Here is a 69,931-nt window from a genome sequence, read left to right as displayed (position 1 = left end):
TGGTTTGGAAAACATTTAATATTGATTCTGATTTCTGAGGTCAAGGAAGATTATAGTTGAGTGAAAAGGTAGAAAGAAATAGTTCACAAATGTTAGAGAAGAATGGAATGAATATAGTCCATGAAAGTATGTGTGTGTGCGCATACAATGTATACATACTCATGTGTCCATCTTGAATCACATGTACTACTAGTCTAGTTTGGATTAACTTCTAGCTCATATAATATTCAACTTTGAGATAAACTTTAGTTCCTCACTTGTGAAAAAACTTTATTTTGCATCTTGAATCACATTTTGGATCACTTTGAATTAGTATTTAGGCATTTAGCTTGTAGGAGCTTCACTAATACCAACTTGTAAAAAATAAGCCTTATAGGTATTTGTGAGTAAGTAAAATTATAAGAGATATTATAAAAAAAAAATGTTGAAGTGCAGGATTCAAGTCATTGTAATTATTTCAAAACTTTTCTTTTTCCAAGGGTTTGTAGTAGTCTTTATAGTTGATCATGTGAGGAGGGATTGGGGCCAGTTGGTGCCAAATAGGGGAAATAAGCTCAAGGTGTGGAATGTTGACAATAGGAAACAATTCAAGAAGAGTGGGGATGTTGATTATGCAAAGGATGGAGAGAATTGACATGTAGAGTTAGTTAGTCATATAGAAAATAATGTAAAAATCCAGTGAGAAACAAAAGAAGGATCACTTTGTTTTTCTAAGATATGCAAAAATAGACAAGACTAGCAGATCATTGCAGTCTTCTTGTATCTTTTCAATTCTCACATGACATGTGAGACAAATAAACCAGCGAAGGAAAGCACAAAACCAAAATCAACGTTTTGAAGGTGTTAACCTCCGGTTCCTAGTTATCCGGAGTTTGGAATCGACCTTTTGAAGCATGAACAATGAGGACATTCTTTAAATAATACATAGTTAAATGTGAAATTGTACCTCAGTGTAAACAACTACGTTCAATTATCAAATTCTGTACTTAATTTTTTTTTGCTAATTAAAATCTCAAAGTGAAAAAGTCAAGGCAAGAGAAATTCAGTGCACTCATCATTGCTTTGATTTAGTCATAGGTTTGTGTTTGCTGTGTGTCCACTCATTGATTTGGTTTACGATAATCATACCTCAAGTTCAAGAAAGTGGTAGAGATGTCTGTCTACCTTCAAGAAGTTTTTTGATAATGTTTTAGAAAATGAATGCGAGGTCTTAATTTTATACTCAATTTGATGTACTGTTGGATCATAATATGTTGGAAAATGTTGTTTGACAATTGACAGTATATACACTGTTTACAATTTAATTTATGTTTTTCTCCTATATTACCAGTGTACTAATCATTTATAGAAAATTCACTATTGGGCGATCAAATTATTATTTTGCTCCTATGGCTTCCGTACCATGTTTTACTCATTTTGGTCATCTTGTATTCCTTTTCTACATTTATATGAATATGATTGTCTCAGTCTCGGTTTTTATTGCTGTTGGTCCTCTAATTTTGACATTGAACATACTGCTTCCGGTAATAGCGTATTTCTCTCTTTCATCAAGTGTCATATAATGAATGTCAACGTAGAAAAATAGTTCCTTTTTTTCTTTTTAATGTGTTATTCTGGTTTTCACTAGTACTACTCTTTTTGTTTTTACTAGATCATAGAGCTGAACTGGGCTGAACTGGTAGAGAATCAAGGAAGCAAAATAATTAGAAGTAGTGTGATTGGCCCAAGGAAATGTGTTTCCAATTGCAGAGAAAGAGAGAGAAAAGCAGCTGAAGCAACTAAAGAAATGCAGAGGTTGAATTACATAGAAGAGCAAGTGTTTACTATTCTGTTTTTCTAATATTGTGTTCTCAGTTTTTATTTTTATTGCAATTTTCTTGGGTTATGTTCTAATTTAAGGTTGTACTATTCTTATTTTTAAATTTTATAATTTTATCTATGTTCCTATGAATTTTCAATTTAAATCTTAAATTTCATCCTAAATATTACCATTCTTTCAAAAAAAAAAAAAATAGTTGGTTCAACTTTATTCATGCTCCAACAATTTTCAATGTCCATATCCTAAACAATGTCCCATAATAAACCCATCAGAAGTGAAGGAAATTATTTTATCTACTAGTAGTGGACAAATTAGGGTATTAAAAAATCATGCACCTATTGCCACAACTTTAGATATAAGTATTTTGAGAATACGCCTTAACGGCCAATGGTTAACGATGGCTCTGGCCTCTGATGGACGGTTTTGCTAGAATAGGCAATAATGAGATCACTAAACCACTTCATCATAAATGCCATTGATGATGTAGCAAGTTAGTTAGCATTTATTCTGTTAGCTTGTTCCTCAAGTAACTGCTGCTTCTTCCTTCAATTTTAACAGCCCCCCACAAGCTGGTACTGCCTGGTATATATCTACCGTTCCCAACTTGGATAATAATGCAAGGAATGACTTAGGATGAAGTGGCTTAGTGGAAAAAAAAATTCTACTTGTTTAGTGCTTGAAACTAGTAGCAATCTCATGGTCCCATCTTGAACTTTATTACGGACAAAGTGACAGTCTATCTTGAAATGCTTTGTTCTCATGAAATACGGGGTTAGCAGCAATATGCAAGACACTTTGATTGTTAATCTAGACGCTTTCATTTTGAAATCATTTAACAAACAAATTAACCAATGCATTTCACAAGCTGCAACTAAAAGAGCTTCGTATTTCACTTCACTTGATTATCTTGATATAGGGGTTTGCTTTTAGAGCGCTGTGAAATTAATGAACAAACAAGAAAAAGCATATTGCATTTGATACCTAATCAACCAATTGAATTTTATATACGACCAGAGTAGTGTAACCATATTTTTCTTTCAATTTTGAAAATCGTTTTAACTATTTTATTTACAGTTTTGTGTTTTTTCATGCAATTCAAAATAAAAAAGAAAAACAATGAATGACTAAGAAGATCGATCACACGAATATTCGTTGATGTCTTTATGGATGTTAGTCTAAATAAAAGAAGAGAACAAATCTTTATATAGCCATTTTTTCTTATAGTTTTCTCTGGTACAAAATTTTTTTCTTGTAATTTTACTTTATATATAAACTAGTATGAGTATTTACTTACAATTTCTCTCTTCATATACCCAATTGAATAAATTTTTTTTTCAAATAACCCGGTCAACACTCAGTCAGTCACCATGTACATGACCACGAGAGAGGTGCTTCCCTTAATTTCGGAAACCCCATTCATTATTCAAGAAGAGTCGGAAACCCCATTCATTCATTATTCAAAAGAGAGTGGTTGACAAATTGGTGGTGACCCAGCAAGGACAACGTGAGAACTAGTCACGCCATTCCCGCTTACTTGCCTGCAGTTTCTTCATGGAGTACAAATCTTCTTTAAGGCAAAAGTTTTGGTGTGAATTGATCGGTTCTCAGAGAATGGGACTGATAATTTATAGTTTGGTCAGAAAGGTAAATAGAGTTCGATAAAAAATAATTTTATAGAAAATTGAAATTAGACCTTCTACCTCCTAAATAATTCGTCCTTAATGGTAGAAGTTAAGAAACTAAATATCAAAGTTATTTCTTAAAAATTATGTATTTAATATCTCAAAAATTTAAAATTTGTCTATTTAATTTCTTTTTAACTCGTTAACTTGTGCCCTTAAGATAAAAGTTAGTATGACTCAATTAAATAAATATCATTACCTAGACAATGATATTAATTATAAATGAGCAGCTCTAATTTTTTTTACGGTAAATGAGTATGTTCCATGTTAGCTTTTTTTGGGTAAACGACATGACTGTCTATACAATTAACATTTTTTTTATTAACCCTCCGATTCATATAATGGTTTGTCTACTAATTTGGATTTTGATCAAAAGATTATTAAAATCCAATTAAGAATTAAAACACGAGTTTTTCCAAACGATTTATTTTTTGTAGAGTTTATTAATCACTTGGTTTGTATAACATTAATATAAATGTATATAAATGCAAAACAAAGAATTAAAAATATATAAATAATACTTAGAAAAAATTGATTATATTCCATTGAAAATAAAAATGATACTACTCAATTTAAAATAATTTTACTCCCTCCGTCCTTTTTTATAAGACTAGTTTACAAAAACCACAGGTGTTAAAAAAAGTTGTTAAAATAATAAATATGTAACAAATGTTATGTACTACCTCCGTCCCTAATTATAGGACCCTTTTGAGAATTTTTTTTGTCTCTTTTTATAAGACCCCTTTGCTATTTCCAAATACATTAATTAATTCTTTACCAACATACCCCTATTTATTTTATATCTTTTTCTTCAATCAGCATTAAATATTACATTGAAAACATACATTAACCCTCTCTCTTAAAGACAAATTTGTAAAAACAATAGTAATTACAAACAATTCTTGATGTTATTTTTCTAGAGATATAGCATTGCTCTTTTACAAATAAGACACTATTAGGAGACATAGAAATATTTTAAAATTGACTCTAAATTTGAGAGGAGGAAAACATTCAAAGTCAAAAAGGAGAGAAGATTCTATAGACAAATTTGTGGGTGACATGAATGCATCACCAACCCATTGCATCATTACATTTGGCCTTTCAAATTAATTAATAAAAACATATTCATACATACTTTTTCATAACATATTCATACATACTTTTTCATAATAAGTTTGACTCAGAAAATCCCCAATTACTTTATTATAAAAAAAATAAAAATGTTCACCTTCTTATTTGTATAATACACTCCTTAATACAAATATTCAATCTCTGAACCATTCCTTTTGAAAAATTCAAAACAGATCCTACATTTGAGTAAACCACTTCAAATTCGGAAGAATTTCCTTAGTCACACACAAAAAAAAAAAAACCACAATCCTTCTTTCCTTTCTTCCTTTCAAACAACACTTAACCACATTCATACAAAAACTACACCATTTCAAACCCTTTGAAATGAACAAGAAGCAACACCAAGTGAAATTAGACGACGAACAAATCTCTGAATTACGCGAAATATTCCGATCATTTGATCGAAACAACGACGGAACCTTAACACAGTTAGAACTAAACTCCCTTCTCCGATCGCTTGGTTTAAAACCAAGCGCGGAGCAGTTAGAAGGATTCATACAAAGAGCAGACACAAACAATAATGGATTGATAGAATTCTCGGAGTTTGTTGCGTTGGTGGCGCCGGAGTTGTTGCCGGCAAAGTCTCCCTACACGGAGGAGCAGCTACGGCAGCTGTTTAGGATGTTTGATCGGGATGGGAACGGGTTTATCACGGCAGCGGAGTTGGCTCATTCAATGGCGAAATTGGGACATGCTTTAACGGCGGAGGAGTTGACCGGAATGATCAAGGAAGCTGATATGGATGGTGATGGGATGATCAGTTTTCAGGAGTTTGCTCAAGCTATTACTTCTGCTGCTTTTGATAATTCTTGGGTTTAATTTATCTATTCTCCCTTTATTAGAGGTAAATAATTCAATAATTTAGACTTATAAGTTATAACTTAAGCTTTTATATGAGAAATGATATTTTGACAACCATTTTTTTGATAATTTTTGAACAACTTTCTCTCTCATACTCACATGATGTTGTTATCCTCTCTCTTCCTTTTTCTCTCTCCATAGTTTTTGACCAATAAGAAGTGAGAAAAACAAGCTTGTCAACAAAGTTGTCATCAAATGGATGTCAAAATATCATTACTCCTTTTATATTGCCTTATTTGAACTTATCTACGGAAATAAGTGTTGTGTGACTATATGAAAGAATTTTTGAAAACAACTTATGATAATTTTCATTGGCTTATCTCAACTAATTTACATAAGTTCTTCAATATAGTTTATATAAACAACTTATACCATATAGAAAATAATTTAATCCCCTCATGAAAAGAAAAGAAAAGAATTTTTTTTAACATGATTTTATCTTTTGCTGTAAAAATAGGTTATGTAAGCTCATATACAAGTATACAAGTGTTTATGATGTTAAGTGTTTGTGTTATAAACCACAAATAAATTGTTTATCCAAATAAGCTTCTCACTAGGTTGTATAGTTTAAAAATGATAGGGACTAGTTTGATATTATTGTTTCTAGGGACTAAATAAGGCCGAAAGAAAATTGATAGAGACCAAATTGAGTTTCATTTTCCTTGATGTATTCAATAGAATATTTAACACACTTTGTAAATCTTTAATGGATATTTCTAAAAGAAATTTTGATTAAATGAATGAATTGAGTAATATGTTAAAATATAAGAGATTAAATTGTAATTTTGATTAACTAGTTGATTTAATTTATAAAGAGTTGACTCATATCTGCAAGTGTGTGTTCAACTCACGATGACAATGTTGGAACATTGTTGATAGACAACAAATACTTGTGTAAACTCTTAGTCTTAAGGTCTATCCTAACTTTGATGAGCTATATCCAACGTAATTTTTTTTCTAAGCAAAAAAAATTCATTTAAGTTGACTCTTTCCATATTTCTTCCTAAAAAATATGTTGTATAATTCCTCTATCGTGACTGCCTCACTTGTAATTGGAGACCACTTACATACATACGGGTCATCTAACTATAAATTTGATTACTTGACTATTTTGTAGTACTGAATTTTAGTTGTGTTAGTGCATTAATTGACTATTTTGTTTTATTTAATTGATTAATTTAGTACTGTTAATTAAATGCCATTTTAAATTCACCGTAACATTCATCATTCTCAATGTGTAAGAAAAATATTTCTTCAATGACTTTGGACCGAAACATATTTGTTGCCAGCTAACTTGTTGTTTCCTGCAGATTCGAAGGCCAAACATGGATTGGTTGAAGGCAATGTTGTGTGATGAAATAGGGTCGAAGCCTTTCCCTTCGTTGAGTCATTTTTGTGGAGACTGGTTGTAAACTACTGATGGAGCTAGTGCTTAGGTTTGAATTAGAATATTTTATATGCTTTTTCATACCCTTTTCCTATCTGAGGAAAGGAGCCAGGCCATCAATTTTTGGATCTTGTGATTGTGATGATGTTGAAGTTGAAGTTCACAGTTTATGAATTTTAAAAAATTATTGGTACTTGTTTATTTCTTATAGAGTAATGATAGATGTACACCCCATATATGGGGATACCACGATGGCTAAGTTAATTTTATTGGGCCTCACGGTGAGCGTCAGATGTTCATGTGTAGAACATTACCTACCTCGTCGACAATGTACCGAGGCTTAGGTTTCAATTTTAAGTAATAGGTCTATTCATAGAGGTAACGAGGGAACCTCTTTCCCCACCGTGTAGGGAGCGTATAGCCCATATATTTTCACCACTAAGTCGTTAGTGGCATCTCATGTGTCTAGAGTGGCTTGACTACGAAAAAGTATATTACATATATGGTCTTTCTAGACATTGTTCAGGTAATGGACTATTCTTCATCGCGCTTTAGTTACTCTAACATAGTGGACTGAGTTAATAAGGACATTTACGACGGTCCAATTACTTAACTGGTTATTTTTAAGGAAGCAAATTAATGCATTTCATTAGCTAAAAGATGTTAAATACATGACCGTACATCATCATAAATGTTGGGGCTAGGATCATATGAGGCTACCCTCGATAATTCGTGAGCGACCTCATTAGCTTGCCTCCTATTAAACTCGATATGAGAGTTTTGAAAACTATCCTAAAATAACTGTCTACAGGCAGTAATGATACCTCCAAGTTCACTATCATCATCTACCTCTGTATGAAAAGAATCCACGATCTGTTGTGAATCTAAAACAAAGTTTACATTATCAAATCGGAGGTCTGATACCCATTACAGCGTCGTGTGTAACCCAACTGTTTCTCCTATCGTAACATCACATAGAGGAGAAAACCAATCAGTTCTTGCAAGCACAAAGTCACCTGCATCATCTTGGATACACATTCCAATACTGACTCGGTTAAGAAAGGAGGAGAATGTGGCATTGATATTGCATTTGCACCTACCTCTTGCTGGTTTTTCCTATCGGATCAAATCTTGCCAACTTGGCTCCTGGTGAGATACGGCTGAAATTGTGCCACCTTCTTTTTTAATAAGTTGCGCGGACCTCCAAGAGAGTCGTCGCCCTAGTCAAAACTTGAACATTCGTCTCAACCTTCTGTTAACTTTAAGTTCCTTATCTTCCAAAGGCTCCACATATAATTGTAGCAAAAAGGGCACTTTGAGATGGGTTGAGTGTAGATAGCATAGAAAATACCACCGCGTCCATGTTGTAATTTTACCTAAGAGCACGGTCAATATTGTCCCAAAGGTTAACCTCACGCCATATATGCATAACATTATGACATTTTAAAAGAACATGGATACTATCTTCATAAATGCTATCACAAAGCACACAATCAATAGGACAATGCATACCTTTACTGCTTAAGCGACCTCTAGTAGGGAAAATACCCCGACAAACTTGCCAAACAAGATTCTTAATCTTTGGAGGGACTTTTAATTTCCAAATAAGTTGCAACTGGCCTGGTAAATGTAGAGGAAAATTATCTACAATTTCAGTAACACAAGTTTTATAGGCATTGCGCACCAAATACATATCATTCTTTTCTGCTTTCCATATTAACTTATCTTTAGTAACAAAAGGTTGTAGCGGTGTATTTAAGATGAGTTGTGACGTATGACGATCAAACATATTATAGATTAAAGGAGCATTCCATACCTTGTGCTACTGATCGATAATGTCTTTCATTGTAGCATGGGCTAATGGCGCAAAGATGAGATTATCATCAACAAAAGACAATCCATCTTTAAGCCATGGTGCACCAAACAGAGAGATATTATCTCTTGTACCCATGTGCCATCTTACACCTCTTTTCACAATCATTTTAGTGCAAAAATGCTTCTCCACACATAACGAGCTTTAAACAATCTAGTTACAAGGCTATCAACATCCGTTTGAAATTTCCACCCTTGTTTACCAAGCATCGCCTCATCAAAAGAAGCACGATCCTTAAATCCCATACCACCATGAGTTTTATGAACAGTCAATCTCTCCCAAGACAATCAATGCATACCTTTTCTCATAGAACCACCACGTCCCCACCAAAAAGCATTTATCATTTTTTCAATACCATTCAATTTGTCAGGGAGAAGATATATACTCATAATATAAGAAGGGATGGATTGAAGTACCGATTTTATCATTACATCTCTTCATGCTTTAGACAAACATTTGCTACTCCAACTGTTAATTTTGTGCCAAATTCGATCTTTTATAAAACTAAAAGTTGCTTCTTTGTAGCGCCCTGTCCTAGAAGGGAGGCCAAAATACTTTCCCGTTCCCATAACAGCACAGAGACCTAAAGTGTTAGTGATGGAATATTTAGCGTAGCTTCCATGTGGGTACTATAATAAACTTCGGACTTTGGCAAACTGATGGATTGCAAGTTGATCATTGATACAGTGGAAGCATCATTGCAATCATCTTGATAAAAGTCGGATTTTGCGTGGGACCATTGTACTTTGACCTTTCGAAGGAGAGAATAAATTCTTTACATGTATGCATGGCTTTTTAACTATTAAAGGTGGAGGAATCCATAGAATAAAGGCTAAATTATGTTTTTGGTCCTTAACTATTTAATTAGTATCGCTTTGGTCCCTTAATTAAAATTTGATTTATTTTGGTATCTTAACTTTCTCTCCGTTACACATTTTGTTCCTTTCCGTTGGTTTTAATTCAAGAACGTTAGAGTTTCCTCATTTTCTTCTGGAATTTTTCTGGGATTTTTGTTGTTGAAGGTTGATGGAGATGATATGAAGATGAAGAAACTCTAACGTTTTTGAATTAAAACTAACGTAAAGGACCAAAATGTGTAACGAAGAGAAAGTTAAGATACCAAAATAAATCAAATTTTAATGAAGGGACCAAAGCGATACTAATTAAATAGTTAAGAGACCAAAAATGTAATTTAGCCTAGAATAAAACTACGTCTTGTTGGAGTAGTCAATGATGTAAAATCTTGATAGAAAGTTGACGCGAATACTAGATTTAGAATGAAAGAGGATATATTTAGCATCTGATTCAACCGATTAAACAAGATGAACTGAGAACTAGAGGTCACAACATTTTGACCTCCGACCCGATTTTAAAAACATTGATGAGAATACCATTTTTGAATCAGACTCTCAAATGTTAGTTGATGATGTGCATTCAACAAGGTGAATCATTCGGATTATGGTTTAACAGTTAAAAATTGAAAAAATTTATACCAAAATTTTAACAACCATGAAGTTGTGCTCACTAGGCAACGACGTCAGGTAAACAGAAGTGCTCATGCTCATGCAAGGTCATATTTTTGTAAAATTGGTCCCCCAATTTTAAAATTCAACAGTTTTGGTCCCTTTATCTAATATTTTGTCTAAAATATGGTGATATAACATGTTTAAAATGAAGTTTTCAAAAGAATTTTCGTACAATTTTATTGATGATACTTTCTCATCTTCGGATCATATACCATGACTTCTAAAACATATCACATCACCTTTTTTTAGTTAAAAAATATGATGGAGGAACCAAAACTGTCGAATTTTAAAATAGGGGGACTGATTTCCCGAAAAGATGAAAATAGAGGGACTAAAACTGCAATTAAGCCAAATAAATTCAGTCAACTCTAATAAGACTCGCGTAGTAAAACTAGAAATATTTTAAAATGAAATCCATTCAAATTTTTTCTTTCCAACTAAAACAAATATTCAATTTCAGAATTTAACCAATTCCAAAATCTGGTGTTTATTCTTGACCATATTGATTATGTCATTAACATTTTTCCCTTCACATAAAATGAATGTTCATTAAAATAAATATTTTTTACCTTTAGAAAAAATATTTTTTATAATCTACAAAATTATGATAATAATTACTCCAATGTGAAAGAGATTTTCAGTCAACAAAATTAAATACTTCCTCAATTTATAGTATTTGACCAAAAGCTAATAGTAGTTATAAATCCTCAGCTTTTATTATTATTTTCATTCAGAGATATAGCACACTGAACACTTCAAATCCTCTCCTTATACCTCATTGTGAGCAAAAAAATCACAAGTGAGAAATATGGATAGTCAATCCAATTCTTTACACATATTATTTTTCCCTTTCATGGGCCATGGCCATATGATACCTACCATTGATATGGCTAAACTATTTGCTTCAAAAGGTGTTAGGGTTACCATAGTCACCACACCCCTCAACAAACCTCCCATCTCAAAAGCCTTAGAACAATCCAAAATCCATTTTAACAATATAGATATTCAAACCATCAAGTTCCCTTGTGTAGAGGCAGGTTTACCTGAAGGATGTGAGAATGTTGATTCAATCCCTTCGGTTTCCGTGGTTCCGAAATTCTTTGCTGCTACTAGATTGCTACAACAGCCCTTTGAAGAACTATTGCTTCAGCAAAAACCACATTGTATTGTTGCTGATATGTTCTTTCCATGGACAACTGATTCTGCTGCAAAATTTGGAATTCCTAGGATTGTGTTCCATGGCACTAGTTTATTTTCATTGTGTGCTTCTCAATGCATGAAGAAATATCAGCCTTACAAAAATGTTTCATCTGACACAGACCTATTTGAGATTACCAATCTTCCCGGTAATATCAAAATGACAAGGTTGCAGCTGCCAAATACACTCACAGAAAACGATCCCATAAGCCAAAGCTTTGCCAAATTATTTGAGGAAATTAAGGATTCAGAGGTAAGGAGCTACGGAGTTATTGTTAATAGCTTCTATGAGCTTGAGCATGTTTATGCAGATTATTATAGAGAGGTATTTGGTATAAAAGAATGGCATATAGGTCCACTCTCAATTCACAATAACAACAAGGAGGAAGAGATAACATCGTACCGCGGAAAAGAAGCATCTATTGACAAACACGAGTGTCTAAAGTGGCTTGACACAAAAAATATCAACTCAGTTGTTTACGTGTGTTTTGGAAGTACAACATACTTCCTTAACTCTCAGCTTAAGGAAATTGCTATGGGACTCGAAGCATCAGGGCATGATTTTATCTGGGTTGTGAGGACACAGAAAGAAGACGGAGAAGAATGGCTACCTGAAGGATTCGAGGAAAGAACGGAAGGAAAAGGACTAATTATAAGAGGTTGGTCTCCACAAGTGTTGATTCTTGAACATGAAGCACTCGGGGCATTTGTGACGCATTGCGGATGGAATTCGGTTTTAGAAGGAGTGGTAGCTGGAGTACCTATGATTACTTGGCCTGTCGCAGCCGAGCAATTTTACAATGAGAAGTTGGTCACTGAGGTGCTTAAAACTGGTGTACCCGTTGGGGTTAAAAAATGGGTTATAAAGGTTGGGGATAATGTTCAATGGGATGCAGTGGAGAAGGCTGTGAAGAGGGTTATGGAAGGGGAAGAAGCATATGAAATGAGGAACAAAGCAAAAATGCTTGCAGAAATGGCAAAGAAGGCTGTGGAAGAAGATGGATCATCTTACTCACAGTTGAATGCTTTAATTGAGGAATTGGGTTCACTATCTCACCAACAAAGCATCTCACAAGAATAATATGCATGTCTAGCCTAGAATAAAGCAACGCAGTATTATGACAAATTTAACATTTGCTAGCTTCTTTTAGACATAATATTAGTAGTAAAATTTCCTTAATTGTTTATTTATTTCTTAATTACACAATTTTTTTTGTTGCTTTTGAAATATTCTGGCAAAGAATCATGTGTAGTATCATCCTTTCAAACACACAAAATGTGTAGTACCGTCCTTCCAAAACACAAAATGATACAGTTTCTTGCTTTGTGTGTTTTTTTAAGTCTTTGTTTTACATCTCTGGCTATACAAACTATCATAAAGAGATTTTTGGTTTAGTTGAAAAGGCTTTCCTTGGTAACTCAAGATTAAGCAATCATTTTTTATGCTCCTCTTTATAATAATAATTGCTCATTAGAATTTATAGTTGAGATTATTACAAAAATAATTGAATGCAAGAGTTTGTTATGTTTGGTTCCTTCTTTGTTTCAAATAATTGACTAAAATTAACTGAAAAACAACATGCTACAGCGCTGCTAGACTAGTTTCAGCCATTGTTTCAACTACCACCATCAATTATGAAAATATATCCAGGTGCATTTTATTAATTCGATATCCTTAGTTAATCCATCATCTGTACTTTTATGTAGGATCAAAGCTTTGAAAGAGATAAAAAGAAGTTTGAGTAAAGAGATTAAAAAAATAATGCTTGGGAACGTTTTGGTCCCCCAACATGTAGGCTGGAGCCAAGTCTTATTAGCTTGCATACATTGACAGCTCTAACGAAGAATAAACATTCCTAATGCAAGGTGTAGCACTTGGTGCAAAGACATTCGAACCACGGCCCTCTACTTCTCAATCGCAGCAACTCAGTCTCGTCAAGAGAAGGGAGGCCTTTCCATTAAATACATATGGAATATATTTACATACATAATATTATGTTACAAGTAAAACGGGGCATGACAAAAAAACAATATTTTGATTTCACTTTAAAAAGTGGTAATAAGGAGAATTGAATAAACAAAAATGTTTGGTACCGTTATATGTGAGATTTAGATCCTCTCCTTTTCACCCTCATGTAAGGAGACGGACACAAAAATAATTTTGAATTTTTGATGAACCTTATAAACAAACAAAATTGAGTAAATAAATGTTTGTGTCTCTATCTCTTTTCTAACAGGAATGAGAAAATTAAAGGGGAAACGGAGAGGAACCAAATCCATGTTGTGTGCTGTAGATACTACATTAAGGACAAAAAATCACCCCGCCAGCTACAAAAACGAGGTAATGTGGTAGCCAATTCCTGACACTAGGGTCATACATAGTTATAATTCCACTTTCATGTATAAAATGGTAGAGAAAACACATTGTTGTTTCAAAACATCAAAATAAATTGTGCAACAAAAAAGACAACATACATTATGCCTTCTTCTTCTTGGATTTGAGCATCACGAACCCAATAAATATACATAAGAGGCAAATAAGAGCAACACCAGCAGAAACAGGTATTAATATGGCATATTCTTGGGGTAAGAAATACTTGTGCACGAAATGATCATCATCTACAAAGGGCTGAAAGAGCACAATATCGAAAAACTTATTAGGAAGTTAAAATAAGGTAGCCATAATACATTTAAAATACTTGGCATGTTACTAACCAGGATGATAACCCAGAAAGTATAATAAGTGAATATCGATAAGCTTATACAGGACAATAGAAATCCAACTGCTCTGTCTGCTAGTTCCATTTTGATTCCTATCGTTTTTGCTTCCTGTCGACAACAAAAATACACAGATGACTGTTAGCATTTACAATAATAGAAAGTAGAAACAAATTCAACAAAATATTGATAGCATACTCGGCACAAGTATATTCTTAAAGTCTGCAATGAGCTGAAAGGAATTGGAAATTGAAATATAATCTTCCTTATAAAAATCTACATCAAATTGATGAATGCGAAGGTGAATGAAATCTTAAGAAGTTTTATCAGAAATGCAGCTTGAATAAAATCATAAAATAGGGACCATGACAGAGTATTCATGGTTCAATTTAACAAAGAAAACTAAACTGAACTAACAAGAAACCAGTTCAGTCGAACCAAGCTTAACCACTTTTGGTACTCCATGGACCGAACTCTAATGATTTTTTGAATCGTTGAGGCAGTTTTAAATTCCCAAACAGAACTGGTTTCTGAACTGATTTCCAAATTGATTTGTCAAACTGGTTTCTGAACATGTTGGAACAGTTCAAAAACTGCTTGATCCTTTGGTTCTTAACTTCTTATTTGACCAATTTTCCTGTTAACAGGCTCCAAAAATAAGCAGAAAATCAAGCACGATGAAAATGAGGGTATGAATCAATTGTCTAGGTTCGGGATTTTGTAGTGTACAATATTGGAGCAACTGCCCTTGTTTTCTATTAGTTTTATCGAAGGAAAGAAACAAATTACCTTTGTATTTTTGTGAAGAGGAACTATTACTATGAGGTAATATTTTAGGTTTGTTTGTTTTACAAATTCATTTTTGCAGAAGCCATCTGCACAAGACAAAGAATCTTGTGGGTTATATGAATACTGATCACATGCTTATTACATTAAAAGCATAATAAGTCATTGACTATGCACGTAATGATATAACAAAACGACATTTCTACCTAAAGTAAGCAAGTCCAAGCATTGGATGAAGTCAAATTGAGTAGAAGGCAAGCTTATATTGCAAATTCCTATCAAGTTCACTCTGGTGGTATATCACATTATCACTAGCTACTGGTGCCGTCTGATCAACATTGACGACACAAGTTGGTTACCGGCTAAGACAATGACAAATTGGGGATCCATCTCATTTGCTACAGATATTGACTTTTTGTTACTATTAGAAGTTGACTTGACATGAATGAACCAAAATGGTTTTTTGAATTTTCGACCCATTTAAAGCGAGGCAAGAGTTTTATCATTACAAAGATAAAAACTAATGTCTAGGTGAAAGATTGGTGTGACTAATAGCTGACTACTTCAATATAAACTGAAGCAGGAGCCCATCAAACTAGTGTGAATGGTGGCTATATATAATATGGGGTATAATATGATTGATTTTATTGAGAGCATTCTTATGCCTATTGAAGAAAGACATAGAAGAATATAACAAAAGAGAAAATGACATACGCTTTTCTGATTTTATATTACATATACTTAACAAAAACAGGAAACATGAAATATATCCCAATAACCATCCTTTTCCTAATGTTGCATGCTAAGATGATTAAGGGGACATAAGAAACAACAGCACAGAGTAAAACCAACATCATTATAAGTTCATAAAAAATGAACACATTAACATAATATTAATAACATGTCACTTTAACATTCACAGCTCTGCATAAAACCAACCCTTTATAAAATCATCCTTTTCACATTGTTTTATTATTTTATTTTGTATTTTTATTTGGATGGTAACCGATTATCTTCCACACTCACCCTCTCCATCAAAATTTTCTCAGTCCGTCATCTTCCACACACTCCCATCTCTTTGCCTTCATCTAGTTCTTTTAGTTGCTTGCTACACCATATTCTTCGGTTAAAAGAAGCCGTAGCTTCAACCCCAAGTATTCACTCCCAATTTCGACGCAAGACACAGGAAAATTCAACATAGACGGGGTAAGTTCAGTTACTTGTCCGGATTCTAGAAAGGAATATATGGATAAAATACAGTTTTAATTTAAAAAAGAAAAACAGTACAATTAAGGACGTTATTCAGGACAAAGAAAAGGATGCACAGGTGCCGTATAATATTACTATTTAGTTTGTACAAAATAGTAACATTTCCGGTGATTCGATCTAAAAAAGAGGGCTACACAACAATGAAACCTTCCTCCTCAAACCGGGCAAAAGTTCTCCCTCATTCGAATCATTCTTGACTCTCAAGTATCTTTCTATGCTCATCATTTACAATATATCATCATTCTGTTTCTGTGATCATTAATCAATTTCATCGCATACAAACAAGAAATATGAAACAGATATATAAGTAAAATTCATCACCCATATTACTCAAACATTGAATTTTCTGCACAGAATATGCCAATAATATAATTGAATCCACTCAACTTAACCAAAAGGAAAAGATCAATCAATAAAATAAAGTTATCTATTGGTACCATAAACCAATTTTAAATTCTCACTAAAAAAAACACTAATTCATGCACAATGTTTCTTACCGTTCACGGCGGCCGACGATAAACACCGGTGGCTTTTCCGGCGAACTTTTTCTTTATACGATCGGTTGAGAAGGTAGTTGATGACTTGATGTTAGTTTTCTCCAATGTTTTCTGAATCCTCAGACATTAAGGGCAAAACAGTAATTTTAAGTGTTGATGGATTGGACTTTTAAATGAATTTAATTTTTCGAGAATTTCTTTTTCCACCCTTTACGTTTTTTACGCATTCTCTATCTTTTCAATTTTATCACATTGAGTTTATATAATTCGAATAAAAAAATGCACGGTTTGAGTTATATATTATGAAAACTGTCTATATATAAGCAACGATCATGACTCCCTCTCATTTCAACAGCTATAATTTTTGTTCGAAAAAACACTAAAGTACCCGCAATCCGAACCATCCAATATTGTGTTACTCTTGAAGTTTTTTTTGGTCTAATTCAACAAATTTCAACCATTTTCAACTATCAAACAAAAGGTTAGGTCATATTTCTTTAATCATTTGTTCCTTACTTTATAGGCTTATTTGATCCATTGGTCCCCTAATTAATTTCAAGTTTTCATTTTGGTCCCACAATTAATAAAACGTACGTTTTGGTCCCTCACTTTTTCCTCCGTTTGCCAAATAAATCCTTTCTGTCAAAGCAATAAAAGTTCCGTTATTGACAGTCCTTTACTTTTTTGATTTAAACCGTTCGATCTTTTTTATTAAAAGAGGATCGTTAGATTATGCATGTCTATTGTATCTTCTGTGAGTCAACAACACTTGATTTTTTTCCCATTTCTTCATCTTCTTCCCCAAACTTCTTCTTCATTTTCATCAACATTCATAAAAAAAAATCCAGAACATAAAATTCATCAAAAAAACAATATTCATTCTCCACTGCCTTCTTTATCTTTAATAATTTAGAACCATTAATCAATTAATATTTTAATTGTTTTTTCTTTGTTTGCAACAACTACACACACGTACTCACACCTCTGTTTGCAATAGCCTACTCACACATTCATACCAAAATTTTCTAGATCTAGTCAAAACAAAGATGAAATTGTTCAAATCGTAACAGATCTAGTAAAAAAAATTCAAATCTTAACAAAATCCAAAATCTAGACTGGTTTCTCTTGAAGATTCGTAACAGTGATTCATTTTCTCTTGAAGATCCATTCAAATCGTTCAAAAAGATTATGGATTCGTAACAGTGATCCTATCAATACCCTTCATCTGCGACGACGGCGTTTGTTGCGGTGGTCGGAAGGCGAGGATGGAGTGCGGGTGGATGCAACGTGGGAGAGGACGGAGGCCGTGCTGAAGAGAAAGAGAGGGTCGATGGAGGAGGATTGGAGGAGGGAGGTGGTAGAGGAAGTGGTGGCGGATCTGTGAAAAAATGGGGGAGAACGCAGCATTTGTTGTGTTCTGTCACTTTTTGTCTGCTTCTCTTTTAATTGGTGATGAATTGATTTTTTTTTGGTTGAGTTAATTTAATTTTGTGTTTTCTGGGTTTTTTTTGGATTTTGTATGAAGATTGATGATGAGGATGATAGGTTGATGAAGGAAGAAGATGAAGAAATGGGAAAATAGTAGCTTTTGATGGTATATTGTAACATATAATGGGCCTTCATGATCCAAAGCTCCACTTTTTTAAAAAAATAAATCTAATGGTTTAAATTAAAGAAATTAATAGGGTCTATGGTGGACTATATATAATGTTGGTCCACCATATGCATTTGGGGTTAAACTTAACGGCCAGGATTTATTTGGCAAACAGAGGAAAAAATGAGGGACCAAAACGTACGTTTTATTAATTATGGGACCAAAATGAAAAATGGAAATTAATTAGGGGACCAATGGATCAAATAAGTCTACTTTATATTATTTTTCTCATGGGTGTTGTCTTGCTTCAGATTAGATAATCCGAAACAAATTGTTCAGAAATTTGGATATACAGTTAAAACTCTATAAATTAATAATGTCAGGACCGGAGAAATTTATTAATTTAGAGAGTTATTAATTTATCGATAAATTAATAATTATTAATTTAAAGAGTTTTTAAGTAATTGTACTGTACATACCAAACAAAAACGCAAATTAGTCTATGCCTCTTAAAATTACGTTGCAGCGAACCTTGGGACACTCAACGTAAATTAGTAACTAATGTGTTCATATGCATTGGAAATCAATAATGACTTTTGAAGTACAGTAAATGTAAACAAGAGGAACAAATGTGTTCAATGTATTCTTAATATATTTTTTTCAGTTTCGATGAATTATTAATTTATGATTTTCTTGGGACCGAAAATTATAAAGGGATCTCCCGAAAAATTATTATCTTATTATTTTATCGAGTTTTTCAATTTTTTACATTGGCCCAAGTCGGGACCGGACAAATTTATTATTTTAGAGAGTTTATTAATTTACCAAGTATTAAATTAAAGAGTTTCTACTGTATATATATATATATATATATATATATATATATATATATATATATGGGGACTGTTAACTTGCACCCACCTAAAAACACTAAGGTGCAAGTTAACAAGCTGCACCTACTTGTACTTTACTAAAACACTCTTTTGCCTCTATTAAACTTTATTTTAATTAAAAGGACATTTTTGTAAATAGCATAAATAATATTTGTTTATAATAGAAAAACATGGGTGTTTTGGTAAATAACTAGTAGGTGCAGCTTGTTAACTTGCACCTTAGTGTTTTTAGGTGGGTGCAAGTTAACAGTGGGTACTAAAACACCATTTTGTCTCTATTAAACTTTATTTCAATTAAAAGGATATTTTGGTAAATAGCATAAATAATATTTGTTTATAATAGAAAAACATGGGTGTTTTGGTAAATAACTAGTAGGTGCAGCTTGTTAACTTGCACCTTAGTGTTTTTAGGTGGGTGCCAGTTAACAGCCCCATATATATATAGGGTTATGTTACAAGACACCTTCATAAAAAGTAGTGTGGTGTCTTTTATCAAGTCACACCTCAAGGTGTGATTTTCACTTTTTTAGTTATAACTTTGATAAAAGACACCTTCATAAAAAGTAGTTGGTGTCTTTTAACAAATGCTCATAGAGTAACTTGATAAAAGACACCTTCACAAAAGGTGTCTTCTATCATAACCCATATATATATATATATATATATATATGGGTTATGTTACAAGCCACCTTCATAAAAAGTAGTGTGGTGTCTTTTATCAAGTCACACCTCAAGGTGTGATTTTCACTTTTTTAGTTATAACTTTGATAAAAGACACCTTCATAAAAAGTAGTTGATGTCTTTTAACAAATGCTCATAGAGTAACTTGATAAAAGACACCTTCATAAAAGGTGTCTTCTATCATAACCCTATATATATATATATAATCCGAAACAACACAATGTATATTGAATTCTATTTTTGAGATGGTACTAGTATATATTTTTGCACTGGTAAATGATATAAATGATGTTCTAGTATTATATATGAAGTACTCCTTCCGTCCCTCAATACTTAACCTACTTGACCATTTCACACAGATTAAGAAAAGTGTAAAGATGAATGAAAGAGAATGATGATATTTTTACTGAATTGCCCTTGTTATTATTTTTAAACCTTCACTTTTAAATAATGATTACTTTCTTTGTTCCACTACAAACTTTTACATGGAGACCACAAAAAGTATTTATAAGGGGTAAATTTGTCAAATTCTGCTTAAAAATCTGAGAAGGTCAAGTATTGTGGGACAAATATTTTTTCCAAATAGGTCAAGTATTGAGGGATGGAGGGAGTACTATACTTAAAGAGTTGAACATTCCTATCAAGGTGCACATTTGTTTGTCTACCAAAAGGTTTATGATTTTATTCATAACGGTTCTTGCTGTTTTTCCTCTCGGATCTCTAATTCTCATCTTGGTTTAATTAATGATATAAAGAGAGTGATCATTCCCATCAATACTTTCAAGGATGAATTGGTTTTGGGAAACTCAATATTAGGTATTGGTTTTGGGAAACTCAATATTAGGTGACTTGTCTTTCAAGGAAGCTTATTCTACTAGATCTAATGTCCCTCAACCAACTAATTGTTGGGTTTGATTGTCAAGTTTCTTGAATAAAGAAGGAGGTTAGAAAATATTAGTTATTGGTGATTATGTCCCACATTGCTTAGTTTAGTGAAGCAAGGGGAAGACCAAGGCTATATATTGAACCTAGTTTCTTTATTTTTAGATGCACCATTCAGTAGCACTTTAAGCTTATATCTGACTTAGTTTAAATATTTGTTTTGTGAGAGTGTGGGTGTACTGGGGCATTGGGTGAGAGTTAGAGAAGTCTATGTGTTGTAACAATTTTCACATAGCAATAATTCTCTGGTTGTCGGTTTAGACAACGGTCGTGGTTTTTTCTCCAGTTTTGGAGTTTCCACGTTATATTATTGTCTAGTGATTGTGTTTATTTTTCCTTCTTCAACCCTGTTATTTTCTAACAGTGATATCAGAGCTTCGGTTCCGTGAGATATCACAATTCTTAGTATGCTCTGTGATTGCAGCATTGTCTGATTTTCCACATCAGAAAAAAGAAGTGTGATATTGTGAAGGTGCTGAAGAATGGTGGTATTATGCAACTTCTATGTCTTATTCAAGCGCAATGAAGTTTGACATAGAGAAGTTTGATGGAAGAATCAACTTTGGCTTGTGGAAAGTACAAGTCAAGGATGTGCGGATACAATCAGGATTACACAAGTGTGGAATGTGTGGGCATTTAAAGCGAAATTGTCTAGGTGGAGAAGTACCTGAAAAAGACCCCGAGACAAGTGCTAGCAATGTCTCCCTTGTTTTGGGAGATGATGATGATCTTATATAGAAGTTAAAGTGGGTCCTTATGGTATTTCCGCTATACCATGCAAAAGGACAAGTTATTACTAGCGGATTCAGAAAAACACACGAGCATTGGTTGACATTGATGCAGGGTGTGTGGTGAGATATGTCGATGGCTGAAGAACTTCCCAAAAGCCAACATAGGAGTTTCGCAATAATCCTTCAGCAAGGTTTTGACGTGAAGAAAATCTTGGAATGGTTCAGTTTCAAGTGAAGTATACTCTTTATGATGGAGTATGATTGTCGGTATAGACAATGGAAGCGGAAGATGAAACTCTTACAATCAAGGTGGAGATTGTTGGGTTTCATTGTCAAGTTTCTTGAATAAATAAGGAGGTTAGAAAATATTAGTTATTGATGATTATGTCCCACATCGCTTAGTTTAGTGAAGCAAGGCGAAAACCAAGGCTATATATTGAACCTAGTTTCTTTGTTTTTAGATTCACCATTCAGTAGCACTTTAAGCTTATATCTTACTTAGTTTAAATATTTGCTTTGTGAGAGTGTGGGTGTACTGGGGCATTGGGTGAGAGTTCGAGAAGTCTATGTGTTGTAACAATTTTCACATAGTAATAATTCTCTGGTTGTCGGTTTAGACAACAATCGTGGTTTTTTCTCCGGTTTTGGAGTTTCCATGTTATATTCTTGTGTTGTGATTGTTGTGTATTTTTCTTCTTCAGCCTTGTTATTTCCTAACACTAATTAGGGTAAAACCATTTGGTCCTTAGTGGTTCCTCCTTTTAAGTCTTTAGTTTAATGGAAACTCATTCAAAATTCTCTTCCTACTTATAATTATTTAACGAAGAGAGGCTTCATCATTGTTTCTTGTTGCAGTATGTGCAACCATGCTTTTGATGATGTTAATCACTTATTTTGAAAGTGCCCCTTTATCTCTCATATCTTTTGAGGATGTCAATCATGTTGGTGTAAGCCCTAGATGACAATAGCTTATGTTAAACTTATATTTTGTATCATTACTTTTATTATTAAATAACATGAGACGTTCTTCATTATATTTGTTTAAAGTTTAATAAAAATCCCTAGAATAGATAGTTGGAGTAATGGAATATTAAATGTGAATTAATCATGAGATTACACTAACATATAACATTATTCTTAAAATATCCGTATTTAATCTTTAATATGAATTGGGATAGTAATAAAACGTAGCGACTATTATGTACGTAGATTGATGACCACATATCACGAGTCATGGATATGAGATATCAAGTTTATACCTAAGTATAATTATCAGGAGTGATATTTATACTGGATTAACACGCTATGAGAATACTACATAATATGTTACGAAGATGTTATAAGTAATTATCATAGTGATAATGGTATAAACCACTCTTAGATAGGAAACCTCTTTGATCCTAGATGTGGACTCAAGTGCTTTATTGTCATTCAAACATTCCGGTGTTTCCAAGCTTCGTGGCAATGAAGTAAGCACCGCGTAATTTTTTTTCACTAAGGATAGATGGCTAGTGCGAGATGATTTGCTTAATTGGGTTCGTCGACAAGAGGCGACAAAGGGATTCACTATATCTATAGATATATCAAATCTTATAAATCCAATGCTGACGTTGCATTGTGAAATGAGTGGTGAGTACAAGCCACCAAAGACGAAGAAGAAATTGAAGCTTGAAGGCACGGGCTCAAGGAAATGTGGATGTCCTTTAAACATGTGTGGTTAATTTGAGAAGAAGACAAATGACTGGTGGTTGTCCGTTCTTATTGGAGTTCACAACCATGAGTTGGAGCCAAAGTTAGGCATTCACCTTGCGGGTAGACAAAGAGAGGAGGAGAAGAAAAAAGTTGTTGATATGACAAAGAGCTTGGCATTGCCTAGGAATGTTATGATGGATTTGAAGGGAAAAAATAAAGAAAGTTTGACGAATATAAAACAAGTGTACAATCCATGTTTGAGATATATAAAGTCTATAAGAGGTTACAAGACAAAGATGCAACACTTGGTTGCAGAGTTGGAGAAGCATAAATATGTCTATTTCACAAGAACAAATTATGCTCATCCTAAATCAAGTAATTTGCTTAACACTTCTCCAACCGTTTTGATCATGGATTCCACGTATAAAACCAACTTGTACATAATGCCTTTATTTAAGATAGTTGGTGTTACCTCTAACAATAAAACATATTCTATCACTTTTTCTTTTCTAGCCTCTGAAAAAGAGGGAAGCTATACTTGAGTTCTAGAGATGTAGGTTGGTCTTCTGAACTCAAAACTCAATATGCCTAAAGTGATTGTCATTGACAAGGACACTACTCTTATGAATGTTGTTGCCAAAGTTCTCCCTAAAACGATTGCCTTACTTTTTCATTTTCATATTGAGAGAAATGTAAGAGCTAAATCCATCACAAACTGCAGAGTCAAACCAAAGTTGAAGGGTGTAAAAGTTGATGGGAAAGATAAAGAAGTGAAGGAGGTGAATGCAAGTGACATAGTTAACAACTTGGGACAACATGAATGAGTCTCCTTCATAGGAACCATATGCAGATGCCATTGTGCATTTTCGAGATGTATGCAAAAATTTCCAAAAGTTCCTTAACTATGTTGAAACTACAATTTTGAACACTGTGAAGAAAAACTTGTGAGGGCATGGACAAACAGTGTCTTGCATCTAGGTTGCAAACCACCAACAAGGTTAAATCGACTCATAGGAAAGTTTAAAAAATATTTGAGTAATAGCGTGGGAGATTTGGTAACATGTTGGAGTGCAATAGACAAAATGTTGACGATCATATTGACTAAGATACAAGCAACCTTTGGGAAGAGTCTCACTTATTCATGAATTGAAAACTAATAAGAGTGATTATTTGCTGATATTTGGTTCGAAGGAGCATTATAGATATATCATTAATGGTTTACAGCTTCCAACAAATAGTGGTGGAATTACATACTTAGATAAATAGTTGACATTAACAGACATGGATCACATTATTGCAACATTGTTACAATAGAGTTGTTGTTCAGTTGAAAAGTCCAGAAAGAGGTATATGTAAGACTTTTTTCCCAGTCCAAGGTGCTCTATCACTTAACCGACATGCCCACATTATGTGCCTTGACATATTTGCAAACCAATTTATTCATGTTTATTTGAAAGAAGGTTGTCCAATACCACTGCCGTGCACAAAGTGGAAGATACACAAGATCGGTGAGACCAAAAAAATGGGAATTTGTGTTTATGGATAAACAAGTTTTGTTCCAAGACCTCATGGCTGAGTTAGAGAAACTGTCGAAAAAACCAACTAATCATCTCAATCCAATTTATTATGATACTCCCACTCCTGAAAAAGCAAAAGGAGAATTTAAAGTTATTGAAGATGAAGATGATTCAATTTCACTAGCTATAGCTAGATAATCTATAACACTTTTTTGTCGGTATTCATCCTTTTTTTATCGATATTACACCGACATCTTTTTTCCGGCCAATATGTAACTTTTTTTAAGCCAAAAGAAATTAAATTAAAAAAAGAGACCAGAAAGTACATGACTTTTATATGGTTATTATTGCTCACATTTTATATAAATATATGTCTCAAATTATTCAACTATTTATTTTATCTTCATTTGGTTTTCTTTTAATTTGATACTTGTTATTCCATAAAATTTTGTGAGGTGATACATGTCTGAAGATGCACAATTTGAAGCTCATGTCCGATACTCCACCTTCTGGAGGACAATTAAGGTTTTTTTAACCCCCAATGACAAGTAGGATGAGTTGAAGACACAACTTAACAAATACTTTCTCCATCTTGGTGAAAATCAAACAACGTTTCATGTATTTGTACAGGTGCCATACCTAGATCTAGGGGAAGATAAAGATGAAGATATGTGGAAGACATTTATTTTCCACAGGTTATTCATGATGATGACGATGTAGAATACATGTTTAGGTTAATGGTTGAAAATAATAAGTTACATCTTTGTGTCTTCTCCAACTAAGATTTAAGCTTTTTTATGTATTGAAGTGTAATATGTTTGAAAAAATCAGTAATGTGGCACTTTTAATGAATTTTAATCTTTTGTGTAACCTGTTCGTAATGGTGAATTCTTGTAATTTGGATCAATTATGAATGATTATGTAATGATGTTGCTTATGAGTGAGTTTTGCTGTTGAAAATGTTGTGTCATTGCTGAAAATTGTGTTTGTAGTTTACAGTTCATTAATGACCTGTTTTTGAAACATTAAATGATGTTCTGCAGCATACCAGAACTCAATGACAATTAAATGTAGTTGGACCAATACAAGTTAACTATCGTTGGGGTAGGGACAGTTAACTCACGCTGAATACCGAGCGGCAGTTAACTGTCGCTGGGGTTCATTTTGTAACTCTGCGGTGGGAATGAGCAAAAGTGAAAGGGGGGAGGAGCAATTTTCTTTTCTATTTTGCAACTGGGCCTAGATATATGTTGGGCCGACCCTAAAAAATATAATTGAAAAACTTAACCTAATACCAAAATCTCCTCCTTTGAACTCCTTATAAATTTTCTCTTAGAATCACTTTCATAGTATAAGCCGCGGCGCTTGGACTCGTCCTCTCGTTGTCTCGTTCATATATATTCTTACACAAATAACTTATATAATTGAATTGATTTTGATATGTAAGGGGAATACATTCTTTGTGATTTAATTTCATTCAAATTAATTTCATATATATGTCACTTCTTAGGGCATTCATCTTTTTCTGCCATTGATTGTATCTATTTTTTTTTTATTGTTTCTTTTCTATTATTTAATATTATGTTGTTACTTGTTTACTAGATCTAACACAAGGTGACATAATCTGATTGATGGAATGACATTTCAGGATTCATTGAATGGAAATCATCGATGTTGCCTTGAACTGCTACAACTTAGCTGTTATGGTTTGTTCCATCGTTCGTTTCTATAGCGTTGGAAACAAATCTTCGACGAGTGTGATTTCTTTGATTAATTGCATATGGAAAAATGGTAAGCATATGAATGAAAACATGATTTTTTTCTTAAAGTATAATAATTATGAAATTAAGACATAATATTCTTCGTCTATCATAGTTTGTTTTGAATTGATTGATTTAGTCGGTGGTTAGTAATGTTTTATATTTTGTCTCGATTTGATACTTTTTTAATTTTTTTTATCTATTTTTCTAATTATTTTAGTAGGTAAAATTTATAAGGAGTAATTCTCCGCATTATATATAAGTACTATCTATGTTTTTTTATTTTATTAAATTCGTAAGTGATGTATAAAACGTGGATGTAAATTAAAAATATTATTCTTCAGAAGAATAATATTATATATAAGTATAGTGTTTCATAATTGTTTCTAACAACATTGTATTTGCAAGGGTAATATTGTCTTTACCAAGCACAAAACCCTAACCTCAAGGTCACTGTATGAAACGGGTCATTCATCATTGTTGTGAGTATGAAAAGTGAACGATGAATCAATCGTGGCTGTTAAATTAAGGGCTTCGGTATTGAGGTTAGTTATGTTGACGGAGTCAAGATAAATGCTTGGGGTGTTGAGTTGAAAGATGGGTATCAAAAGGCTAAGAACAACTATGCTGATTTCTCAAAATAAATAAATAAATAAATAGCTATGTTGGCTACGAGGAAGAAAATGTAAACCAACATGGTCAAGGCAGCAAGGAAAATGTACTTCAACTCGGAATGAATGCTGCTTGAATGTTATGCGACGCAGAGGCTTGAACAAAGGTGTAAAGAGCTTGATCAAATGACGGATCTCAATTTATCGGATCAACGTTAGTTTTTTGAGTTTTAGTTTGAAGAACAATAATGGTTTATGATTCTGTTCGTATTTCTTGTCCAACTGATCACTCTGTTGTTCTAACTACTATAAAGTGATTCATTCATATCTAATTTTTTTTTTGACAGTCATATCATGTACAGCCAAAATTAGGTCTTATCCATTTGTATTTATAAGTTGCTTCTTTCAGATATATGAAAGTTTTTCTCAGTGTACCATATCATGCAAGACACATGATTGAAGTTTCACAAAATAATAAAACCAATTTTAATTACTACTATAGTTCAATCTTATACATGTCTACAAGCTTTTATATTCTTTGCAGTGGTTTTATTAACCCAAGAGTGATAATTAATTCAGGATTTGCACGTTATTGACCTTGAAACTAAAGATTAATTATTGAAAGAAATCTTACGATCCCGTTCCATTTATTTCTGTGTAATATATGCGCCGTGTCTGGTCTACGAGGGTGGTGAATTTCAATCCTGGCCTCCTTCGCTTCTATTGCTGGTCCAAAGATTTCAAAACCCAACATCTGAATTAGATGCACGCTCAAGTTTGGGTCTGCCTGATGAATCTTCCTCAGGAACACTGGAATAAGTGTACTCTCATTGAAATTGCTTCTGCTCTAGGAACCCCCCTTGCCATTAACGAGGCTACGCTGGCTCGGGTCTTTGGTATGTATGCTAGAATCCTGGTGGACATAGATCTCTCAGAGAAAATGTTTCATTCGGTTCTTGTTGAGAGGGAGGGTTTTGCTTTCCCCTAGATGTGGTTTATGAAAAACAACCTCTCTTTTGCTCTCATTGTAAGGCTATTGGGCATACTATTCAGAATTGCAACAAACTTTTGGCCATGGGTAAACAATCAGATCAAGGGCAATGTCAACATCAAAAACCCCAACACACTGCCAAAGGACCTGTCAATAAGTTCAATGTAACCAACAAAACAGTTCACAAATCTGTTATTCCTGTTAATGGTAAGGAGTATGACACTTTGAAGGCTCCCACTAAGGCACCACTTGTGAAGGAAAGGATGAGTGACAGGCGTGGTGAGGGAACACAACATGATAGTCCGAACTGCTTTGTGGAGAATTTAGACCATAATATGGTTCCAGATAGTGAGGATGACAACACTGACTAAGAGTTGAATACTTCAAATGATACAGTAAAAAATTTGCCTTTAGATAACTCATTTGCTATTCTACAGGAGTTGGAATCTTTTACAGAGGGGGAGGTAATAGGAGGAGACATGTCTGGTGGTGTTGAGTTGGCTCAGCCTGCCACACAATCTCGGTCTGCTATTCCTAAGTTAACTGCTGCTCCAGACAACCATGGTCATGGTAGGTCTGCCAAAGCTTTAACCACAGGTAATTCGCATATGAAGTCTCAGGCTCCTGGGTGGCTGTTCTCCCCCAAGCCTACTTCTGACTTAGATAAGCAAGCTGACATTTCTGGGAGGCAGGTTTTCCCCAGAGTCAGCCTTGTATCCCCTCCTATTACTTTGGATCCCGTTGTTGAGGTCCCCATAGCAACACATCAACCCATTACAAGTTATGATTCTCTGACAATTGATAAGCTCCCTTCAAACCAAATTAAGGTTGTTACTCCCACTTCACCAAATCCCTCAGTGGCGGCCCTCAAGGGTGTTCAAATCCTCTCCAAACATTGAGGGGACGAAGTGGATGAGGGAGCAGACCTTGAACCTGATGAAGCTGGTGCTAGCTTGATTACGACCTCTTGTGTTAAGCTTCCTGATACTGCCAAGCCCCAGGGAAAAAAGAAACAACCTGCAGCTTGTAACTTTAATGACTCATCTGTGGATGGTATCCTCACCCGATCCAAGAAGGGTTCCAACCATAACATTTCCTCATGATTTTGCTTTACTGGAACATTAGGGGTCTGGGAAACCAAGACACTCAATTGGCTTTTCTCAATCTTATAGCAACACACAAGCCTGATTTTCTTTTCCTAGCTGAACCCATGATTAATTTCTCTGATGTCCCTTTTTGGCTCTTGCAGAGGTCCCATCTTACTAAATTTACTCTTAATGCTCGTGACAATCAGCCCAATCTTTAGGGTCTTTGGAAGCCTCAATTTGACACAACCGTTCTATTCTCTGATGATCAGTGCATTGTTCTTTCTGTTATCTCTGAGAGCACTACTGTTTTTATTGCTGCGGTCTATGCCTCCACCTACTATGTCACCAGAAGAAAACTTTGGTTAGCTCTGCAGAATTTGTTGGATGTTCACAGTGGACCTTGGATTATGCTGGGTGATTTTAACTCTATTCTGGGATCGCATGAGAAGTTGGGGGCAGACTCCCTATTTCAGTTGCTTGCTCTGATTTTTTGACCTGGACCAACGCTAATCTTCTTTCTCATCTTGACAGTAAAGGTATCAATTACACTTGGACCAACAGAAGGCAAGGAGGTGCTTACATTTCTCAAAGACTTGACCGAGCTATTTGTAATAACGCAGATTTTGGCTTCTGGCACACTATTGATTGCAACGCTCTCGTTAGGACAGGATCAGACCACTGCCCTCTTCTGGTATCCTTATAAATTCATCCTCCATGCACTTTAATTCCCAGATTTAAGTTCTTCAAATCCTGGATTGCTGATAGCAGCTGCGCTGAGGTTGTGAAGGTGGCTTGGGACACTGTTTTCACTGGGTCGCCTATGTTTATTCTCCAACAAAAGCTGAAAGTTCTTAAAGGTCTCCTCAAAACTTGGAACATGGACATTTTTGGCCATATTCATCATAGGGTCTCATATGCCTCTAACAAGCTTTTCCAGGTCCAAACACTTATTGACCAGATGGGTTTCTCTAGCTCTCTTGCTGATGAGGAGTTGGCTTGTCTCACTGAATACAACAACGCTGTTAATGTGGAAAATGCTTTCTGGAAGGAAAAAGCCCGGAATGATAGATTCCTTGAGGGGGATCTGAAATTCTAGCGTACTTGTTTTGTTAAGTTCTGTCAGATGTTTAAACGTTTGCGATGTTCTGATTAATGTTCCAACATCAAGCGATAAACATAAAATAAAAACAAGAAAATAAAGTGCAGAAAAATAAAGAACACAGGAAGTTTGTTGACCCAATTCAGCACAACACGCTTACATCTGGGGGCTACCAAGCCAGGAAGGAAATCCACTAGTGTAGTCCTTATTCAATAGCTCTCAGCAAACTCCTCGTTTACACTATATGACCTAGGACCTACCCGTATAGACTTCAACCTAGGAACTCCTAGATCTGAGATCCCATCTCACTATCCTAATGGCCAGTCACTGCCCTAGTGACCTATCAGACCTCAAACACAAAAAGATAGAAGTTACCTTCCAACACAAACAACCAAACCTTGTTTCACAACTTCGGTTTGATGCACAAGAGTATCAATACTCACAAACTCAGTCCTAAACAAGTATCACAGACGACATAAGAAGGAACACAGTAAAGATTCTAGACTTGCATCACAAACGATACAAGAACAGAATACATGAAGACTCAAACCCTAAAAATCTAACTTTTAGAATGACGACTTGAATAATCAATTAGGTCTTGAAGTCTTCCTTTTATACTGAAGCAGCTTGGGCTAATTAAATCGTTGGGCTTCAGTAAACTTGCAGATCGGTTCAGCAAACCTGCAAAACAGAATCAGAAACAAATCTGTAAAGTCATAATATGTCGGAACCTATTTAGAAACATTCCAAATCATAACAAATATTTCCTAAAATAAAATATCTATTTTAGAAATATTCCACAACTGATTCTCATAAGATATGCGCGTTACTTGGTCAGTAAGTAAAGGAAATATGGTTTCCTTAAAAGACAAAACACGCGCGTATAGATAAGGCAGAAACTCAGGCATATCGAACCGTGCCAGGATGTTGGAACATTGTATCCAACATCTCACAGAGCTGCCTAACCACATGCTGGAACATTGGTTCCAACTTACAGAACAAGGATATTTATGTTAGCAACAATGCAGCCAATCCAAATACCCAACAATCTCCCCCTTTGGCAAATTTTTGGCTAAAACAAATCAAGGCCAATACTTATGAAACAGAGGGATACAAAAGTACCATTCCTCCAAGAGCATGAACACACACAAATGAAGAAACAACTAGCACACAGAATTCAAAGAGACACCATAGATACACTTCCTCAAGTCATCACGAACACATATTCAAGAAGACGAAGTAGCAGGTAGTATCACTCTAGAAAAAGTAAAAGTGTGCATACATAGAATACCTCACAGATCTTCAATCACAGCTTGACCTGGCAGAGGTATTACACTGGATCAGAGACATGCAGCAGCAGATCAGAATAGTAGCATAGTCTCCAGAGCTAAGGAAAAATAAATTCCTAAGCTACAACTAGGGAACCTAAGTTCTTGTACAGAAAATGAAGAGAGAACCAAAACTCTCTCAAGAGCAGTGGAAAACTAAGTTCCAATGCTACAGTCAAGGAAGATAACTTCCAACACAGAAGTGGAGAGATGCAAGCTCTCTCAAGAGCAGTGGAAAATTAAGTTCCAGTGCTACAGACATAGGATGTTCCAACATCCTTTAGCACATCAGACAGGAGTACCTGTCACACATAGAGGCAAGGGAAAAAATAAATTTCCCATACCTACAGAGTACTGTCACTGACCAACCATAGAAGCACAGAAAACTAAATTCCTATACTTACATGTGACAGCCTTGGATGTCTTCAGAGAACTATCACCAATAGCATAAAGAAGTCAGGAAACACAAATTCCCAAACTTACAAGTGATAGAAACATATGTTTAATCTTCTGACTCAACATCCTTCACCCAGCTTGGACTAAGCACAAGCACACATAGAAGTATCACTCCCCCTGAATATATGAACTTATGAGTGACTACTTATGGGAACATTCCATTACTCCCCCTGAACACATGTGTTATACCCTAATTTTGGACCTAAAAATACTTGTTCAAAATTCTCTTTCATCTTTGATACATGTCTATTACTCTTGAAGAATTGCCAATTTGCTATTGTTTACACTGACATTTTACTCTGCTTTATCTCTCAACTTAGCTTTACAAATCTTTTCAACTGTGTATTTGACCACGTTTTCTTGCATTTCAAGTCATCCAAAACTTTTTCTTGCATTACAAGTCATCTGAATTGTCTCTGAGCAGTTGCATATCTCTCTGCATTTTGTTTCAATGTCATTTACAAAATTCATGAAAAAGGGTATTTTAGTCATTTCCTGTGTCCAAGCTCATTTTAGTCCTTTAAAAATTGTTTGAGTCTTTTCAGTTGTTTGAATAAGTTTTTATTTCAATTCCATGTCAAAATCCATTTCAAAAATTGCATTTGAAGTAATTTTGGGTCAGTGTAGCCCTTAGAGGCATTTTAGTCTTTTCATGTGTTAAAATTCTGTTTAAATTCTAAAAATTGTCTCCGAGTCTCGTAATTTGCTTGTATAAAGCTCTTGCTTTAATTCCCTGTTAAAAATCCGTTTTAAAATTGCATCTGAGTCATTTTGAGTCATTTTAGTCCCCAGGGGCATTTTGGTCATTTCACATGAAATTTTGGCAGAGAGAGGTTACTTTAAAGTACCTCATTTAAGTAATTGGTTCGTTTTAGTCCGTTTTGTCATTTTTAATCGTTTCACTTTACGTTTATTTCAAATTACATTTTTTAAATTCAATTTTATTAATTTTTGCATTTTAGTCCTTTTGTGTCATTTTGCATTTTGGTCCTTGTCTTTTATTATTTTGCAGATTAGTCCTTTTGGTCCAAATTTGCAGTCCAGTCCACGTGTCAATTTTTCATTTGTCCAAAGCGAGTTAGTTACAGTCCAGTCCACGTGGCAGCTCATTATTGGTCCAATTATCACATGTGTCAGCCTATAAAAAGCCAACTCATCACAGAGATCCACACACACAGTGCCACATCACAACTACACTGCACAAACAGATTCCATCTTTCTCTCTCTATTTCTCACGGATCAAACGCCACAAAAACCCAGAAAAAACTTCAAGAACAATGATGAAGGTTTGAAGAATCTTCAAACCCTAACCGTTCCAGAACATCAAAATTGCATCAAATCATCACCAATTTAACACTGAATCATCAATTCTCATCAAATTCCACCATAAACGAACACATTTAACCATAAAATTGCAACAAATCTGCAAGGTTCTCAGAGATTCGTTACAAATCATCATCATCGAACCTGCTTTCCTACATTTCGAGCTCGAATTCACCATTAAAGTGGTGAATCAGAACGATCACAGAAAAGCAAGAAGAAGAGGGAAAGAAAGATCAAATTCGAAGTCGAATCTGAGAAGAAGAAGAATTCGAAGTCCATCAGAAGAAGAACAACTGAAGAACTCACAGTTCCTTTCGTTCGTCTTACCTCCGACCTAAATACAGGTATCAGGCTCTTTTCCCCTTTTCTTTCGATTTTCCTTCATAAATCCAAGCTTCTCGCTTCGTATATGTGCTTGTCGTTGTAAATCAACGTAGATCGGAGTATTTTAGAAGCTTTTCTTCAAAGAATCGTTTAAAAAGAGAGGAATTAACGAAAAGTGCACCAAAGCCGTGAAAGAATTTCCCCGATCTACGTTGATTCGAGAACTTTTTTAGAAATCTAGTTTTGGAATCGAAGAGAGGAGAGAAAGAGCTCTAGGATTATGTAATTAGTTTTTGAGTCGGCATAGTTTGAAGCTCCGACGCGGCGGCGCCACCACCGGCCACCGCGTCGGAGAAAGGAAGAAGATGAACGGAATTAGGTCGGAGAGGAGAGTCACTTGCAGACTCTCTCTCTCTAGAACATTTTAGAGAGAGGATTGGCTTTTGGTTATGAGCATTTCCTTTTGTTTTTTCCTTTTATATGATCATATGCCTTCAACGTGCGCGTGTGTTACACGTCCTTGTTCCTTCGCCTTCACAACCGTTGATTGTGCTGTTTAATTACGTGTGCGGTCCTGATTCAACCTTATTGTGCGTCTGATTAAGCTTATCATGCGCTGCCTGGCTAATCGCCGTTAGATCTAGGGTTTTGAAGGGAATGGATCAATCCAACGCCTCTGAGGCATTTGGATGATCCAAACCCACTCAGGACTCTGGGCCTGGGCCTGTTTGTTGAGAATTTCGGGATCTTGCTGCCTGTTGCTATTGTTAACATTGTCTTTTGATATTTACACATCTGTTTCATCAAAAATCCTTTAAAAATTCCATAAGTTTTTTTACATGTTCTTGATATTTTTTCTTGACCCTTTTTTGTGATAGTTTTATGTGTTAAAGTTTAAGAAAGATATATGTAGAATTTTCTTGTCAATTTGTTTACCATTTTCTTAAAATTTGTGAAGTTTTTGTATAATTTGAGTCTAAAAACCCTTTGAGATCCTAAAAAAAATTTTTCTTACATGTTTCTTGTTAGTTTTGTGATAGCTCTATGATGATTTTGTATATTAAAGGTTAGTAAAAATGTTTGTGATGTCTTTCTTGATTATTTGTGATATTTAGTGTTAAAACTTGTGAAAATTGCATGACCTTGATCCAAATTTTTGAAACCTATTATTGATTGGTAACATGTGGATTTGTGATGAGTCTACATCTGTATTTGATGTGTTTTTTTTACTATATGTTAATGTGTTGTGTTTGATTACTTGTTCTACAAGTCATGTGAACATTTGTTTGTGAAAATAAGGTGTAAAGATAAGTCTATGAATATGCCATAACTCTTGGTTTGATATTTCTTGGTAATTCTCATGTCATGGCTGAAGTGAACCCTTTGAAAATTGTCATGATATGGGGAATTAGGAGCCTTGATGCTATGGTATATTTTAGATGTACTTTGCCACTTTTAGATTAGAAGTCTTATTATTTTTTGTCAAGTTTCTAAGTGATCCTTTTGGTTATAATTTTCAATTCCTATTTCTCCTTATGCTACTAACCATTTCATTTCATGTTTCATTCATTCATAAGCATTCCATACTTCATCTCTTCCTTCATCTTATTTCTTGCACTTTAAATTTTACCAAAAAAAATTAGAATGTAAAACTTAGGAATTTTGTAATATTTTTCCCTATGCTTTTAAATTCTTGCAAGACCATAGAATGTATCTAGGGTATGATGTAATACGGACAATGGACTCTAGTGATGTACACCGACACAAGCACCGACACATGCACACACAATACTGTTTTATCTTGGTTTTCGGGTGTCAAACATTGATTACGTTTGAACCTTTTAAACCGGTGATATCTTATTTTTTCTTGGGAAGGGAAAAAGTAAGCAAAACCCTTGAGAATCGAGGTCCGGGAGTTGTTTTCGCTACGGGAAGGTGTTAGGCACCCATAACGACTATAGTAACCTATAGGAACCGTCTTTAATTTCTACGCGCGCGCTTTATTTTTTAAATGCTATTTTGAAAGATGTTATTTAAACCTAAAAGTATTCTAAGTGAAGAATTGGAGGGAGAAGAATGTTTTTTTGGATTTTTATTTTAGTTGAATTGAAGGAATTTTGTTCCTTGCCTACGTACCCGATTAAGGGATCAAATCCACCGTAGTTCTCTTTCAAAAATGTTTTTGTTTTTTGTTGGTTGATTTTAAGTTCGAAAATGGGATTTGAAGAATAGAAAGAGGCCTCAAGGGCATGATAATTTAAGAAAAGGTGAGGTTGAATTAGTGGATTGCAAAAACAAGTCAAAGTATGATTAAAATGTGTTGAAATTTGATTAAGAAAATAAAAGGAAAATTCAATGGGGTTTTGACCCCAAGGTTTATTATGAAAAATGTTTGAGTGAAGTTGTTCATATTTGTTTGAAAAATGGTTTTTTCCTAAGCATAAGTCCTAGGCATTCATCTAAACATACAATCCTAAACATACATCTAAACATGCATATTCTAGCTATATTATAGTGATGTGTGTGCATGTGTCGGTGTTTGTGTCGGTGTACATTATTAGAGTCCATTGTCCTTTACATCACACCCTAGATACATTCTATGGCCTCTTTGCCAAGAAATTAAAAGCATGAAAGTAAAATATTACAAGAATTCCTAAACCTTTACATTCTAATTTTGGTACAAATTAAATTGCAAGAAGAATAGAAATGAAGATGGGATGAAATGGAGATGCTTATGAAATGATGAAACATGAAATGAAAGGAGTTAGTAGCACATGACAATATCAAAGGAAATAAAGCAAGAGGAATACTAGAATATAAAGGATGGAAAATAAAGGCAACATGAGTGCAAATATGTCTAAAATTCATTCATAGAATGCAAGAACCATATGACCTATAATTCTCACATTCCAATGCATTTTTAAAGGTTTAGAAACAAGTCTTGGAATTGGAATTAAGGCAACATGAGTTACTTGGCATTTTTAGAACAAATTTTAAGCATATTTACATTATTTAACTACACAATTAACTTGTAAGCTAAGTAACTAATCAAGATTCATACTCATGCATTAATATCAACACAAACAGTAGTTAAAACTCCCTCAAATCAAGTGGCATAGGTCACAAGTGTTCATCAAGCAATAGGATTGAAATCAAGCAAAGTTTCATTCACTTTTAGCACAAAATATGACAAAAATAACAAGAAAATTAACACCTTATTTTTTAACCAATTTTGACAAGTGAAAATTATCACAAAATGCTACAAAACTATCAAGAAACCTGTATGAATTTTTTTGGAATTTTATAAAGGTTTTTTGGACTAAAAAGTGCAAGAAAATTGCTAATTCTAACAAAAATAAGGAAAAAAATGCTATACATATTCTTTTCAAGCTTTAGCACGAAAAATGTCACAAAAATGTTAGAAAAAATGTCAAGAACACATAGGAAAAAATTTAGAAATTTTTGTGAAGAAATTTGGACAGGTAAGGGTGCAAATAGCAAAATTACAGCAAGAAACATGCAGGACAGGGGGTGTGTATAGCAAACAGGCATAGCAATTGGTTGTTGGGCCTTAAGAGGCCACTGGAGCGGGTATGGAGCGGGTATGGAGCGGGTCAACCGCATCCATGGGTCTTGGACACATATATAATGGTTTTTTGACTCTTTTCTTTCATTTCCATCCACCATTTCTCTCTCTAACTTCCAAACATACACAAAAAGCTCTCTCCTCTCTCTAACCAAAGCTTCGCCGGAGAAGATGAAGGGGAGGCGGTCCGACGCGGTGGTTGGCCGGCCAAAGTGGCGGCGCCACCGCGTCGGAAGTTTAAACTTCTTTTTTTCAAAAATTTTTTAAGCCAAAACGTTCCTCTTCATCTTCTCTTCCTATATCCATGATTAGTTTCTTCAAGAACGTACAAAAACGGCCTAGATCTACACTTCAAGTTCCGAAAATTTTCAAAGAGAAGTGAACTATGTCAAATACGCGACGGTGAAGAGAACGGAAACGAGTACCTTCGCTCAAATCGGAGGGGGAACGCCTCGGGAGAGAAAACGCCGGCGCACAAATTCGAACTCGTTCGTGTATGCTCCGATCTGGACTGTTCTTGCTTCGCGAAACTAACTTTGATGTTCTTTTTCTTGATTTGAAACCGTTCCAACTCTTTTTTGCTTGCGTTTTCACTTAGTTTGCCGCTGGAATCTGAATTCGGTGGCGTTGTTTGTAGTAGTTTGCGATGAATTTGTGGCTGAGCTTGTGGCCGCTTGCGATGAGCTTGTGGCTGTTTGAGTTCGAAATGCTTGAATTCGATCTTGTTGACACTTGATGATGATTCTGGTGTGAGTCTTGATGGTTTTGGATCGATGAGATTCAGTGTTCTGGAAAATTTGTTATGAATGTTGTTGAAGGTTGAAGATGAAGATTCATCTTCGTTCTTCAATGTTCTTCAGGATTTGTGTGAATTTTCGGTTTTGATTTGTGAATGGAAGAGAGAGAAAGACTGTAACTGTTTCTGGGATTTTTTGGGGAATGTGCAGAATGAGAAAAAATTGACCCTTTGACTGATGAGGTGGCCTTTTATAGGCTGCCACTTGTGATGATTGGACCAATAGGATAGTGACACATGGACTTGTAAATGTAACAAACTTTGACCAGCTCTAACTGCTTTGACCTGTGGGCCCTTTCTGCAAAGAGGACAAAATACAAGGACTGGACTGCAAATGACTAAAAATAAAGGACTGAAATGCAAAAAATGACAAAAAAGGACTTAAAAGTAATTAATAATAAAATTGGTAAAAAACGTAATTTGGAAATAAACGTAAAGTGAAACGATTAAAATTGACAAAACGGACTAAAACGAACCAATGGCCTAAATGAGGTACTTTAAAGTAACCTCTCTCTGCCGAAATTTCGTGTGAAATGACCAAAATGCCCCTGGGGCTAAAACGACTAAAAATGACTCAGATGCAAATTTTAAAATGGATTTTTAACAGGAAATTAAGCAAGAGCTCATACAAACAAAGTTAAAAGACTCAGAGACAATTTTTAGGATTAAAGCAGTGACTTGGCACTTGAAATGACCAAAATGCCCCTAGGGGCAAAAACTGACTCAAAATGACTTCAAATGCAAGTTTTGGAATGGATTTTGACATAGAATGAAACAAAGACTTATTCAACCTATTTGAAAGGACTCAAACAAAGTTTTGAAAGACTGAGAGAAATTTGACATAGGAAATGACTAAAATACCATTGCATGTAAATTTTGCAAATAACATTGAAATAAAATGCAGAGAAAGGTGCAATTGATCAGAGACAGTTCAAATGACTTAAAATGCAAGAAAGAAGAATTGGATAAGTATTTTTAGGTCCAAAATTAGGGTATAACAGCTGCCCCTATTTAAGTTTCTTTGTCCGGAGAGTCAGAAGACGAAGTCTTAGCGTTGACAGGACGAAGATACTTAAATATTAACATTTGCACTGCTTTTGGACATAAAAATACGTTTTCAGATTGTCAAAACATGAATGTCATGCAACACTATGATTATGAATGTAAGACAAACAACTGGAGTCTATGGAACCTGTCATGTCACTGGGGATTCAGACAGACACTTGACAGGGTAGACAAACCAGGGATAGAAAATAAGGTACAAGCTGTTCTCTGGGTCGAACTAGCCACTTGACCAAGGAATACAAAACAAGAGATAGGTGCAAGCTGTTCTTGGGATTGAACTTGGCACTTGACCGGAAACATAGACATATAGGCAGATACGAGCTGTTCTTTGGATCGAACTTGACACTTGGCTGAAAATACAAACAGATAGGCAGACACAAACTGTTCTTTGGATTGAACTGGCCGTTTGGCTGGAGACATAGACAAAAGGGTTGATACAAGCTGTTTCTTTGGATCGAACTTGCTTGTTGGATTATCACCACATCAAGTGGGGGAGTGCAGACTGTTCTCTTAGATCGAACTTGTCGTTTGACCGATAACAAAGTATAAGCTGGGTACAAACTGTTCTTCAGATTGAACTTGCCGTCTGGCCGATAACAAAGCATGAGCTGGGTACAAACTGTTCTTCAAATCGAACTTGCCGTTTGTCCGGAAGCATAGGTATACAAGTAGGTACAAGTGGTTCTTTTTGGCTCGAACCTGGCACTTGACCGGTAACAAGATACCAATTGAGAGTTTGGTTTAGCAAAATACCGATTGAGGGTAGATTGTCATTGACTTGATTTGAGAATAGACATGACCATTTTGTTGGCCCAAGAGTACATTGAGAGTGAATTGACATTGATTTGAGTTAAAAATTGACAGTTGAAATTGACGTTGACATTGACGTTGGCTTGGAAATTGAAATTGACATTGACATTGACATTGGCTTGGCAATTGAAATTGACATTGACATTTGACATTGAAATTGACATTGACATTGGCATTGGCATTGGATATTGACATTGGAATTGGAAATGAGATTGCTTCGAATTTGACAGTTGAAGTTGAAATTGAGATTGGAAATTGCTTCGAATTTGACAGTTGAAGTTGAAATTGAGATTGGAAATTGCTTCGAATTTGACAGTTTGACATTGAAATTGGAAATTGCTTCGAATTTGGCAGTTTGACATGATTGGAATTGAAGTTGGAAAGTCGAGATTGCATTGAATTTGGCAGTTGAAATTGAATTGAATTTGTCATTGGAATTTGGAATTGAAATTGGTTTGAATTTGGGGATTGGAATTGAATTTGACAGTTGAAATTTGGACATGCAACATGTATGCATGGTATAGCAAGATCATTGAATGTATGAGCACATAAAATGCATGATTATGCATGTATGAATGCTTGAAATGCATGATTGGCTTGTAGTTTGACAGAGGAATTTCACAGAGGTAGACAAGACATTGGAAGATTGGGCACGTGGTGGCTCGTGCTGCAACATATTCACAGGGGAAAATCTCTTTGGAGAGACCGTCGTTGAAAGACGTATCAAAACCATGGCTGAGGGCAATAAAACTTGTAAAGGAGGGACCCTTGGAAAGTCCTTGGATACAGGTCGCCGTTGCTAGGCGTGTCAGTGCTGGGTAAACATTGGATGTTCGCATCTGTGGTCAATGCTTTTATATTTCATTCTTTCATTCTTTCATTTTCAATCCCATTTTTGCCTGAACCGCCCTTTCGGGTTTTCGATTCACCGGGGAGTAACAATTTTTCATTGCCCCATTTTTGCCTGAATTGCCTTAATAGGTTGTCAATCAGCGGGGTGCTCATTTTTGCCTAAGCCGCCCTTTCGGGTTTTCAACTTAGCGAGCTCTTTATTTGTATTTTTTATTTTTTCATTTTCATTCTGTTTTTCATTCTTGCCATTGACCACAGATCATCCCGGGGAGTAACTTGCTTGTAACATGTATTGAAATAGACATTGACATTCATTTATTCATGCATGTTTCACTGAAATGTACCCTGTTGCTCAGGTTTGCTTTCAAAATAGACATAAAAAAGATTTTTCAATTTTCAAAACTGTTTGTTTCAGACATTAACATTATCAATTGGAAAGGAAATATTTTGTATAAAGCATTGAAAGTAGAAAGGAAATAGAGTTTCAAACAATAGAAAGGCTCAAATTGATGTAGAAGAGTGAGAGTCAGCCAAAGGCATGACTTCACGGATTTACAAAGCTTGGAAAATGGTAATTTTATCGGTTGGTGATACATTGAACACGATGACCGCTACATTTCATAGAAATTTTGAATTCACAAGTACAGAATCCTCTGATGAAGATGATCATTGACAGTTGTAGATGCCCCAAGGGGTGATGGTGATTTGCCAGATATAGTTACTTGTCTTTTATTGTCAACCTCATTTTTGCATGAACCGCCCTTTCGGGTTTTCGGCTCATCGAGGCGCTCATTCTTGCCTGAGTTGCGTACAATCTCAGCGAGCTTTTTCCTATTCATTTTTTTGTCCCTAACTTTTGCCTGGATCGCCCTTTCGGGTTTTCGATCCACCGGGAAGCGCATTTTTGCCTAGGCCGCCCTTTCGGGTTTTCGACCTACCACGCTGTTCTTTTCTTTTTAGACAAAGTATTTCTTGACTATATCGGCATTAACAGGATTTGGGAGTTCAACACCATCCATGTGTGTAAGAATCAAAGCACCACCAGAGAAGGCCTTCTTGACAACATAAGGACCTTCGTAGTTAGGTGTCCACTTGCCCCTTGGGTCGGGTTGCTGACTTATCCTTCTTTTCAATACAAGTTCGCCTTCCTTGAATTTTCGAGGTCGGACTTTCTTGTCAAAAGCATTCTTCATTCGAACTTGATACAACTGTCCATGAGTCATAGCATCCATACGTTTCTCTTCAATCAGATTCAATTGATCATACCGACTTTGGCACCATTCAGCCTCAGTCAACTTTGCTTCCATGATCACTCGAAGAGATGGAATCTCCACTTCCAGAGGGAGAACTGCTTCCATGCCATACACCAGAGAGAAAGGTGTTGCCCCGGTTGAACTGCGCACTGTAGTACGGTAACCATGCAAGGCAAAAGGTAGCATTTCATGCCAGTCTTTGTAAGTAGTGACCATCTTCTGAACAATCTTCTTGATGTTCTTGTTAGCGGCCTCAACTGCACCATTCATCTGAGGTCTATAAGGAGAAGAGTTGTGATGTTCAATTTTGAATTCTTCACATAAAGCTTGCATCATGCTATTGTTCAGATTGGAACCATTGTCGGTGATGATCTTGTTGGGAACACCATATCGACAGATGATGTTGTTCTTGATAAACTTGACAACCACTTGCTTGGTCACATTGGCATAGGAGGCAGCTTCAACCCACTTGGTGAAATAATCAATTGCCACTAGAATGAAACGATGTCCATTGGAAGCCTTCGGTTCAATTCTTCCGATCATGTCAATGCCCCACATAGAGAAAGGCCATGGGGAAGAGATAACATTGAGAGCATGTGGAGGCACATGAATCTTGTCAGCATAAATTTGACACTTGTGGCATCTCTTAGCATGTTTGTTGCAGTCACGCTCCATAGTTATCCAGTAATAGCCGGCTCTTAACAGTTTTCTTGACATGGTGTGACCCGAAGCATGGGTCCCAAAGGTACCATCATGTACATCATGCATCAATTTCTCAGCTTCTTGTTTGTCAACACATCTTAACAAGACCATGTCGTAGTTCCTCTTGTATAGGATTTCTCCGTCCAGAAGGAACTTGCTAGCCCATCGTCTCAAAGTCTTTTTATCCCTGTTGGAAGCACCAGGTGGATATTCACGATTCTGCAAGAATTGTTTGATGTTGTAGTACCAAGGATTTTTGTCATTCACATCTTTGTCAGCTTGATCTGTCATATTTTCGATGGTAAACACATGAGCGGGTCTATCAAGACGCTGCACTTTGATTACAGGCACATCATTCCAGTGATTGACACGAAACATAGAAGACAAAGTAGCGAGAGCATCAGCCATCTGGTTTTCATCTCGAGGGATGTGGTGCAACTCAACCTTTGTAAAGTATGTCAACAGACGCCTTGCATAGTCACGGTATGGGATCAGCTTCTCATGATGAGTCTCCCATTCACCCTTTATCTGATTAATAACAAGTGCAGAATCTCCATAGATGTCAAGGTGTTTGATTCTCAGGTCAAGGGCTTCTTCAATGCCCAAGATGCATGCTTCATATTCCGCTATGTTGTTTGTGCATTCAAAAGTTATTCGAGCGGTGAAAGGAATGTGGTGCCCCTGCGGAGTTACAATGATGGCCCCAATTCCTTTACCATAAGCATTAACAGCACCATCAAACACCAATCCCCATTTGCTATTGGGATCCGGCCCTTCATTGATCAGTGGCTCTTCACAGTCTTTCGCTTTCAAATACATAATCTCTTCATCAGGGAAATCAAATTTAATTGGCTGGTAATCATCAAGAGGTTGACAAGCAAGATGCTCAGCAAGGACACTTCCTTTGATTGTTTTCTGAACTTTGTACACAATATCATATTCAGACAACAACATTTGCCAACGCGCAATCTTTCCAGTAACAGCAGGCTTTTCAAAAATGTACTTAATTGGATCCATTCGGGATATCAACCAAGTTGTATGATTCACCATATAATGACGCAGGCGTTTGGCAGCCCAAGCTAAAGCACAACAAGTCTTTTCAAGCATAGTATACCGAGTCTCACAGTCGGTGAATTTCTTGCTCAGATAGTAGATGGCATGCTCTTTCTTACGAGTCTCGTCCTGTTGACCGAGAACACAACCCACTGAATCATCTAACACTGACAGATACATAATCAATGGCCTTCCTTCCACTGGCGGGACAAGGATAGGTGGTTCCAACAGGTATTCTTTAATGCTATCAAAAGCTTCCTGGCATTCATCATTCCATACAACGGGCTGATTCTTTCTGAGCAATTTGAAAATTGGTCCACAAGTAGTGGTCATGTGAGATATGAATCTTGAAATGTAGTTTAGACGTCCGAGTAAACCTCTGACTTGCTTCTCAGTTTGAGGGGCCGGCATCTCTCTGATGGCTCGGACTTTGTCAGGATCAACTTCAATGCCTCTTTGGCTGACAATGAAGCCAAGCAACTTTCCAGATCGTACACCGAATGTGCATTTATTAGGATTCAACCGCAGCTTGTATTTTCTTAATCTTTCAAACATCTTTTTCAAATACACAACATGCTGCTCTTCATCACTTGACTTCACAATCATATCATCAACATATACTTCGATCTCTTTGTGGATCATATCATGAAACAGAGTTGTCATACCCCTTTGATAGGTAGCACCAGCGTTTATCAAGCCGAACGGCATCACTTTATAACAAAATGTTCCCCATGGAGTGATGAAGGACGTCTTTTCTCTATCTTCAGGTGACATCCGTATCTGGTTGTAACCAGAGAAACCATCCATGAAGGAGAATACTTTGGATTGAGCAGTACTGTCAACAAGCACATCAATGTGAGGCAATGGGAAGTTATCTTTTGGACTGGCTTTATTCAGATCTCTGTAATCAACACACATTCGAACTTTCCCATCTTTCTTTGGTACTGGTACGATGTTGGCAATCCACTCAGGATATTCGGCTGTCATGAGGAAACCCGCATCAATCTGCTTCTGCACCTCAGCCTTGATCTTAAGAGCCATGTCTGGACGAGACCTTCTCAATTTCTGTTTGACAGGAGGACATTCAGGTCTTGTCGGTATCCGATGTTCCACAATCTTGGGATCTAAGCCCGGCATATCTTCATAGGACCATGCAAAGACATCTGGATAATCATGAAGGAGCTGAACAATCTTCTTTTTCACTTCTGGCTCGAGTGCAGCACCAATCTTGATCTCTCGCTTGTTCTCTTCAGTACCCAGGTTGATAAGCTCAATCTCTTCCTGGTGAGGCTGAATGGCTCTTCTTTCTTGTTCAAGCAGTCGAGTGATCTCATACGGTATCTCTTCATCATCATCATCCTCATCTTCAGCTTCATATACAGGGGATTCAAAATTTGGAGGAACCATAGGGTCACTGTGTTCAACGGGTTTATTATGGTTCAATCTGCATAATATGATTGGGATGATTTTAGAAAAAGTTTTTCATGCAGATTTTTGAAATTAATAAGAAAATACAGATGTTTTGGTTTTTTCTGGCATTACCATTATTTCCAAGAAAAAGGCACTAAAAAGTAAAAAACAAAGAGTCGTGAGAAAAACGACAACTTTTATTGATAACGGCAATGCCGAAACAAACACGCCCTTACAAAGATATCACTTTCGCCTTGGGCAGAGCGAAAGGATTGTTATTTTGAAAACAAAAACATGAGCAACGAAACACATTACATGGAAGCATGCATGACTAAAGGAACATCAATGGCTTCCCAATTTCTCACAGTGCCTCCTGGTATAACAAAGGTAGGCATGTAACCACCTCCAGCAGCATCTTCAGTAATAGCATTGATGTACCCAGCACTGTGGAAAGTTCCCTTTGAAACAGCAGATGTCGGGGAGAATCCAAGGCCTTCTTTACGCTTGTTTTCCAGAATCTGAATCACTTTGCCCCAGCCAGCAGCTTGCCCTGCTTGAACAGCCTTCTGGGCGTCTTTCAGTGAGGCCATGCTAACACCAGCCCTCCGGGGCTCTGCACCCTCAACAGTCAATCCTTGAAACGACGTCCCTTCAGCGGACCCTGCTTCAACACAAGAGAACGATGATACCTGGCTAACTAGATATGCTTCCTCACCATGCACAGTGACAATCTTACCATTCCTCATGAACTTGAGCTTCTGATGCAAAGTGGAAGTGACTGCTCCAGCGTCGTGGATCCACGGTCTTCCGAGGAGACAGCTGTAAGAGGCATTGATATCCATGACTTGGAAAGTTATTTGGAATGTCTCGGGACCAATGGTAATTGGCAAGTCCACTTCCCCGAGAACATCCTTGCGGGATCCATCGAAAGCTTTAACCAGATAGCTGCTACCCCTCAGAGAAATTCCATGATGGCTCAATTGCCTTAGTGTGGATTCAGGCATTACATTCAGAGACGATCCAGTGTCCACCAATACGTTGGATATCATATCAGACCCACAGTGCACTGAGATATGTAGAGCCAAGTTGTGGCGTTTCCCTGCTTCAGGGAGCTCATCGTCACCGAACCCCAAGTTGTTGCAGGCAGTAATATTACTGACTATCCCATCAAATTGATCCACAGAGACTTCGTGGTCAACATAAGCTTGCTCCAGTATCTTCATTAACACCTTCCTGTGAGCTTCTGAGCTCATAAGTAGAGACAAGATGGATATCTTTGATGGGGTTTGTAGCAGCTGGTCAACAATCTTATAGTCACTTTTCTTGATAAGCCTCAGGATTTCGTCCAGATTGGACTCTTCAATAGATTGGCCTGCTGGGCCGGTGTTCTTGTCAACAGGAGCAACAACTGGTGGAGTTACCGTGGCAATGGGTGTAACTACCTTCTTTTGAAACAAGGGTGGACGGACCTTTCCGCTTCTCAGAGTTGTAATTTCACCGGCAACATTGTCAACTGTAGCTGGGGATACTAGAGGCACTTCTACTCCATTCTCAATCATGGTTGCACTGTACTTGTAAGGAATTGCTTTGGTAGAGGTATAAGATACCGGACCAGGTAACCTGATCACCAAAGGCTCAACATTTCTCACCTGAGATACACTTTCAACAGGAGAGTCATGGAACACTGGCACAATCACACATACATCACTGGCAATCAAGTACTTGTCATCCATCAGGCTCTGGATATCATTTTGCACCACACAACAGCCCATAGGATTCTGCAGACATTCCGGACAAGAATCATGATCATGTTTGAACAGAGAAGCCTGGCAAAGTTTGACATGTAATGGCACCAAAGGAGTAACGACATTGCGGACATCCAATATGGGATCCTCTTGAGGAACGGGAACCCTTTCAAAGGCCTCAATCATCTTAACAGCAGCATGGTTTGGAAGCGGATTGTCAAGGACATGAGGAACACTGTTCTCAAAAGTCAAACGTCCTTTTTCTATCAGATCTTTCGCAATATATTTCAGAGCAAAGCAACCTTCGACATCATGGCCTTGAGCACCCTGATGGAACTCACATGTCAGATCCTGTCGGAACCTGGGAGGCAATGGATTAGGCGGAGGCTTGCCTGGTCTAGTGACACAGTGTCCTTTAGCGAGTAGAGTTGGGAGCAGCTCACCATACCGCATTGGTATTGTTGGAAAAGAAGGCTTGGGTCGGGGACCCTGTTGTTGCTGCCGTTGCTGTTGAGCAGGAGGCTGTTGTTGTACTTGCTGGGGGATGGCATTGACGGGCATTGGTGGTTGACCCGGTGGTAGAGGATATTGCTGGTAGAATGGTGGGAAGAAAGGATGTTGAGAGTACTGCATGTAGTGATAGGGCAGAGGTAATTGCGTAGCAGCTGCAGATGGGTTACCAGACACCATTCCTACGTCAGATTCTTTCCTCTTGTGATGACCGTTACCGTACTTCTTTGGTGCACTGTTTGAAGATTCTCCCTTCTCAAGGACAATAATACCATCTCGGACAGCCTCTTCTAGGCGCGTTCCCATTGTAACCATATCAGAGAAGTTGTTTGGGGCTGAGACTATCATTCTCTCCTTATATTCCTTCTTCAGAGTCTTCAGGAATGTCTGTGTTAACTCCTCCTCATCGAGTCGAGGAGAAACACGGGCAGCTGCCCCTCTCCACCTCTGAGCGTATTCACGGAAGGTCTCATCTGATTTCTGAGATAGGGCTTTAAGAGAGTCCCTATTTGGCCTTAAACGGGTATTGAACTCATATTGACCTTCAAAAGCAGTAGCGAGTTCCTCAAAGGTATGAATGTTATCTTTGCTCAGACTAGTGTACCAATCTGCTGCATCATCTGTCAAGCTACTCTGGAAGCAATGGATCATTAGTGCGTCATTGTCGGCGTAGTTAGCCATCTTTCGGACGTACCGGATAACATGGTTATGTGGGCAAGAAGTCCCATTGTACTTGTCAAACTCTGGCTCTTTGAATTTCTTAGGAACCTCGAATCGGGATACCAAGCATAGATCACGAGCTTTAGCAGGAGCACCATTGTTTCCTCGGCTAGCCTTGACCTCACGGAGTTCTCCAGCCAACTCCCTTAACTGTCTCTTCATAGCTTCCATTGCGGGATCTTGTCCACGCGGAGTATCAACATCAATCACCTGTTGCACAGTATGCACAATAGGGTCGGTGACAACAGTAGTCACCTGAGGCATAGCAGTAGATACAGGAATCTGTCCTTGACCAGCAACACCAGAAACACCAGCAGCAGTATTAGGAGAGTAGTAAGCTGAGAGGCCATAAGGACGGCCATTGGGCATAACAAAACGAGCATCAGTAGCCACAGTAGATAATGAGATAGAGGGAACCACCTCAGTAGTAACTGGAATAGAAGTGGCTGGCTGTTCTTGTGAAGCCATCATAGCGGACATAGCGTCATGAACCTTGGCCAAGTCTTCTTTCATAGCGGCCAATTCGGCACGGAGCTGAGCATTTTCTTCTTCAAAGTTAGCCATCATCCTTCTCTTGTGAAATCTTGTTTGATGAATTCTATCTGGTTGGTAGACTTTGCGAACACGAGCCACTTTTCAGACTGCGGCGGACAAAACCAGGAGGCAATGAGCACGAGAGAAGTTTTTTGTGACCAATGGATGCATATGATGCATGAAATGTGTAAATGCATATGCAAAAAAAAGAGACTCTTTTTGTGTTATCGAAGGGTTTTAGACAAATTATAAACTCGTAAACATTACTAAACAACAATTAACATAAACGGGAAACAAACAACCAACATATAGTTTTACAAGACAATTTCAACATAAACAAATGGAAATAACAACAGGAAATGGAAATCCTCAAGCATAGGAAGTGGAAGCATCATCCTCAGACTCAGACTCATAGCTGCAGTATCGTGCATAGAAGTCATGGGCACCCCTAGCCCTCTTGGAGTCTCTCATAAGCAACCTATCTTTCTCTTCAATCTCCCTCTTAGCCTTAGCTAACTCTTTCTTCAGTGTCAAGACCTCATGAGTCTTCTGCTCATCCTTTCCATCCAAAGTCATGATCAAGTTCTCAGCCTCATAGTATCTAGCTCTCCACTGATGCTTCTCCCGACTCTCCATAGCTAGATGCTCCTGATACATCTCCTGGGTAGGTGGGAGTAGAGGCAAAGGCATGGTAGGAACAGATGCAGACACATATCTCATAGAGGGGTAAGGCATACCAATCTCCTCAGCTTGGTTTATCACCCACTGTGTATAGGCCTCGTGAGCAATACCGGACCTTACACCCATATGTTTCACCTCTTTCTTCCGAAGCTTAGTCCAAGCTTCCATGAAATCCTCTCTTATTCATGTGGGAGCATTGGAGTAGTGAAAGAAGTAAGGAGCTGTAGCAAGATTGATGGGCTTATCTTTCATCGGAAAACCAAATTGTCGCAAAGCAAGCTCCGGATTATAGTTAATTCCACCCCGGGTACCAAGAAGAGGTACATTAAGAAACTTACCACCACCAAAGATAATTTCCTTGATTCTAGAAGCTGGAGTGAGCCAAACCACTTCATTAGGAGTGAGAGCCATAATCCTTTGTGAAATAGACCAATTCTCCAGATTGGCGTGGAAAGACTCCGGAAGGTGCGAAATAAACCACCTATAGAGGAGAGGCACACAACAAAGAATGTAGCCACGACCCTTGCCGGAACGATCATGAATAGCATGGTATGTGTCAGCTAACAGAGTAGGAACCGGATTCTTGGAGTGGAAGATCATAATAGCATTCATGTCCACGAAGCCATCAAGATTCGGAAAGAGAATAAGCCCATAGATGAGAAGTGCAAGAATAGCCTCGAGAGTGTCCTGACAAGTGGTATTGAGGTTGGCTTTCCCAAGAAGATACTCTGAAGTGAACCCTCGGATGTGTGCTTTAGTGACAAGATTCTTGGAGACATCGGTCGTCTTGAGATAGAGATCTTTAGCAATAACCAATGGAGTAAGAGGAGGCTCAAGTCCTGAGAAAGGTACCCCCTTAGCAATAGACAGATCCATCAAGGAAGAATAAGCCTCTAGAGTAGGCACCAACTGAAAGTCTGGGAAAGTGAAGCACCGATAGTCCCGATCATAGAATTGCACTAGGGTGTGCACAAGCTTCTCATCCATATTAGTATGAAGAATAGGAAGTAAAGCCCCGTAACGATGTCGGAAACCAGTCGGATCCTTGATCTTGAGTGCCAAATCTCTCAAACTAGCCAAATCCACTTCCTTGAACTTGTAGGAATTAGTCCTCTTCATTCCTACAATGTTTACAAATTCAACTTGTCTAAGCCCTTCGATAACAATGCATGGAAAAAGTTTCTGCATGTATGCATGTATGCATGAATGCATGATTATGTTCAAGTTCGGAGAAAACATGGTGGGTTGAAGTTCAAAGTCGGGAGTCATGGGTGGACACGGCGTCCGGTGAAACTAAGGCTTTAGGAAATAGTAACCGGGTTCTAAAAAGGTTCCCAAGTTGCAACCTTTCCGACGTATCTCATGGTGTCACGAGACAACACTCGCTCCATGATTATACGTGGAAGGTCTATCTTGAGTGTAGTATCGCGTGACGACTAAAACTCGAGACAACACTCGGTTTAGCCTCCGCACTACGTCCTAGAAAATGGCCATGGATGGGTTTGGTTATCTACGGTTCATAGCGTCATAGAACAATTAGAAGTAAAGTGCCTAAACGCGACAACACGCGCCGACAACATCACCCCCAAAATGCCTCAGCTATGTGGGATTGATCGCATAATCCAAAACACGAGGCAACCCCCGGAATGAATTGTCGATTATATCCCTCCTAAATCCTAAGTTCACTCAGCCCGGGTGCAGGACTTTTGATATTCTCACCCCACACGTTTTGCAAGAAATTAAACATTTATTCACATAGGAAAGCAAGTAAAAGAAGCAGGTAAAAATACAAGCGCAAGCGTGGAAATAAAGACTAGGCGTAACTCTCGAATCTCCCCAGTGAAGTCGCCAGCTGTTTTATCTTGGTTTTCGGGTGTCAAACATTGATTACGTTTGAACCTTTTAAACCGGTGATATCTTATTTTTTCTTGGGAAGGGAAAAAGTAAGCAAAACCCTTGAGAATCGAGGTCCGGGAGTTGTTTTCGCTACGGGAAGGTGTTAGGCACCCATAACGACTATAGTAACCTATAGGAACCGTCTTTAATTTCTACGCGCGCGCTTTATTTTTTAAATGCTATTTTGAAAGATGTTATTTAAACCTAAAAGTATTCTAAGTGAAGAATTGGAGGGAGAAGAATGTTTTTTTGGATTTTTATTTTAGTTGAATTGAAGGAATTTTGTTCCTTGCCTACGTACCCGATTAAGGGATCAAATCCACCGTAGTTCTCTTTCAAAAATGTTTTTGTTTTTTGTTGGTTGATTTTAAGTTCGAAAATGGGATTTGAAGAATAGAAAGAGGCCTCAAGGGCATGATAATTTAAGAAAAGGTGAGGTTGAATTAGTGGATTGCAAAAACAAGTCAAAGTATGATTAAAATGTGTTGAAATTTGATTAAGAAAATAAAAGGAAAATTCAATGGGGTTTTGACCCCAAGGTTTATTATGAAAAATGTTTGAGTGAAGTTGTTCATATTTGTTTGAAAAATGGTTTTTTCCTAAGCATAAGTCCTAGGCATTCATCTAAACATACAATCCTAAACATACATCTAAACATGCATATTCTAGCTATATTATAGTGATGTGTGTGCATGTGTCGGTGTTTGTGTCGGTGTACATTATTAGAGTCCATTGTCCTTTACATCACACCCTAGATACATTCTATGGCCTCTTTGCCAAGAAATTAAAAGCATGAAAGTAAAATATTACAAGAATTCCTAAACCTTTACATTCTAATTTTGGTACAAATTAAATTGCAAGAAGAATAGAAATGAAGATGGGATGAAATGGAGATGCTTATGAAATGATGAAACATGAAATGAAAGGAGTTAGTAGCACATGACAATATCAAAGGAAATAAAGCAAGAGGAATACTAGAATATAAAGGATGGAAAATAAAGGCAACATGAGTGCAAATATGTCTAAAATTCATTCATAGAATGCAAGAACCATATGACCTATAATTCTCACATTCCAATGCATTTTTAAAGGTTTAGAAACAAGTCTTGGAATTGGAATTAAGGCAACATGAGTTACTTGGCATTTTTAGAACAAATTTTAAGCATATTTACATTATTTAACTACACAATTAACTTGTAAGCTAAGTAACTAATCAAGATTCATACTCATGCATTAATATCAACACAAACAGTAGTTAAAACTCCCTCAAATCAAGTGGCATAGGTCACAAGTGTTCATCAAGCAATAGGATTGAAATCAAGCAAAGTTTCATTCACTTTTAGCACAAAATATGACAAAAATAACAAGAAAATTAACACCTTATTTTTTAACCAATTTTGACAAGTGAAAATTATCACAAAATGCTACAAAACTATCAAGAAACCTGTATGAATTTTTTTGGAATTTTATAAAGGTTTTTTGGACTAAAAAGTGCAAGAAAATTGCTAATTCTAACAAAAATAAGGAAAAAAATGCTATACATATTCTTTTCAAGCTTTAGCACGAAAAATGTCACAAAAATGTTAGAAAAAATGTCAAGAACACATAGGAAAAAATTTAGAAATTTTTGTGAAGAAATTTGGACAGGTAAGGGTGCAAATAGCAAAATTACAGCAAGAAACATGCAGGACAGGGGGTGTGTATAGCAAACAGGCATAGCAATTGGTTGTTGGGCCTTAAGAGGCCACTGGAGCGGGTATGGAGCGGGTATGGAGCGGGTCAACCGCATCCATGGGTCTTGGACACATATATAATGGTTTTTTGACTCTTTTCTTTCATTTCCATCCACCATTTCTCTCTCTAACTTCCAAACATACACAAAAAGCTCTCTCCTCTCTCTAACCAAAGCTTCGCCGGAGAAGATGAAGGGGAGGCGGTCCGACGCGGTGGTTGGCCGGCCAAAGTGGCGGCGCCACCGCGTCGGAAGTTTAAACTTCTTTTTTTCAAAAATTTTTTAAGCCAAAACGTTCCTCTTCATCTTCTCTTCCTATATCCATGATTAGTTTCTTCAAGAACGTACAAAAACGGCCTAGATCTACACTTCAAGTTCCGAAAATTTTCAAAGAGAAGTGAACTATGTCAAATACGCGACGGTGAAGAGAACGGAAACGAGTACCTTCGCTCAAATCGGAGGGGGAACGCCTCGGGAGAGAAAACGCCGGCGCACAAATTCGAACTCGTTCGTGTATGCTCCGATCTGGACTGTTCTTGCTTCGCGAAACTAACTTTGATGTTCTTTTTCTTGATTTGAAACCGTTTCAACTCTTTTTTGCTTGCGTTTTCACTTAGTTTGCCGCTGGAATCTGAATTCGGTGGCGTTGTTTGTAGTAGTTTGCGATGAATTTGTGGCTGAGCTTGTGGCCGCTTGCGATGAGCTTGTGGCTGTTTGAGTTCGAAATGCTTGAATTCGATCTTGTTGACACTTGATGATGATTCTGGTGTGAGTCTTGATGGTTTTGGATCGATGAGATTCAGTGTTCTGGAAAATTTGTTATGAATGTTGTTGAAGGTTGAAGATGAAGATTCATCTTCGTTCTTCAATGTTCTTCAGGATTTGTGTGAATTTTCGGTTTTGATTTGTGAATGGAAGAGAGAGAAAGACTGTAACTGTTTCTGGGATTTTTTGGGGAATGTGCAGAATGAGAAAAAATTGACCCTTTGACTGATGAGGTGGCCTTTTATAGGCTGCCACTTGTGATGATTGGACCAATAGGATAGTGACACATGGACTTGTAAATGTAACAAACTTTGACCAGCTCTAACTGCTTTGACCTGTGGGCCCTTTCTGCAAAGAGGACAAAATACAAGGACTGGACTGCAAATGACTAAAAATAAAGGACTGAAATGCAAAAAATGACAAAAAAGGACTTAAAAGTAATTAATAATAAAATTGGTAAAAAACGTAATTTGGAAATAAACGTAAAGTGAAACGATTAAAATTGACAAAACGGACTAAAACGAACCAATGGCCTAAATGAGGTACTTTAAAGTAACCTCTCTCTGCCGAAATTTCGTGTGAAATGACCAAAATGCCCTTGGGGCTAAAACGACTAAAAATGACTCAGATGCAAATTTTAAAATGGATTTTTAACAGGAAATTAAGCAAGAGCTCATACAAACAAAGTTAAAAGACTCAGAGACAATTTTTAGGATTAAAGCAGTGACTTGGCACTTGAAATGACCAAAATGCCCCTAGGGGCAAAAACTGACTCAAAATGACTTCAAATGCAAGTTTTGGAATGGATTTTGACATAGAATGAAACAAAGACTTATTCAACCTATTTGAAAGGACTCAAACAAAGTTTTGAAAGACTGAGAGAAATTTGACATAGGAAATGACTAAAATACCCTTGCATGTAAATTTTGCAAATAACATTGAAATAAAATGCAGAGAAAGGTGCAATTGATCAGAGACAGTTCAAATGACTTAAAATGCAAGAAAGAAGAATTTGATAAGTATTTTTAGGTCCAAAATTAGGGTATAACAAATACATAGATATTTTTAGATGTATGGCTAGGATATGCATGTTTAGATGTATGTTTAGGATTGTATGTTTAGATGAATGCTTAGGATTTACACTTAGAAAAATCAATTTTCCAAAAAAAAATATGAACAACATCACTCAAATCTTTTTCCTAATAAACTTTGGGATCAAAATCCCATTGATTTTCCTTTTATTTTCTTAAATAAAATTTTAATGAATTTTTAATCATACTTAGACCTTTTTGCAAAATAACTAATTCAACCTCACAATTTCACAATCTTATGCCCTTGAGGCCTCTCTCTCTCATTCTTCAAAATTCCATTTTCAAACTTAAAATCAACCAACAAAAAACAAAAACATTTTTTGAAGGGAACTACGGTGGATTTGATCCTTTAAACGGGTACGTAGGCAAGGAATCAAAATTCCTTCAATTCAAATAAAATAAAAATTCAAACACATTCTTCTCCCTCCAATTCTTCACTTAGAAACTCTTAGGTTTAAATAAACACTTTCAAATAGCATTTAAAAATAAAGCGCGCGCGTAGAAATTAAAGACGGTTCCTATAGGATACTATAGTCGTTATGGGTGCCTAACACCTTCCCGTAGCGAAAACAACTCCCGGACCTCGATTCTCAAGGGTTTTGCTCATTTTTTCCCTTCCCAAGAAAAAATGAGATATCCAAGGTTAAAAAGGTTCAAACGTAATCAATGTTTGACACCCGAAAACCAAGATAAAACAGCTGGCGACTTCACTGGGGAGATTCGAGAGTTACGCCTAGTCTTTATTTCCACACTTGCGCTCTTTTTACTTGTTTCTTTTACTTGCTTTCTTATGTGAATAAATGTTTAAATTCTTACAAACGTGTGGGGTGAGAATATCAAAAGTCCTGCACCCGGACTGAGTGAACTTAGGATTTAGGAGGGATATAATCGACAATTCATTCCGGGGGTTTCCTCGTGTTTTGGATTATGCGATCAATCCCACATAGCTAAGGCATTTTGGGGGTGATGTTGTCGGCGCGTGTTGTCGCATTTAGGCACTTTACTTCTAATTGTTCTATGACGCTATGAACCGTAGATAACCAAACCCATCCATGGCCATTTTCTAGGATGTAGTGCGGAGGCTAAACCGAGTGTTGTCTCGAGTTTTAGTCGTCACGCGATACTACACTCAAGTTAGACCTTCTTACGGATAATCATGGAGCGAGTGTTTGTCTCGTGACACCATGATATACGTCGGAGAGGTTGCGACTTGGGAACTTTTTAGAACCCGGTTACTATTATCCTGAAGCCCTAGATTTACCGGACACCGTGTCCACCCATGACTCCTCGACTTTGAATTCCAACCCACCATGTTTTCTCCGAACTTGAACATAATCATGCAATCATGCATACATGCATACATGCATAAACTTTTTCCATGCATTGTTATCGAAGGGCTTAAACAAATTGAATTTGTAAACATTGTAGGAATGGGGAAGACTAAGTCCTACAAGTTCAAGGAAGTGGATTTGGCTAGTTTGAGAGATTTGGCACTCAAGGTCGAGGATCCGACTGGTTTCTGACACCGTTACGGGGCTTTACTTACTATTCTCCAGACTAATGTGGATGAGAAGCTTGTGCACACTCTAGTACAATTCTATGATCGGGACTATCGGTGCTTTACTTTTCCCGACTTTCAGTTGGTGCCTACTCTAGAGGCTTATTCTTCCTTGACAGGTTTACCTATTGCTAAGGGGGTACCTTTCTCAGGACTTGAGCATCCTCCTACTCCATTGGTTATTGCTAAAGATCTCTATCTCAAGACCACCGATGTCTCCAAGAATCTTGTCACTAAGGCACGTATCCGAGGGTTCACTTCGAAGTATCTACTTGAAAAAGCTCACCTCAAGACCACTTGTCAAGACACTCTTGAAGCTATTCTTGCACTTCTCATCTATGGGCTTATTCTCTTTCCAAATCTTGATGACTTCGTGGACATGAATGCTATTATGATCTTCCGCTCCAAGAATCCGGTTCCTACTTTGCTAGCTGACACATACCATGCTATTCACGATCGATCCGGCAAGGGTCGTGGATACATTATTTGTTGTGTACCTCTCCTCTATAGGTGGTTTATTTCACACCTTCCGAAGTCTTTCCACGACAATCTGGAGAATTGGTCTATTTCACAGCGGATTATGGCTTTTACTCCTAATAAAGTGGTTTGGCTCACTCCAGCTTCTAGAGTCAAGGAAATTATCTTTGGTGGTGGGAAGTTTCTTAATGTACCTCTTCTTGGTACCCGAGGTGGAATCAACTATAACCCGGAGCTCGCCTTGCGACAATTTGGTTTCCCGATGAAAGAAAAGCCCATCAATCTTTCTACATCTCCCTACTTCTTCCACTACTCCAATGCACCCACGGGAATAAGATAGGATTTCATGGAAGCTTGGTCCAAGCTTCGGAAGAAAGAGGTGAAGCACATGGGTGTAAGGTCCGGTGTTGCTCATGAGGCCTATACACAGTGGGTGATAAACCAAGCTGAGGAGATTGGTATGCCTTACCCCTCTATGAGATATGTGTCTGCATCTATTCCTACCATGCCATTGCCTCTACTACCACCTACCCAGGAGATGTATCAGGAGCATCTAGCTATGGAGAGTCGGGAGAAGCATCAGTGGAAGACTAGATACTATGAGGCTGAGAACTTGATTATGACTTTGGATGGAAAGGATGAACAGCAGACTCATGAGGTCTTGACATTAAAGAAGGAGTTAGCTAAGGCTAGGAGAGAGATTGAAGAAAAAGATAGGTTGCTTATGAGAGACTCCAGGAGGGCTAGGGGTGCCCGTGACTTCTATGCCCGATACTGCATTTATGAGTCTGAGTCTGAGTCCGAGGATGATGCTTCCACTTCCTATGCTTGAGGATTTCCTTTTCCTGTTGTTATTTCCAGTTGTTATTGCTGCTTTACATTTCAAAGTTTATCCCTTGGCTTAGCATTTCAAAGGGAATCGTCTTGTAAAACTATATGTTGGTTGTTTGTTTCCCGTTTATGTTAATTGTTGTTTAGTAATGTTTACAAGAGCTCCAATTTGTCTAAAACCCTTCGATAACATAAAAAGAATCTTTTTGCATATGCATTTACACATTTCATGCATCATATGCATTCATTGGTCACAAAAAACTTCTCTCGTGCTCATTGCCTCCTGGTTTTTTCCGCCGCAGTCTGAAAAGTGGCTCGTACTCATAAAGTTTACCAACCAGATAGAGTTCATCAAACAAGATTTTACAAGAGGAGAATCATGGCTAACTTTGAAGAAGAGAATGCTCAGCTCCGTGCCGAATTGGCTGCTATGAAAGAAGACTTGGCTAAGTCTCATGACGCTATGTCCGCTATGATGGCTGCACAGGAACAACCAGCCACATCTGTCCCGGCTTCCACTGAAGTAATTCCATCTATCCCACTGTCTACTGTGATGTCTGATGCTCGGTTTGTTATGCCCAATGGACGCCCTTATGGACTCTCAGCTTTCTATGCTCCTAATACTGCTGCTGGTGTCTCTGGTTTTGCTGGTCAAGGACAGATTCCCGTATCCACCTCTATGCCTCAAGTGACTACTGTTGTTACCGATCCTATTGTCCACACTGCGCAACAAGTGATTGATGTCGATACTCCGTGTGGACAAGACCCTGTAATGGAGGCTATGAAACGACAGTTAAGAGAGTTGGCTGGAGAACTCCGTGAGGTCAAGGCTAGCCGTGGGAACAATGTCTCTGCTAAGGCTCGTGATCTGTGCTTGGAATCCCGATTTGAGGTTCCTAAGAAGTTTAAGGTGCCAGATTTTGACAAATATAATGGATCTTCTTGTCCACATAGCCATGTCATTCGGTACGTCCGAAAGATGGCCAATTATGCAGATAATGATGCACTGATGATACACTGCTTCCAAGACAGCCTAGCGGAAGATGCGGCAGATTGGTACACTGGCTTGAGCAAAGACAATATCCATACTTTTGAGGAACTTGCTGCTGCTTTTGAAAGTCATTATGAGTTCAATACCCGCTTGAAGCCAAATAGGGACTCTCTTAAGTCCCTGTCTCAGAAGTCGGATGAAACCTTCCGTGAATATGCTCAGAGATGGAGAGGGGCAGCTGCCCGTGTTTCTCCTCGGCTTGATGAGGAAGAATTAACACAGACATTCTTGAAAACTCTGAAGAAGGAATATAAGGAAAGAATGATAGTCTCTGCTCCAAACAACTTCTCCGACATGGTTACTATGGGAACTCGTCTAGAGGAGGCTGTCAGAGAGGGTATCATTGTTCTTGAGAAGGGTGAATCTTCAGCCAATGCACCAAAGAAGTTCAGTAATGGCCACCATAAGAGGAAAGAATCCGAAGTAGGGATGGTATCCGGTAACCAATCTTCAGCTACTATCGCTCCTATTAATGCTGCTCAGTTGCCTCTGCCCTACCAGTATATGCAGTACTCTCAACATCCTTTCTTCCCACCATTCTATCAGCAATATCCTCTGCCACCGGGTCAACCACCAGTGCCCGTTAATGCCATTGCTCAACAAGTACAACAACAACCTCCTGTTCTACAGCAACAGCAGCAACAACAGGGTCCTCGGCCCAAGACTTATTTTCCACCAATACCAATGCGGTATGCTGATCTGCTCCCAACTCTACTTGCTAAGGGACATTGTGTCACCAGACCAGGCAAACCTCCGCCTACACCATTGCCTCCCAGGTTCCGACAGGATCTCACATGTGAATTCCATCAGGGCGCTCAAGGCCACGATGTTGAAGGTTGCTATGCTCTGAAGTATATTGTAAAAGACCTGATGGAAAAGGGATGGTTGACTTTTGAAAATAGCGTTCCTCATGTTCTTGACAACCCACTTCCAAACCATGCTGCTGTTAACATGATTGAAGCTTTTGAAAGGATCCCCGTTCCTCAAGAGGATCCCACATTGAATGTCCGTAATGTTGCTACTCCTTTGGTTCCACTACATGTCAAACTCTGCCAGGCTTCTTTGTTCAATCACGATCATGCTTCTTGTTCAGAATGTCTGCAAAATCCTATGGGTTGTGGTGTGGTGCAAGATGATATCCAGAGCCTGATGGATGACAAGCACTTGATTGCCAGTGATGTTTGCGTGATTGTGCCGGTGTTTCATGACTCTCCTGCTAAAGGTGCATCTCAGACCAAGGACGTTGAACCTTTGGTGATCAGGTTACCTGGTCCGGTATCTTATGCCTCTACAAAAGCAATCCCTTACAAGTACAATGCAACCATGATTGAGAATGGAGTGGAAGTGCCTCTGGTATCCCCAGCAACGGTTGATAACGTTGCTAGTGAAATTACAGCTCTGAGAAGCGGAAAAGTCCGTCCACCCTTGTTTCAAAAGAAGGTGGTTACACCTGTTGCCACAATAACTCCACCAGTTGCTCCTCCTATTGACAAGAACCCCGGCCCATCAGGCTAATCTATTGAAGACTCTAATCTGGACGAAATTCTGAGGCTTATTAAAAAGAGTGACTATAAGATTGTTGACCAGCTGCTGCAAACTCCATCAAAGATATCCATCTTGTCTCTGCTCTTGAGCTCAGAAGCTCACAGGAAAGTGTTGATGAAAGTACTGGAACAGGCCTATGTTGATCATGAAGTCTATGTGGATCAGTTCGATGGAATAGTGGGTAACATTACTGCTTGCAATAACTTGGGGTTTGGTGACGATGAACTCCCCGAAGCAGGGAAACACCTCAACCTGGCTCTGCATATCTCAGTGCACTGCAAGTCTGACATGATATCCAATGTGTTGGTGGACACTGGATCATCTTTAAACGTAATGCCTGAATCTACAGTAAGACAATTGAGTCATCATGGAATTTCTCTGAGGGGAAGTAGCTATCTGGTTAAGGCTTTCGACGGATCTCGCAAAGATGTTCTTGGGGAAGTAGACTTGCCAATTACCATTGGTCCTGAGACATTTCAGATCACTTTCCAGGTTATGGACATCAATGCTTCTTACAGTTGTCTCCTCGGAAGACCGTGGATTCACGACGCTGGGGCAGTAACTTCTACTTTGCATCAGAAACTCAAGTTTGTAAAGAATGGTAAGATTGTCACTGTACATGGTGAAGAAGCATATCTGGTTAGCCAAGTGTCATCTTTCTCTTGTGTTGAAGCAGGGTCCGCTGAAGGTGTAGAACCCCGGAGAGCTAGTGCTAGCATGGCTTCACTGAAAGACGCCCGGAAGGCTGTTCAAGAAGGGCAGGCTGTCGGCTGGGGCAAAGTGATTCAGATCTTGGAAAACAAGCGCAAAGAGGGCCTTGGATTCTCCCCGACCTCAGGCATTTCAACAGGAACTTTCTACAGTGCTGGGTTTATCAATGCTATTGCTGAAGATGCTGCTGAAAGTAGTCACGTGCCTACATTTGTTGTACCAGGAGGCACTGTGAGAAATTGGGAGGCCATTGATGTTCCTTTAGTCATGCATGCTTCCATGTAATGTGTCTTGTTGCTCATGTTTTCCTTGTTTTCAAAATAACAATCCTTTCGCTCTGCCCAAGGCGAAAGTGATATCATTGTAAGGGCATGTTTGTTTCGGCATTGCCGTTATCAATAAAAGTTGTCGTCTTCCTCACGACTCTTTGTTTTTTACTTTTTAGTGCCTTTTTCTTGGAAATAATGGTAATGCTAGAAAAAACCAAAACATCTGTATTTTTTTATTAATTTCAAAAATCTGCATGAAAAACTTTTTCTAAAAATCATCCCAATCATATTATGCAGATTGAACCACAATAAACTCGTTGAACACAGTGACCCTATGGTTCCTCCAAATTTTGAATTCCCTGTATATGAAGCTGAAGATGAGGAGGATAATGAAGAGATACCGTATGAGATCACTCGACTGCTTGAGCAAGAAAGAAGAGCCATTCAGCCTCACCAAGAAGAGATTGAGCTTATCAACCTGGGTACCGAAGAGAACAAGCGAGAGATCAAGATCGGTGCTGCACTTGAGCCAGAGGTGAAGAGGAAGATTACTCAGCTTCTCCATGATTATCCAGATGTCTTTGCATGGTCCTATGAAGATATGTCGGGTCTAGATCCCAAGATTGTGGAACATCGGATACCGACAAGACCTGAATGTCCTTCTGTCAAACAGAAATTGAGAAGGTCTCGCCCAGACATGGCTCTTAAAATCAAGGCTGAGGTGCAGAAGCAAATTGATGCGGGTTTCCTCATGACGGCTGAATATCCTGAGTGGATTGCCAACATTGTACCAGTACCAAAGAAAGATGGGAAAGTTCGAATGTGTGTTGATTACAGAGATATGAATAAAGCCAGTCCAAAAGACAACTTCCCATTGCCTCATATTGATGTTCTTGTTGACAGTACTGCTCAATCCAAAGTGTTCTCCTTTATGGATGGTTTCGCTGGCTACAACCAGATACGGATGTCACCTGAAGATAGAGAAAAGACGTCCTTCATCACTCCATGGGGAACGTTCTGTTATAAAGTGATGCCGTTCGGCTTGATAAATGCTGGTGCAACCTATCAAAGGGGTATGACAACTCTGTTTCATGATATGATTCACAAAGAAATTGAAGTGTATGTTGATGACATGATAGTGAAGTCAAGTGATGAGGAGCAGCATGTTGTGTATTTGAAAAAGATGTTCGAAAGATTGAGAAAGTACGAGCTGCGGTTGAATCCTAATAAGTGCACATTCGGTGTAAGATCTGGAAAGTTGCTAGGCTTCATTGTCAGTCAAAGAGGCATTGAAGTTGATCCTGATAAAGTCCGAGCCATCAGAGAGATGCCGGCCCCTCAAATTGAAAAGCAAGTCAGAGGTTTCCTCGGACGTCTGAATTATATTTCAAGATTCATATCTTACATGACTACTACCTGTGGACCAATTTTCAAATTGCTCAGAAAGAATCAGCCTGTTGTATGGAATGATGAATGCCAGGAAGCTTTTGATAGCATTAAAGAATACCTGTTAGAACCACTTATCCTTGTCCCGCCAGTGGAAGGAAGGCCTTTGATTATGTATCTATCAGTGTTAGATGATTCTGTGGGTTGTGTTCTCGGTCAACAAGACGAGACTGGAAAGAAAGAACATGCTATCTACTATCTGAGCAAGAAGTTCACCGACTGTGAGACTCGGTATACGGTGCTTGAAAAGACTTGTGCTTTAGCTTGGGCTGCCAAACGCCTGCGTCATTATATGGTGAATCATACAACTTGGTTGATATCCCGAATGGATCCAATCAAGTACATCTTTGAGAAGCCTGCTGTTACTGGAAAGATCGCACGTTGGCAAATGTTGTTGTCTGAATATGATATTGTGTATAAAGCTCAGAAAGCAATCAAAGGAAGCATCCTTGCTGAGCATCTTGCTTGTCAACCTCTTGATGATTACCAGCCGATTAAGTCTGATTTCCCTGATGAAGAGATTATGTATTTGAAAGCGAAAGACTGTGAAGAACCACTGATCAATGAAGGACCAGATCCCAATAGCAAATGGGGATTGGTGTTTGATGGTGCTGTTAATGCTTATGGTAAGGAATTGGGGCCATTATTGTAACTCCGCAAGGGCACCATATTCCTGTCACCGCACGAATAACTTTTGAATGCACAAACAACATAGCTGAATATGAAGCATGCATCTTGGGCATCGAAGAAGCCATTGATCTGAGAATTAAGCACCTTGACATCTATGGGGATTCTGCACTTGTCATTAATCAGATAAAGGGTGAATGGGAGACTCATCATGAGAAGCTGATCCCTTACCGTGACTATGCAAGACGTCTGTTGACATACTTTACCAAGGTTGAGTTGCACCACATCCCTCGGGATGAAAACCAGATGGCTGATGCTCTTGCTACTTTGTCTCCCATGTTTCGTGTGAACCATTGGAATGACGTGCCCGTAATCAAAGTACAACGTCTTGATAGACCCGCTCATGTGTTTACTATTGAAAATATGCCAGATCAAGCTGATAAAGATGTGAATAAGGGAAAACCTTGGTATCATAATATCAAACAATTCTTGCAGAGTCATGAATATCCACCTGGTGCTTCCAACAGGGATAAAAAGACTTTGAGACGATGGGCTAGTAAATTCCTTCTGGACGGAGAAATCCTATACAAGAGGAACTATGGCATGGTCTTGTTGAGATGTGTTGACAAACAAGAAGCTGAGAAATTGATGCATGATGTACATGACGGTACTTTTGGGACCCATGCCTCGGGCCACACTATGTCGAGGAAATTATTAAGAGCCGGCTATTATTGGATAACCATGGAACGTGACTGCCACAAACATGCTAAGAGATGTCACAAATGTCAAATTTATGCTGATAAGATTCATGTGCCTCCACATGCTCTCAATGTTATTTCTTCCCCATGGCCTTTCTCTATGTGGGGCATTGACATGATCTGAAGAATTGAACCAAAAGCTTCCAATGGACATCGTTTCATTCTAGTGGCAATTGATTATTTCACCAAGTGGGTTGAGGCTGCTTCCTACGCAAATGTGACCAAGCAAGTGGTAGTAAAGTTTATCAAGAATAACATCATCTGTCGATATGGTGTTCCCAACAAGATCATCACTGACAATGGTTCCAATCTGAACAATAGCATGATGCAAGCTTTATGTGAAGAATTCAAGATTGAACATCACAACTCTTCTCCTTATAGACCTCAGATGAATGGTGCAGTTGAGGCCGCTAACAAGAATATCAAAAAGATTGTTCAGAAGATGGTCACTACTTACAAAGACTGGCATGAGATGCTACCGTTTGCCTTGCATGGTTACCGTACTACAGTGCGCAGTTCAACCGGGGCAACTCCTTTCTCTTTGGTATATGGCGTGGAAGCAGTTCTCCCTCTAGAAGTGGAGATTCCGTCTCTTCGAGTGATCATGGAAGCAAAATTAACTGAGGCTGAATGGTGTCAAAGTCGGTATGATCAGTTGAATTTGATTGAAGAGAAACGTATGGATGCTATGGCTCATGGACAGTTGTATCAAGTACGGATGAAGAATGCTTTTGACAAGAAAGTCCGACCTCGAGAATTCAAGGAAGGCGAACTTGTATTGAAAAGAAGGATAAGTCAGCAACCCGACCCAAGAGGCAAGTGGACACCTAACTATGAAGGTCCTTATGTTGTCAAGAAGTCTTTCTCCGGTGGTGCTTTGATTCTCACACACATGGATGGTGTTGAACTCCCAAATCCTGTTAATGCCGATATAGTCAAGAAATACTTTGTCTAAAAGGAAAAGAACAGCGTGGTAGGTCGAAAACCCGAAAGGGCGGCCTAGGCAAAAATGCGCTTCCCGGTGGATCGAAAACCCGAAAGGGCGATCCAGGCAAAAGTTAGGGACAAAAAAAATGAATATGAAAAAGCTCGCTGAGATTGTACACAACTCAGGCAAGAATGAGCGCCTCGATGCAAAAATGAGGTTGACAATAAAAGACAAGTAACTATATCCGGCAAATCACCATCACCCCTTGGGGCATCTGCAACTGTCAATGATCGTCTTCATCAGAAGCTTCTGTACTTGTGAATTCAAAATTTCTATGAAATGTAGCGGTCATCGTGTTCAATGTATCACCAACCAATAAAAATTACCATTCTCCAAGCCTTGTAAATTCGTGGAGTTATGCCTTTGGCTAATTTTCACTCTTCTACATCAATTTGAGCCTGTGCTATTGTTTGAAACCCTATTTTTTTTTCTACTTTCAATGCTACATACAAAATATCTTCTTTCTATTCGATAATGTCAGTGTATAAAACAAACATTTTTGAAAATTGAGAAATCCTTTTCTGTCTATTTTGAAAGCAAACCTGAGCAATAGGGTACATTTCAATGAAACATGCATGAATAAATGAGTGTCAATGTCTATTTCAATACATGTTACAAGCAGGTTACTCCCCAGGATGATCTGTGGTCAATGGCAAGGAAAAAAAAAAGAATGAAAATGAAAACAAAAAATGAAAATGAAAGGCTCGCTAAGTCGAAAACCTGAAAGGGCGGCTTAGGCAAAAATGAGCACCCCGCTGATTGACAACCTATGAAGGCAATTCAGGCAAAAATGGGGCAATGAAAAGAATTTTATTCCCCGGTGAATCGAAAACCCGAAAGGGAGGTTCAGGCAAAAATGGGATTGAAAAATGAAAGAATGAAAGAATGAAATATTGAAAAGCGTTGACCACAGATGCGAACATCCAATGTTTACCCAGCACTGACACGCCTAACAACGGCGACCTGTATCCGAGAATCTTCCAAGGGTCCCACCTCTACAAGTTTATATTGCCCCATCCATGGTTTTGATACGTCTTTCAACGACGGTCTCTCCAAAGAGGATTTCCATGTGAATATGTCGCAGCACGAGCCACTACGTGCCCAATCTTCCACTGTTTCGTCTGCCTCTGTGAAATTTCCCTGTCAAATTACGAACCAATCATGCATTTCAAGCATTCACACATGAATAATCATGCATTTTATGTGCTCATACATTCAATAATCTTGTTATACCATACATACATACTGCATTTCCAATTTCAACTTTCAGTCCAACTCAGTTTCCACTTTCAATTCAGTTCAATCTCCACTTTCAATTTAATTCAACATTCAATTTCCAACTCAACTCAATCTTCACTTTCAAAATTCAACTCACTTCCAAATTTCAATCCAATCTCAATTTCAATTCAATCCAAATTTCAACTGTCAAACTCAATTTCAATCTCCAATTTCAATCCAATCACAATTTCAATATCAACTGTCAAATTCAACCTTCAATCCAATTTCAATGTCAATTTAACTCAATTCAATTTCAATTTCCAATTCAATTCAATTTCAACCTCCAATTCGACTCAATTTCAATCTCTAATTCAATTCGCTTTCAACTTTCCAATTCAATGTCTATGTCTCTGATCAATCTCAACTTTCAATCTCTCTTTCAATCTCAAACTTTAAATTCAATGTCTATGTCAATGTTAATCCACTCTCAGTTTGGCTTCTGGGCCAACAAAATGGTCATGTCAGCCTCCAAATCAAGTCAATATCAACTTACTCTCAATTCGTATCTTTCTAAATCCCATTTCCAATTCATATCTTGTTATTGGTCAAGTGGCTAGTTCGATCCAAAGAACAGCTTATACCTGCTTATATACCTATACTTCCGGTCAAACAACAAGTTTGATCCAAAGAACAGTTTGTACCTAGCTTATGCTTTGTCATCAGTCAAACGACAAGTTCGATCCAAAGAACAGTTTGCACCTACCCACATGATGTGGTGATGATCCAACGGCGAGTTCGATCCAAAGAACAGTTTGTATCTACCCTTTTGTCTATATCTCCAGCCAAACAGCCAGTTCGATCCAAAGAACAGTTTGTACCTATCTATCTGTTTGTATCTTCAATCAAGTGTCAAATTAGATCCAAAGAACAGCTTGTATCTGCCTATATGTCTGTGTTTCCGGTCAAGTGCCAAGTTCGATCCCAAGAACAGCTTGTACCTATCTCTTGTTTTGTATTCCTTGGTCAGGTGGCTAGTTCGATCCAAAGAACAGCTTGTACCCTATTTTTTTGTCCCCTGGTTTGTCTACCCTGTCAATGTCCACTTGAATCCCCAGTGACATGACATGCTCCATAGACTCCAGTTGCTTGTCTTGCATTCATAATCAAAGTGTCGCATGACATTCATATTCTGAAAATCTAAGAGTGTATTTTTACGTCCAAAAACAGTGCAAATGTTAATATTTAAGTGTCTTCGTCCCGTCAAATCAAAGACTTTGTCTCTTGACTCTCCGGACAAAGAAACTTAAATAGGGGCAGCTGTTATACCCTAATTTTGGACCTAAAAATAATTGTTCAAAATTCTCTTTCATCTTTGATACATGTCTATTACTCTTGAAGAATTGCCAATTTGCTATTGTTTACACTGACATTTTACTCTGCTTTATCTCTCAACTTAGCTTTACAAATCTTTTCAACTGTGTATTTGACCACGTTTTCTTGCATTTCAAGTCATCCAAAACTTTTTCTTGCATTACAAGTCATCTGAATTGTCTCTGAGCAGTTGCATATCTCTCTGCATTTTGTTTCAATGTCATTTACAAAATTCATGAAAAAGGGTATTTTAGTCATTTCCTGTGTCCAAGCTCATTTTAGTCCTTTAAAAATTGTTTGAGTCTTTTCAGTTGTTTGAATAAGTTTTTATTTCAATTCCATGTCAAAATCCATTTCAAAAATTGCATTTGAAGTAATTTTGGGTTAGTGTAGCCCTTAGGGGAATTTTAGTCTTTTCATGTGTTAAAATTCTGTTTAAATTCTAAAAATTGTCTCCGAGTCTCGTAATTTGCTTGTATAAAGCTCTTGCTTTAATTCCCTGTTAAAAATCCGTTTTAAAATTGCATCTGAGTCATTTTGAGTCGTTTTAGTCCCCAGGGGCATTTTGGTCATTTCACACGAAATTTTGGCAGAGAGAGGTTACTTTAAAGTACCTCATTTAAGTAATTGGTTCGTTTTAGTCCGTTTTGTCATTTTTAATCGTTTCACTTTACGTTTATTTCAAATTACATTTTTTAAATTCAATTTTATTAATTTTTGCATTTTAGTCCTTTTGTGTCATTTTGCATTTTGGTCCTTGTCTTTTATTATTTTGCAGATTAGTCCTTTTGGTCCAAATTTGCAGTCCAGTCCACGTGTCAATTTTTCATTTGTCCAAAGCGAGTTAGTTACAGTCCAGTCCACGTGGCAGCTCATTATTGGTCCAATTATCACATGTGTCAGCCTATAAAAAGCCAACTCATCACAGAGATCCACACACACAGTGCCACATCACAACTACACTGCACAAACAGATTCCATCTTTCTCTCTCTATTTCTCACGGATCAAACACCACAAAAACCCAGAAAAAACTTCAAGAACAATGATGAAGGTTTGAAGAATCTTCAAACCCTAACCGTTCCAGAACATCAAAATTGCATCAAATCATCACCAATTTAACACTGAATCATCAATTCTCATCAAATTCCACCATAAACGAACACATTTAACCATAAAATTGCAACAAATCTGCAAGGTTCTCAGAGATTCGTTACAAATCATCATCATCGAACCTGCTTTCCTACAATTCGAGCTCGAATTCACCATTAAAGTGGTGAATCAGAACGATCACAGAAAAGCAAGAAGAAGAGGGAAAGAAAGATCAAATTCGAAGTCGAATCTGAGAAGAAGAAGAATTCGAAGTCCATCAGAAGAAGAACAACTGAAGAACTCACAGTTCCTTTCGTTCGTCTTACCTCCTACCTAAATACAGGTATCAGGCTCTTTTCCCCTTTTCTTTCGATTTTCCTTCATAAATCCAAGCTTCTCGCTTCGTATATGTGCTTGTCGTTGTAAATCAACGTAGATCGGAGTATTTTAGAAGCTTTTCTTCAAAGAATCGTTTAAAAAGAGAGGAATTAACGAAAAGTGCACCAAAGCCGTGAAAGAATTTCCCCGATCTACGTTGATTCGAGAACTTTTTTAGAAATCTAGTTTTGGAATCGAAGAGAGGAGAGAAAGAGCTCTAGGATTATGTAATTAGTTTTTGAGTCGGCATAGTTTGAAGCTCCGACGCGGCAGCGCCACCACCGGCCACCGCGTCGGAGAAAGGAAGAAGATGAACGGAATTAGGTCGGAGAGGAGAGTCACTTGCAGACTCTCTCTCTCTAGAACATTTTAGAGAGAGGATTGGCTTTTGGTTATGAGCATTTCCTTTTGTTTTTTCCTTTTATATGATCATATGCCTTCAACGTGCGCGTGTGTTACACGTCCTTGTTCCTTCGCCTTCACAACCGTTGATTGTGCTGTTTAATTACGTGTGCGGTCCTGATTCAACCTTATTGTGCGTCTGATTAAACTTATCATGCGCTGCCTGGCTAATCACCGTTAGATCTAGGGTTTTGAAGGGAATGGATCAATCCAACGCCTCTGAGGCATTTGGAT

At 37.5% G+C, this 69,931-nt stretch overlaps 4 protein-coding genes across 7 annotated transcripts in view; 3 read left to right on the top strand and 1 right to left on the bottom strand.

Annotated features, from left to right (window-relative positions):
- Positions 1-1,958, top strand: part of LOC146900089 (FBD-associated F-box protein At1g66310-like) — a 3,908-nt gene extending 1,950 nt beyond the window's left edge. The window contains exon 4 of the mRNA XM_085733605.1: positions 1,652-1,958. The gene's annotated coding sequence lies outside the window, so the exon portion shown is untranslated. The remainder of the gene's footprint in view (positions 1-1,651) is intronic.
- Positions 1,959-4,804: 2,846 nt separating this feature from the next.
- Positions 4,805-7,081, top strand: LOC146900088 (putative calcium-binding protein CML18). Its single transcript, XM_085735596.1, has 2 exons — positions 4,805-5,476; positions 6,804-7,081. Exon 1 carries the CDS (start codon positions 4,957-4,959, stop codon positions 5,449-5,451), a length of 495 nt encoding a protein of 164 aa, XP_085591722.1. The 5' UTR covers positions 4,805-4,956; the 3' UTR covers positions 5,452-5,476; positions 6,804-7,081.
- Positions 7,082-11,087: 4,006 nt separating this feature from the next.
- On the top strand, positions 11,088-12,663 carry LOC146900087 (scopoletin glucosyltransferase-like). Its single transcript, XM_085734446.1, has one exon. It carries the CDS (start codon positions 11,088-11,090, stop codon positions 12,555-12,557), a length of 1,470 nt encoding a protein of 489 aa, XP_085590572.1. The 3' UTR covers positions 12,558-12,663.
- Positions 12,664-13,823: 1,160 nt separating this feature from the next.
- Positions 13,824-17,010, bottom strand: LOC146900086 (dolichol-phosphate mannose synthase subunit 2). Of its 4 annotated transcripts, none has more exons than XM_085734442.1 (4): positions 16,747-16,986; positions 14,984-15,069; positions 14,192-14,305; positions 13,824-14,105 (listed from the first exon to the last, which is right to left on the bottom strand). In XM_085734442.1, the coding sequence occupies exons 3-4, from the start codon at positions 14,279-14,281 to the stop codon at positions 13,953-13,955; spliced, it is 243 nt and encodes an 80-aa protein (XP_085590568.1). In that variant the 5' UTR covers positions 14,282-14,305; positions 14,984-15,069; positions 16,747-16,986; the 3' UTR covers positions 13,824-13,952. The 4 variants fall into 4 exon arrangements, with proteins under 4 accessions (XP_085590568.1, XP_085590571.1, XP_085590567.1 ...); XM_085734445.1 differs by having other exon boundaries at positions 14,192-14,301; XM_085734441.1 differs by lacking the exon at positions 14,984-15,069 and having other exon boundaries at positions 16,747-17,010.
- Between the last annotated feature and the right edge of the window lie 52,921 nt (positions 17,011-69,931).

The sequence above is a fragment of the Medicago sativa genome, chromosome 8 (assembly GCF_051527215.1).
Source record: "Medicago sativa cultivar Bolivia chromosome 8, Bolivia_mono, whole genome shotgun sequence".
Taxonomy (NCBI): Eukaryota; Viridiplantae; Streptophyta; class Magnoliopsida; order Fabales; family Fabaceae; genus Medicago; species Medicago sativa.
Note: the sequence above shows the minus strand (reverse complement) of the source record. Positions and strands in the feature narration are given on the sequence as shown.

Coding starts and splice junctions, on each gene's coding strand:
- LOC146900087 (XM_085734446.1), top strand. CDS start 11,088: ATGGATAGTCAATCCAATTCTTTACACATATTATTTTTCCCTTTCATG.
- LOC146900086 (XM_085734441.1), bottom strand. CDS start 14,281: ATGGAACTAGCAGACAGAGCAGTTGGATTTCTATTGTCCTGTATAAGC. Junction 14,106..14,191: donor CTTTCTGGGTTATCATCCTG/GTTAGTAACATG, acceptor GTGCTCTTTCAG/CCCTTTGTAGATGATGATCA.
- LOC146900088 (XM_085735596.1), top strand. CDS start 4,957: ATGAACAAGAAGCAACACCAAGTGAAATTAGACGACGAACAAATCTCT.